The following is a 72,089-nucleotide window of genomic DNA, read 5'->3' as shown; positions in this document are numbered from 1 at the left end:
ATCCAATAGGGAGGTTCACAGATATTTGTCTATAGATATTTAGAAGTATATAAATACATGTGCATGTGTATATAGATGTTTATATATAGAAAGATAAAAAACTTACATAAAATCATGTTCTTTTTTTAAATTTGAAAATAGTTCTACATATTTCATATTTTACACGCATCCCACTTTTTGAGATTATAATATGTATTTTGATTTGATTTATTTTTCTCTACATTGGATTAAGTTCAAATAGATGTATGATTTGAACATACCAAATTTGAACTTAATCCAAAGTATAAAAAAAAATGAAATTTAAATATAGTTTATGTTCCTAAGAAGTGGGACTTGGGTTTAAAACATAAAATATATAAGACTGTTTTTAAATTTAAAAAATAAAACAGGATTTTCTTATAAATTTCCATGAAAGATTACGCTAATAAGATTTTTCCAACATTTTCAATAAACTTTGGAGCAAAAAACATTTGGTCTGCCTTAGGGTTGATCGCTATAGTAGCATGACCTTACCCATTTAGAGGGTTTTAAGAGCTTTTTTCCCCTAATTTGGCACACAATGAAAAAAAATTTGAAAGGAAATTCCATAAAAATAGTTTTTTTGAACACGGTAAGCATAAATTATTCATTTTGTGGGCTGTTAGATCTAGCCATTTAAGATTTCAAGATCAATCCTTTTTTTTTTTTTTTTTTAATTTCCTTTATAGCTTTTGATAAGGCAATCTATGGCATTTGGTGTCAAACAAAATGCTCCTGGGGCATCGATGTAGCACCATTTTTTCAAAAATAGGTAATTGTATTTACTCCATTTCCTATATCCCAGGTTGTAAAATAATTTTCTAGTTTTTTCTCATTTATTGCCTGCCTCCGAGATAATATTTACCAAATTTAGAACGAAAATAAATCTTTCTAAGGACCCAAAAATAAAAGAGGGGCAAACAAACTAGCAATTCACCCTTGGGCAGATGAAATGTTTTACCATAAAAAGATTATATAAGTGAATAGGTTACAGTGCATGCTACCATGAAAACTAGGGCTTGTTTGACCCAAAATGTGCACACGCACATATATGCATTGAATTTACGTTAGAAAAAGGGGAAAATGGATCAGCCATTTTGAACCGAGTATGTGGTGGAACAGCTAAGATTCAATCCGGGGAGGCTGGCCAGTTATATATTTGAATTTTAGTTTTTTTCTATAAATCCTGATTTTTTGAAATTTGAGGGGTCCATTTTTTTAAAATAGGAATTCATAATTAAAATATAAAATAAAATAACCAGATCACCCTTATAATAGTTGACGCTCTAAGTTTCAAGTGATTGGAAGTTATGTAAAAGTATCAAAATTCAAATATATAGTGTGATCGTGACTTCCAAATTGGCTCAAATTCAATCTAAGTTGTTAAGCATATGAAATGCTTCCGCCCTTGCCTGTATAAAAGTTACTCCCATATACATGGTCACACAAATATGCTCACAAGTGATCATGACCATCCAACATGCTAGATCAATGATTTTGATTGTCTTAAACACGTGATGGTAGTTATTTGCGACCAGTGTTTGGAAAATCGGGCGCTTCAAATCGGAACTGCTCGGTTAGATTGGAACCAGTCACTGGCTGGTTTCGGTTTGACTAGTTTTTGTGAGCCTGCTGGGTACTTTAAAAAAGTTAAAAAAAAATTATAAAATCCCAAAAAACTAAGGGATTTGTTTGTAATATATTTTTAAATATTTTTCATCATTTTGGCAAAGATTGGAAAGTGTTTTGGCTATTAGCACATATTTTTAAATTTTTCCATATGTTTTTGAATATTTAAAAAATCAATTTTTTAAAATCCATTTATTACATTAATTTTCAACTGTTATTTGGATGTGCTTTGTTTAATCATGTTTTAAATATACTTTTCATATTTTTTTTAACATTTTTTATTAGGTCCGGACTTACCCGGTTAGGCCTGTTGAACTGGCCGGTTTACCAGTTACTTGGTACCGGCCCTTGGCCAATTTATGAGGCTAGTTCGATTTTTCGAACACTGTTTGGGACCATGTTGCATATGCTACGCCTCATCTTTTTCGTTATCTTTTTCAACTCTAAAGGCTTCTAATGGAAAGAATTGCAGGTGAGATGGTGGCAAAAGTAAATGCAAACAACACTTGCCACAAGGACCTGGCGATGGTGCCATGGCGATTTCGATCCCTCTTCTGTGTCAATCCACTTTGCGAATTTTGGTGCACTATCACATTCAAGGGCTCTCATGGAAAATGTCGTAATCTCATTTACTGTAGATGCACTTGGGATTGCTAATGTCCCTTCTCAACTCTCTCTCTCTCTCTCTATCACAGTTTGTTGCTTTCTCTCTCTCCCTCAAGTTAGTGATCTCTCTGTCACAGTTTATTGTCTCTCTCTCTCACACAGTTTGTTGCTCTGTCTCTCTCTCTTACATTGCAGATGCACTTGGAGCTGCTAATATCTGTCTCATAAAACCATGAATAAACTTATATTTTGTCGGTTGATGGTCTCTCTCTCATAAATCTATGTGATATGATTACATTTTTGTGAGTCGAAGGTCTCTCTTTTGGGAAGCCATGACACAACATTTCATATTGTGTGTTGTTCCTTTGGCAACAATAATTGCATTTTCAGTATTTGTGATCTCATCATGTGATTAAGGGTGGCAATGGGCTGGGTGGCCCGGCCTCGCCCAACCCTAAAAAACAGGGGCGAGGGCCACATATTTTGACTTGAGGGCCCGGCCATCACAGCCCAAGGATAGAGCCGGTCTAGGCCTGGGCCATGATAGGGTCGGCTAGTTTGGCCGGCCCAACCCTTTTTTCTTGTTTTTCCTTTATTTTCCCTTGATTCCATTTGGTTTGGACCGGCCCTATGGGGGCTGGGGCCAGGGGTGGCCTAGCCCTTTGCTAGCCGTATATGTGATTGGCATCGTAGAAATAATTTTGTTGAACACATTTTATGGTGTTTCTTGAAAAAAAATACAATTGGGGTCTATCCAATGGCTAGCATGTATGGACACTTTTTTATTTTTTAATCTCTTCTATAAATATTTTTTATCTAAAATTTTATGGAGAGATGTGCAGTATAAACATGCACAAGAATATAATAACAATAAAATTATATGTAAAATAAAAAATTACAAAAATTTCCACAATCTATCGGTGAACAAGTTCAACCTACCGTAGAAGCACAAGTCATATATATATATATATATATATATATATATATATATATATATATATATATATATATATATATATATATATATATATATATATATATATATATATATATATATATATATATATATATATATATATATATATATATATATATATATATATATATTATATTATATGTGAAAACACTACAAAACGCTTATAGGTGAAGTTTTACAGTACTTTACCTATGGCTTTATCACCGTTCAAAGTTTATCATACGGTCATAGATGTCTCATAATGTCGAACCATTTAGATCATTTTTAATCAAAAAATAGAGACATAGTTACCAAAATCAAATGATCCAACTGTCATACCATTGGCCGATGTTTTGGAAGTTTGGTCTAGAATAAAAACTGTTTAGTAAAAAAATTGATCAAAACCAATATTTAATTGGTCCTTTACTTAACTAGTTTTGGCCGGTTTGACCAACTTGTTTCGATCGGTTGGATTGGCTTAAACAAAATGGAGAATTTTTTTTATCTAATATATTATATATATTTAAATTACTATTCATACTTTTTACTATTATTTAGTTTTAACTGCATCATAATCTTCACCGGTTTGATGCCCAATCCAATCCTTATAACGTTGAATAAAAATAGGTTTTTTTTTTTTTTTCAAGGAAGCGATCCATGAAAGGGTAAGGTTTGACTAACAACAGTTTAATGTTATGCTTATATGAAATAGGGAATAAGAAAGGAAAAAGAAGAGGTAAGAAAATATAAAATCATCTATATATGGGCAGGATATATATAGCATATTTTTGCAAGAACATACTATACACTTACACTACTGTGCAAATGAACTGCTCATATATTGGAGTTATATATTATGTGATTATTTGTCTTTGTTACAAGGAGGCCCCAATTGTTACTTGCCATTATGAGATTATTTGGGTTTTTTTTTTTTTTTAAACTTTGATTCTAGTTGGTGCACACTCACAATCACCAAATTTGAAATTGGATGGATAAGAATAATTGTGACCTCCTTATATTAAAAATCTATAGTCTCTTTATATATTTTTCTTAAAAGGTGTAGTTTCTATAAGGTTGCAACTTTAAACAATCCAATTAATGTGTGGTTTCTATAATGTGGCAACTTAAACAATCCAATTAAGGCGCACCTCCAAATTTTATCCTAACATGTAGTTTTATTGTAAAAAATTGTTAGGATTGTCTTAAAATCTATTTTCATATCTAATTAGAAAAGTTTAAACTCCAAAAATGATTAAAATCGAGTAGATCTATAAACATATGAAAAATCTTGAAAATGGATGGTCTAGATAATGTGTTGCAAGATGCACTATTTTTGGGACTCAAAAACATTTTTCTTTTTCATATTCATACAGATATGTTGAGATGATCAATTAGAGGGTTTTTCAACATTAAAACAACCTTTTCGATAGATTTTTGAGGGGCATATATAATTCTTCATTTTAAGGTTGCAACACTTTTTCCTTTCCTAAGTGTATATTTTTTAATTTAAAATTTTGAGATCCAAAGTATGTCTAAAGAAGAATTGTTTCATGTGATCCAGAGGTATAAAGCATCCATCTTAAATACATGGTCCATCTAAAAACAATTGTAACTAACGGTCCAAATGTTTTCTTAATATAATTACTATTTATAGTTTTCAAAATTTATTTTTTCTTTCATATTCATAATCTCCATGTTAAAGATTATATATTCTGTAAAAATTGTGATCAAATTATATCTAAAAAAGATATTTATTGTCAAGCCCGCATTTCTACAATATGTGGGCTGGGCGCATGCTAACGGCGTCCATTTCTAAAAAATAAAAAGTTGGATTTTGAACTTATAAACAATTAAATATTAACACATATCCACGAGAAAAGCCGAAGAGCTCACACTATTTATTTATGGGAAATGAGACTTCCACATCTACGTGTGTAGGACCCCAATTGATCACCATTAAATTTGACATAGATCTTTAGAAAAATCAACTCCCACACCCCTGTGATAATTTTTCAGAGATATGTGCTAAATTTAATGGTGATCCTTTAGAATCCAACACACATGGACATAGGAGGGTCTCATAGGATATTATTATTTATTTAGTTGTTGGGTTGGTCATTATTCCAAGGATGTTACTTTTCCCATAATTTCAGTTCCAAAAATTAAGCCCATTTTAAAAATGGGATAAATGAACAATGCGCTACTGCAGAAGCATATAATCAAAAGCAATAGTGTGAATGCAGTTCATCTTCCAGACGTGCCTGTTGTGCTTATCCGTGGAAATTGTGTAGAGTATGGCATACACGTTTTCGCATCGACACAGATTGCGTTTTTAGAGTGAGAAAATAGAAAAAGGATGTGTGTTTAGAGAGTGAGAGAAAACGCAGAGATGGTAGATGAGAGGATTAATTAAATGTCGCACCCACAAATAAATTTGAAAGGAAAACAAATACATTTCTTCTTCTTCTCTCTACCCACTATTGTATTACTCTTTTAAACATTTCCCTCTCCCTTTCCCTCTTATATATAAATCACCCAACCCCTCTCTAGTTCACCATTAGTTTTTTCTCAACTCTCTCTGCTCTCTCTCTCCAATCCTTGTCTCTCCTTCCTCTCTCTTTAGCCCATCTCTCTCCTCTCTTTGGCCATGGCTTCTAACAAGACTTCCCTCTTAGCAATGCTCGTTGTTCTGTCGTTGCTCGGTGACAATGCTTGCCTAGCAGCTCGCCGCCTATTAAACACGCCACCCCCTCCACCCCTCATCACCATCTCTTCTCTCCCGGAACTCACATTGGCGCCGTTATCTTCGATCACGACAACAATTCTGGAGATTCCAGTACCTGAATTGTCACCGCTCCCTTCGATCACCATAACAATTCCGGAGATTGCAGCACTGCCACCTTCCCGGCAAGGTATCCTGGGGGCCCTTGACCACCATTGAAATCACGAACCCCACCTCCTTCGAATACTTGAGAGTGCCACCTGCCGGTTTCTCAAGTTTGTGTTCCATTTCATTTGCGGAGCCTTGGGCACATCCATCTATGTTTGTGCTCCTAAATGATTTCTTGCATTTCATTACGCTTTGTGTGTAGTTTGATTGTGGTGTAATAAAGGGTGTATGCATTTATGTTGGAATTATATTCTAATGATTTTGTTTGCACTACTCTTACTCTCTCTATCTCTGCCAAGCTTCAAATCAAGTTATATTTTAATCGAGAAAAAATAAAACAAGAAAACAAAACAAAAAGAAAACAATTACGTTTAATTAAAAGAAAGGAAACATCATATCAACAGGCCACCGCATTGTTTGTCAAAGGAAATACAATGTCTTTGCCACCTCAATCTAAAAGTGGCCACTGTATGGTCACAATTGCGTTAAAAAACATGGTCGGATAGATGTTAGTTGTGACCGCTTTGTATAAAAAGTAAATATTTTCACTTTATATTTTTACCTAAAAGTGATTTCCAGCATAAAAACATTTTTTTATAAATCTTAATAGTATAAGTGGAGAGAGAAATAGCCTTTATCTATGAATAGAGTCAACGCACCAAATAATGACTTTTTTCCTTAGTCAATCCAAATTGAGCCTAAAACATACCATCAAATCGCAACATAATATGGCAAAAGATGCATTATGATAAATCAATTTGCACCCATTATGAGATTCATTAAAAGAACCCGGGGCTCATTGGAGTCTTGCTATTGGCCTAAGATTGATTAGGCTCGTTTTGATGTACCGGGCACTTTATCGTCAATGGAGTTACTCACATCCGTGTATACGGCCCACTAAGGTGGGGAATTACTATGAAATATGCGAAAAACATTTCGTCGGAGTGAAGGAATAGCCCTTAGAACAGAATGATAGAATGGGACTCCTATTGTTTCTTACTATTTTTTTTGGAAGGTGTGGTTTGTATAGAGCTTAGGCTCTAAACAATCAAATTATAGCCTACCTTCAAATAGTGTCTAGAAATGTGGTTTCAATAGTGGAAATCTTTGTGATAGCCTTAAACGTATAGATCAATGGATCCCTGAAAACTTAAAAATCTTGAAAATTGACAGTTCAAAAATATATAATAAAATATACTATTTTCAAAACTTGAAATCCATTTTTACTCATGTACATACATCTTGATGTCATGATGATCAATTTGAGGATATTTGAGCAAAACAACCTCGTCTACTGAAATTTTTGATGTAGGCTCTAATTTAACTGTTTAGAGCTTGGCTCAATATAAACTTTTCCTATTTTTAAAACCTCCTAAAGTTGGTAACAACTTCATTGTGCATTTTTTATTTTTTATCTCATTTCTTTCCTAAAAATTTTGCATGCAAGTAATCCTCATTTCCCCCCTCCCCCTACTTTTTGGGTTCAAACCTCCTAGAATGGGTACCTATCTCCAACTCAACCCCTATTGTGCCCAACTAATCAGGAGATAGAAAAGTGAGAACAATATAAAATTTAAGAAGTATGAAAATTTAACCTATTTGATTATAATAATATATGTAGGAGCAATAAAATTAACCTATCTTACAATAATATATATATATATATATATATATATATATATATATATATATATATATATATATATATATATATGTAATTAACCTATCTTATTATATAATAATATATAGGAGAAATAAAATTCAAGAGAGAGAAAGACATGCATACCATAACTAAGACTAGGTTTCTATATCTTAATTAGAGAGAGAGAGGCTTCCATATCGATACTTATCTCTACATTGTTTCCATATCTTATTGAGAGATTTTCATATCCATCTTTATCTCATCATTGTTTCCATATCTTAATTAGAGCGGCACAAGAGAGAAAGATTTCCATATCCTCCTTTTCTGAACATTATTTCTACTTTTTTTTTAAAACCTCTTAAAGTTGGTAACAATTAAATCTTGCATTTTTCTTATTTTTTTATTTTGATCTCACCCTCTCTTAAAAGTTGTGCATGCAAGTCAGCCCTATTTTATTTCCCCCTATTTTTTGGTTCAAACCTCCTAAAATTGGTACCCATCCCCGACTCAACTCCAATTGTGCCCAACTAATCACGAGAGAGAAAGACAGAGACAGAGAGTACCGACAATCTAAAATTTGAGAAGTATGAAAATTTAAGCTATTTGATTATAGTAATACATATAGGAGCAATAAAATTGACCTATCTTATTTTCTAGAAGAAGTAAAGTATATTATTATATATAATATATACAGAAGAAATAAAATTCAAAAGATGGCAAGATATGCATGTTAAGGATGGTATGAATGGAGTTGCTATTTAAGATATGCTAGGTTGTTTTTTATAATGTTGAGCCACTCATTTTTTTTTTTCTCAAAAAATAGATACATAATTACCAAAATTAAATGATCCGACTGTCATACCATTGGCCGATGTCTTGGAGGTACGGTCTAGAGTAAAAATTGTTTAGTAAAAAAATTGATCAAAACCATTTTTTAATTGGTCCAGTACTTAACTAGTTTTAGCCTGTCTGACTAACTTATTTCAATCGATTGGATTAGCTAAACAAAGTGTGGAATTTTTTTGTCTAATATACTACATATATTTAAATTACTATTCATACTTTTTTTAGTATTTAGTGTGGGTGTGGTTTCTATAAGGTTGAAACCTTAAACAATCTAGTTAAGGCGCACCTGCAAATTTTATCATATTATGTAATGTTGTTGTAAATAAGTATTAGGATTATCTTAAAATCCATTTTCATATCTAGTTATAAAATTTTAAACTCCAAAAATGGTTAAAATCATGTAGATCTATAAACATATGAAAATCTTGAAAATTGACGGTCTAGATAATGTGTTGTAAGATACACTATTTTTTTGACTCAAAATCCTTTTTTTTTGTGTCATATTCATACATCTTGATGTCAAGATGATCAATTAGAGGGTTTTTCGACATTAAAACAACGTTTTCTGATGGATTTTTGAGGCGCATATGTAATTCTACATTTTAAGGTTGCATCCTTATATAAACTTTTTCCATTTAGTTTTAAGAGGACCAGTTCACCGTTTAGGTGCCCAATCCAATCCTCATAACGTTGAATAAAAAGAGGATTACTTTTTTTTTTTCCTAGGAAGCAATCCAAGAAATGGTAAGGTTTGTTGCACTAATAAATAAATAAAAACAATAATATGCTAGATAACTACAAAAGAGAAGAAATTATAATACACAAAAATAGTGTTATCAGAATCGAACTGAATTGAAAAAGTGTTAAATATAATTTAATTAAGAACAGTTTGATAGGTCATGTATCTGGTCGAACCACTTAAAAATATTCCAAACCCCAAAATATGTCCATCTATTTTCATAAGTTACATTAAAAAATTGATTTTTTTGAAGATGTAGTATATTACTAAACCGAACCGGTTTATACGTTTTTTTTTTTTTTTAAGATGTAGCTTATAATTTCACAGGAAAGGCCGAAGAGCTCACACTAGAGTGTTTATAATTTTTTGTTTTTTTTTTCTCCTTTTTTTTTTTTTTTTTTGGGTTGTCACCGCTGCAAGGAAATTACATAAACATAATTTCGGGTCCAAAAAATACTCCTAGATGAATTTTAATATTGGGATAAATAAACAATGCGTTCCTGCAGGAGCGTAAAATAAAAAAATTGTTTTGGGAATTCACTTCGTCTTCCAATACGTGCTTGCTTATCAGGGGAAATTGTGAGGAAGATGGCATGCACGTTTTCGCATCTACACAGATTGCGTTTTCAGAGTGAGAAAATAGAAAAAGGATGCGTTTAAAGAGAGAGAAAACGAAGAGATGGTAGATGCGAGGATTAGTTAAATGTCTCACCCACGAAGCCAATCACCGTAGCAAATACTTTTCCCTTCCTCTCTCTCTTATATGAAGATCTCCTTTGTTCATCATTAATTTCTTCTTTACTTTTTCTCTCTAGTCCTGGTCTCTTCTTCCTCTCTAGCCCTTCTCTCTCTCCTTTTCTCTTAGCTTCTCACAAGATCTTTTTCTTATTAACAATGCTCATTGCTCTGTCGTTGCTCGGTGACAATACTTGCCTAGCGGCTCGCCGCTTATTAGACACGTCACTCTCTCAACTCCCGATCGATGTATCTAGTATCGTGAGCACCATTGACAACAATGGGGGGGCGTGGGGGTCTTTCAACTCCCGATCGGTGTATCTAGTATCGTGAGCACCATTGACAACAATGGTGGGGACGTGGGGGTCTCTCAACTCCCGATCAGTGTATCTAGTATCGTGAGCACCATTGACAACAATGGTGGGGACGTGGGGGTCTCTCGACTCCCGATCAGTGTATCTAGTATCGTGCACACCATTGACAACACCAAGGGGGTCCTGGGGGCCGCCACTTCAATTTTAGTGCCCTGAGAGCACGACCTGCCAGTTTCTCATGGGCCAGGTTCTATATGTTGATTGGCCCACATATGCTTCTATATTCTCATACCCCTCTTGTAGGGGAGTCTACTTGCACTTTTTATTGTTTCCATGCCTTGAGTTTGTGTTCATTTGGGGAGCCTTGGGCATATGTATTTGTGTTAGTAGCTGCTCCTATCTGATTTCTGTGTTTTTCATTGCACTTTGTGTTTCATAGTTAATTGTGGTGTTCTCCTACCTTTTATGATATCCTCACGTTGGTAGCTGTAATAAAGGGTGTATGTATTTGTCATATTTATATTGGAAATATGTTCGATTGATTTTGTTTGCACAACTCTGATATGTTTGATTGATTTTGTTTGCACAACTCTGATAGAGTAATACAAACCTATATCTCTCTCTCTCTAGGCCTATGGGCGAAGGTTCTAATCAAGTTATTCTTTTGATAAGACAAAAATAAAGCAATAAAACAAAATAATTACAATAATAAAAAGAAAAAATTTATATAAAGTCACAACTTTAAAATGAAGAATTAAGGTGCACTTCAAAAATCCATTAGAAAATGCTGTTTTGATATTGGAAAGCCTTTTAATCGATCATCTCGACAACGAGATCCATAAATATATGAAAAAATAAATATTTTAAGTTCTAAAAATAGTGCATCTTGCAACACATTATCTAGACGGTCCATTTTCAAGATTTTCATGACTTTATAGCTCTCCTTAATTTAATCTTTTTAAAGTTTAAAAATTCATAATTAGATATGTAAATAGATTATATGGCTATTCTAATAATTGTTTACATCATACTTACATCTTACAATAAAATTGACTGGTGCACCTTATTTGGATTGTTTAACATTGCAACCTTATACATATCACACCCTTAATAATAATAATAATAATAATAATAATAATAATAATAATAATAAAAATAATAAAGGTAATATCATATTAAGAGGCGACCACATTGTTTGTCAAAGGAAATACAATGCTTTTGCCACCTCAATCTAAAAGTGACCTCCAACACAAAAACATCTTTTATAAATCTTGATAGTACAAGGTGAGAGAGAAATGACCCTTATACATTAATAAAGACAACATACCAAAATGACTTTTTCCACTCATGAACAGGTGGGGGAGAGAACGAGATTATTCGTTAGTAAATAGCAATCTAAATTGAGCATAAAATATACTATCAATTTGCATAATAATATGGCTAAATAAGCATTCTCATGAGTCAATTTGCACCCATTATGAGATTCCTAAAAAAACCAGGTGCCTATTGGAGTCTTGTTATTGACCTGTGATTGATTAGGTACGTTTGGCTGCACTAGGGACTTTATCGTCAATGGAGTTACTTGCATCAGTGTACATGGCTCAACAACTCCACTAAGGAGGGGAATTATTACAAAATATGTGAAGAACATTTCTTCTACGTGATAGTATAGCCTTTAGTATATCAGGATGATGGAATGCAACTCCAAATATTTGGGATAAGGGTTGAATGATGATAATAATGTGAAAAACAGTTTGTTTTCAAAGTTCTGTATTCGTGTCAATAAGCAGAATCAAAGTTCTGTATTCGTGTCAATAAGCAGAATCAAGAAAGGGAGTTAATATGTAAATAGTAGAGAGGATCAAGCAACATTGATTTCACTCTTAAAGGGCGAAGGGAAAAACAATGCAATTCTTTTTTTGAAAAAATCTATCCAAATTGGGGCTTAGAGATGGGGTTAAAAGACATTCACATTCAAGTGGGTGTTTTTCAAACAAGAGAAATTTATAAAAAATAAACCTCACATTTCAACTATGTAATATTTTAATCTATTTCAAGTCAAAAGTATGTGTATTTTGATGGTCATTTGATATTATTTTAAAACACACGAGTAAATATTAAATAGTTAATCTCATAGGTATATGTTGACAAATTTCCCCTCCAATATCAGTGAGGTAAAGCAACAAGATATAATACTTGAGGCATTCCAAGTAAGAAATGAATAGAAACGAGAACTTCTAGATTTGGTTGAGAATTTTTAGGTTCGGGTCAAGATCCATCTAGATTCGGATCCAGCTATGAAAAGTATACATCAGTTCTATATTTGGATCAAGATCTAGATCCAAAAATTATACAAGGGATCCGGATTAGGTCTTCTAAAATTTTTAAAAATAGTACACATTATGTATATAAATTAATAAATATATACCAATATATATATATATATATATATATATATATATATATATATATATATATATATATATATATAGTACTATTTAAAAATCAGGTTGGATCCAATCCGAAGGATCCAATCCGAATTTCAAATCCAAATTTCAAATCCAAATCTAAATTTCAAATCCAAATTTCAAATCCATATCCAGATCTGAATAGGATCCAAATTCAGATTTCGGATCCAGATCGGGTAAATTCTTAGTCCTAAAATTTAGATCAGTCATCCCAACAGGGCCTAAATTATTAAAAAAGAGGAAATATACCCAATAAATTGTATAGAACCATGTCATCCCACATAACACACCGGTCAGTTCCAATGGAATACACTGTACACCAACTCCCTTGGACAAAAGTCAAAGAGAATTTTTTTGATGAAATTTTAGGATTCATTTTATAATCACGAGTATTTTTAAGAAATAAAAACAAATTTTGAGTTTTTAATAGCTTAGATGTGTGGTCATCCAAAAATTAGACAATCTCCATTCAATTTTAAGATATTAATTCTTCCATTGAAATAAAGAAGATCATATAATCCTTTCGTTCTTTTTAAGTAAATTTGTCAAAAAATCCATTGGAGATGTGTTATTTAACTACGGGTGTAGTTTGCATAAGGTTAGGATCAAATTAAGACACACCCCCAAATTTTATCATAAATGTAATTTAGGTGTCAAAAATTCTTAAGATGACTGGAGAAACTATTTTGATCTCTAATATTCTATACTACATTATTAAGCCATAGTTAAGGGGTGGACAATATTACGAAAATAAGATGGGCTCTAATTTTATAGAGATTGTTGGACACATTTCTAACTTTAGAAAAGGGGAGAGAATACAAATAGCTAAAATAGAGACAGAATGAGTAAGGCACAAGAGAGAGAGTACGTAAAAGAAACGAAATCTACACACCTATTTTATTGGATAACTAACTCAGAGAGAGACAGAGTGATGAACACGCACAAATAAGAGAGATCTCAGTTTTGTTTCATGCCTTAATTAGAGAGAGAGAGATTTCCATATTAATGCTTATCTCCGTATTGTTTCCATATCTTAACTTGAGAGAGAGAGATCATCATTATTTCCATATCTCAATGAGATATTTATATATCCATCCTTATTTCAATATTATTTTCATATCTTAATTAGAGAGGCACAAGAGAGAAAGATTTCCAAATCCTTCTTATCTCAACATTATTTCTTACTATTTTTTTAAAGGGTGCAGTTGGCATACGGATGCATCCACAGCTGTAGAGGTAAGGTGCACCTTCAAATTTTATCATGATATATAATTTTGATGTAAAATATTCTTAGGGTTATCTCAAAATCTATTTTTATATCTAATTATAAAATTTTAAATTTCAAAAGTAGTTAAAATCAAGTCGATCTATAAACGTATAAAAATCTTGAAAATGGACGGTGTAGATAATATGTTGTAAAATGCATTATTTCTTAGACTTAAAATCATTTTATTTTTCAGAGTCATATATCTCGATGTCGAGATGATTAATCAAAGGGTTTTTCAACATTAAAATTACCTTTTCCAATAGATTTTTTAGGCGCATCCGTAGTTCTACATTATAAGGTTGCATCCTTATATAAACTTTTTCACCTCCTAAAGTTAGTAACAACTAGATCATGCATTTTTTATTTTTTATCCCGGTTCTTCTCTAAAAATTGTGTGCGCCTACGGTTCAAACCTCCTAAAAAGGGGGATCTATCCCCAACTCAACTGATCACGAGATAGAAAAAGTGCCAACCATCTAAAATTTTAGAAATACAAAAAATTCACCTATTTGATTATTATAATATATATGGGAGCAATCAAATTAAACCATCTTACAATAATAAATGGGAAAGCTTTCTATGTTCCTCCTACAACATAGAAGTTCTATCCTCCCCCTACCATCCAACCGTCCATTTTTTATCGAGAGAGCCACTCACCATTTGATCTTAGATCCGAGGTCTCAAAGTATTTTATTTTTAGTTTTTTTAAGACAGAATTTCTGAATATAAAATTTGGTATGTGCCATCTTTTCATTGGGGTGCACCTATAAAAAATATTAATAATAATTTTTTGATAAAATATAATGACCAAAATGCCCCTTGAAAATTTCAGGGGTATTTTGGTCATTTTATTTTAATGAAAATATTTTTTTATATTTTTTGTTAGTGCAAATTTAATAGAAGAATGGACGTCCAAAATTCGGTGTTAAAATAGTTTATAGAAAAAAATTAAAAATAAAATAGTGTAGAGACATGACACTGTGATTAGGGCAATCTTAGCCCTCCATTCTAAAATGGACGGTTGGATAAGGGGGAGGATAAAACTTCTATGTTGTAGGGGGAAAATAGAAAGATTTCCCATAATATATATATATATATATATATATATATATATATATATATATATATATATATATAAAGATTAACGTATTTTATTATATAATAATATATGAGTAATGATCGTATGAGACCCTCCCATGCCTATGTATGTAGGACTTTAAAGGATCACCATTAAATTTGGTACAAATCTCTAGAAAAGTTATCACATGGGTATGAGACTTGACTTTTTTAAAAATCCGCGCCAAATTTAATGGTGATCCTTTGGAGTCCTATACACATGGTTATGGGAGGGACCTGTAAGATCATTCCTCACCTTATCTTTTGTACCTAAGTTTCATCTTTCTCTCTTATATCCCATAAAAGGGCACGCTCCACTTAGAATTTTTCTCTCTCAAGAAAGCTTCTCTCTCTCTTAAGGAAAGCTTCTCTCTCTCATGAAAGGCAAAAGGGACATGCACAACTCTCTTATCTTTGATTTCCCTCTCCCACATTATGAAAGTTTATGTTATGAAGTTCTTCTCTCTCTTATCTCTTAATTATAGATTTATGGCTAGAGGTTTTAGGGTTTAGCAAAAGATAATCCATCTCTCTCAAACTAAGTTGCTAAGAGAATTCACCTAACGTTTATGATCAAAGGGGTTCATGTTCTATTGTTGTGGCTTGGCTTAAACTTGCTTTTCCGATTGAGATTAAAGGTTGATCATTGATCTTGTGTCATCTGATAGTAGTGACTCGGTGAGGGTCGTAATAAGCTTGGTTGAAGTAATCTCCGGCACTCTTCTTTTTGTTTCTTGCAATTTTATCTTTTATTCTCAAGCATAGTGTATATTTATTTTAATAGAATCAAGTTGTTAAGATCTTGGTCTTATTGTTATGTTGATTTTATTTTGAAATTTATCTTATTGTAATAATGACTATCTGTAAGTTATCTTTTGCCAAAAGAAAGAAGTGAAAAAATAATACTAAGATATATATTACCCAGTAAAATATCACATGGGTCTTTCTTTCATAAATATCCTGGCTCCTATGGAACATGTCATAGTGTTTTTCATGGTAGATGCACTCGGGAATGCTTATCTCTCTCTCTCCAACCATGAAATGAATACAAACTGTGAAATAAAATAACATTATGTTGCCTGATGATTTACTATCAATAACCTCGCTCTTCCTCTCTCAAAAACATGAAATAAAATTATATTATGCTGGTTGGTGGTTTAGTATATCACTAATTGCATTATACGTACATGTGCTCTTACTTTGTGATGTTAGAAATCTTTTCTCAATAATTACATTTTCGGGATGCCAATCTGTATGAGAACTGGTTAGAAATGAATCAGTTTCGAGATGGTATGGGTCCTGGCTTGACTCCCCCTAAAACCCCTTTATATTATTTAATATTTTTTTATGTCCCATCTATAGCCCTATTATACAAACCTCTTTTTAAAAAAAAAATTCATTTATTTTTAATTTTTTCTTGGATTACCGATTCGGATCAATCTAAATCTGACTTAGATCGTCAATCCAATGATTTTATGGGTAAATAATCTACCTCACCTATATGCGTTTTGAAACACGTTGCTAAACTCATTTTACGACTACCAAGAATAGATAAAACTAGAAGTAGAAGTGTAGCAAGAAGAACTAAGTTCCAATGCTCATGATTATCACCTTCTTGATAGATTCCACCCTTGAATTTGGTGGATTTGAAAGCGAGCTTATTCTATTCCAATCAATAGTATCACGCAAAAGATTTTTTTTTTTGTTTTTTTGACTTACACACCTGTGCATAATCAATTTTCCAAAATCCCGAGTGGAAAATAGAAATTTGCCTTGCCTTGTAAGATTGGAATAAAATTATGCAAAATAAGTAATTCAATAAAAAAATATTTGGAGTTAAAAACCGTTACTAAGACCTATAGAAAATTAACCATACAAGAGAAAGAGATACGTACATATGACTTGGTAGATGAGAGAGAATAGATAATATAGTAATTAGAATCATCACATTAATGTTTTATTACGAGATAGAGAGAGATCTTGCATTTCTCATAAGACAATGTCGTCCACGTGGTGCCCACTCCAGTTCTAGTACATATTACGAGCACAGACATTTTAAGATTTTAATTAATTAATACGAAGGTTTCACTTGTTGGAGATAAACAGGGAAGAATCATCCTTGTTTATCTATCTATATAAAAGAATATGCTCTATCTATATAAAAGAATATGCACAAGTATGTTTGTGCACATCCCTTATGTTTGTGGATATATATATATATATATATATACACGGAAAAGTTTTCTTAAAATTTATAAGAAAAAAAGAACAGTGATTTTGCCTACCCTCATTACTGTCAAATTTTCATCGTGTGGTCATGATTGTCTGGTAGTATTTCATTTTTCTTTTTTTTTCTAAAAATGATTTGAAATTTGAAATGTACGTACATCTTAGTAATACACACCTAATAAAAATGTTAAAAAATTTATTCCCGAAAACAAATTTGACCACAATACTCCCGAATTTTTATAGGGGTATTTTGATCAATATTTTTCATATAAACTATTTTTTTGATATTTTTGTAAATTCCCTTATTTTTATGAACGAATGTTTCAAATTTCATTTCATTCCAATTTGTAGAAAAAAAGTGAAAAAGAAAACACTACTAGACAATCGTGACCTCACGATGAACTTTGGACGGTGATGAGAGGCGATGAACTTTGGACTATAATGAAGGTAGGCAAAATCACTGTTCATTTTCGCTTATAGGTGTTTTGTAGTATCTTACTATATATATATATATAAGGATTGTATATAATGAGACCATTTATCTTTGGTATAGAGATGTCACAATTACTTACAACCATCCAATGTGAAATCTGATAGCTTGGGTGCGTCATAAAGTTCAAGAAAATTTATTTTGAAATTTGAGCTTGGTCAATAAAATAAATGTAGCTACCCAATGTCACATCCAATGGTCAAGATTAATTGTGACCACTTTGTACCAAAGGTAAATAGTCTCATTATATACTTTTCTATATGTAAATGTTTACACCAATATATTACTTTTTCCTACTCATTATTTATGGAAAACACTTATGTTATTTTAAAATAATATTCTCATAGTGTTTTGAAAAGTGTATAGTCTTGAAAATGGTATTTTGTCTTGTATGTGTAGAGAAAAAAGTGATGGATAATTTATCCTTGAAGATGTGGAAGAGGGAAATGTTGTTTAAATGTGTGAACATCATCTTTGCTCTTGTTTTAAAAATCAAAAGGAGAAAAAGCTTATGAACACGTACAGCATGTGAATGATGAACGATCGAGCACGCACGTGTAAGGGCACAATAGCACTTCGATAGTTCAGTCCTCTGCTCCTATGTATCCTGATAATAATATGCAGAGTCTCCGCTCCCATGTTTTGTCCAAATTTTCGGGGCCGGGCCACCTACCTTGCATACTCCCATGCGGGTCAGCGCTGGCCCGTCCTGGAACGTTAACAGCCCTACCGATAACAAATCAAGGTTACACCCGATTCCTAGCTGTCACACAATTAATATGACTTATGTCATACAATTAATATGACCTATTTTTACTTTTAATTAGGCAGTGAGTCCTTAGTAAAGATGTGCTGTATCTAATAAAAATGTGCTATATTTAGTTAGCAAAAAGATTCCAACTTATCTTTGTCCAATAAATTTTCCTTCAATCTTCTATTATTTATTGATTTGGAACTATCACAAAACAAAAGGAGCCCTTATGTTAGAGCATCCAAGATGAAGAAGCTCTTCACAGTTTCTGCCATTGTCTTTTTCCTTATCACTCTCATTTCTTCTGGTAAATTTTTTATAACAGGGTGAAACATGGTATTTTTCATAACTTTATCAACAAATATTATATACAGTACAAATTTTCTTAAAAACTTTCAAAATACCATGTTTCACCCATACTGCTAACATAGTTTTGGGAAAAGAAGTTTTATTATATTATTATTCAAAATCATGAAAATCACTCCACTTTTAAGTAACATTAATAAGAATTTTGCCATATAAAAAAGGGCTTATTTATGTTTATAGGATCATGCTACACATACATTTGATCATCTTATTGAAATTTCTAACATTTTTAAGAAATTTCAATACGTATTCACATGCTAGCATCTTCATTCGACAAGCCATACTGCAATCATGATTCTTTCATAAAGATGATGGTAGTGATCTATGCAGAGGTGATCAGAAAAGGGGGTGCCACAACGTGACGTCTAGAGTCCTTTTATCACCTTGTACAAAGTCAATATTAAGGGAAAAACAAAAATAGCAGTGATCTATGCCTATGTCCATGTTTAAAACTGGTACAAACTCCCTTTGTTCAATTTGTTCAAGCTCTTGATTATGCAAAACAATCTTGCAGGGGCAATGGCGACAACTGCAAAAGCCGGGAAGTGCCACAAGAACCTTCCATGGAGGATCTTTTGCAGAGGTGCCATTTGCAGGAGGAGATGCATGGATGAGCATCCTGGCTCAAAAGGAAAATGCCAACTCCTTATCTTCTGCAGATGTACTTGGGACTGCTAATGCCTCTCTCTCTCTCTCCACCATAAAATAAGAGGACTTGTAATGATAATTGAGATGTCTTGATCATCGGGTGAGGTTTGTTAAGGTGTCAAAACTATGTCGAAAATGCAGTTTCCATGCCATGATTTGTAATGAGATTAAAATTTCTTGTTGCCCCAATTATGAAATTTAAAGTTTTAAAAATGGTGACAATCAAACATATCTATAAATACTTGAAAATCTTGAAAATGGCAAACATATCTATAAATACTTGAAAATAGACAGCCCAGATAATATGTTAAAAGATGAACCATTTTTAGGATTAGAAATCAACTTTTTTGAGGTCTATGAATCTTGAGGTTGAGATGATTGATTGGAGAGTTTTCCATTATGAGAATAACCTTCTCTAGTGGGTTTTCTAGGTTTACCTTACTCGTACAGTACTTTTTTCTAAGTTTTCTAGTGGACACCTTATATAAACTTTTTCCCTTGGTCCTCTGCCCATTTGTGCCTTATCTTGTTCACTTAAACTTTTATCTAGGGTCAGTAACACTTGGGCCAGCCTAATCTTGGCTTAAGCCTGGCACTAGTCCCTATATAAGGCTGATCTAAGGCCTGCTCAGCCTAGATAAGGCCAAAGAGCTCTGATATGGTCGGCTGGACCTCCGCACCCAAAGGGAAAAAGAAAAACAATAAAAAAAAAAAAGGGTTGGGCTGACCCTGTCATGGCATTGGCCCACGCTTAGCTTGGCTAGGACCTCAAGCCATCGTGGCCTGGCCTGGCCAAGCCACAATTTGTGACTTAGGCTCTAATTTTTCAGGGTAGTAACAAAGCTGACCTAGCCTATTGCCAGCCCTACATCTTTCATTTGCTTATTTTCTTTTATTAAATCCTTTTATAAAAATAGTCCATAATAAATAACTATTGGGCAGAACCTTCCACAAGCAACATTTCAAATAGGCTCTAGCATAATCACTAGGATTGTAATTAGGGGATTGCTATCAGCACCCATATTTTTGTATTTTACTACCGTGAATATGGGTGCAAACCCAAATGTACATGGGATCTTATCCTGAAAAAAGTTGGGGACTTATTCTAAGTATTATATTTTATTATTTAATATTTTATTAGTTGAATAGAGAGTTTCTTCTTTATACAAGCAACTTGTTAGGCACACAAATGTGTGGTTAGTTGGGAAGACAATCTACCAAGGAATGAGAAGTATACAATAAGACCATTTAATTTTGGTATAACTGGAGGTGTACGATGAATTTGCTTAAAAATTGAGGTTTTTTATTTTTCTTTTTATGCAGATAAATAAAACACCCTGGCTATTCCATTTTGATAAATGTATCAAATTATCCATGAGCATTTAACAATATAATATTTTATCCATAGCTCTTTATTTAATTTCAGAGTACCCATAAAATAACACTTGTCTCAAGTTGGAATAGTCTAAAAAAAATATAAATTGTTCAATAGTTCATCTCTTTTAGGTATTTTAATAAAATAAAATAGTTTAATAGGGCTGCAGATCTATGAAACGAAGTAAAGCCTCACCTCATAACTCATCAAGAACTTCAATTCAAGCATTGGGAATTATGGCTGTGAAGAAAATTAAGATTTTAAGCTCTAAAATAGCATATATTTTAACAAATTATCTAGGCCCCCTAATAATATGTGTTCATCGATCAACAAGATATGTGCCATTATTCGAGTGTTCATAGATCTGCAAGATCTATACTATTATTTGGGTTTTAAATTATATTATCGTTGTTGAAAATTGATTTTTATTACCAAAAGTACTTCTTTGATGAGGATTTGAGGTGAGACTTTATTTTGTTTTCATAAAGCCGATGCTGATAGAAATTTCATCCATTAATAAAATTCCCTTTAATTTTACATCAAATAGTTTGAGGTGTTTATTCCCTCTGTTTACAAAAGAGTAACAGCCCCAAGGGATTTAGACTAAGAGCAAGGCGAAGTGGGTCATTTACGATTGTATGATTTGATTGGGATAAAGTAGATGAAACGCTTCAACAACCAGGCCAACATACGAAACCCTATGAGATCTTCACATTTGGCTTTTAGAGGATTTTTTTATGATAAGAGTCAGGTTTTGTGATAAAACCACCCCTAATGGTTGAGGTTTGAAAAATTAACAATCTCAATAAGAACTATTCGTGATTAGTATATTTCAATTGAATTGGGGAGTTGACCTTTTATATATATATATATATATATATATATATATATATATATATATATATAAAAGAAAAATTTGTATAGAGTTGAGTCTCTAAACAATCAAATCTGAACCTATCTCAAAACTTTCACTAGAAGAGGTCGTTTTGATGCCCAAATATCCTCAAATTGATTGTTTCCACATCAAGATGCATAGGCATGAAAAAAAAAATAGATTTCAAGTTTTGAAAATAAGAAATTTTGAAACACATTTTTGGACCGTCACTTTTCATGATTTTCAAGTTTTCATAGATCTATTGATCTAAACTTTATAAATAAAGATAAAAATATATTTTAAGGCTATCACAAAGATTTCAAGTGTTGAAAACCATATTTCTTGACACTATTTGAAGCTAGGCTCTAATTTGATGGTTTAGAGCCTGGGCTCTATACATGAAAAAGCTAGTAATAGCTAGGCAGCTATAATGAATAGTAATATAAGTGGAATGGGAGCCGTTAGATCTTCTTCATGTAGTTCAAAATGCATATCACTATATGAATTTTAATATTTTTTTCTAGAAATCATAGCATAGTGAAAGTTTAGACGTGTGTACTAAAAAATAGGGCGAAAAATTAAAAAATATATAAAAATATTTTCCAAAATATAAAATGATCGAAATACCCCTGAAAAATTATAGGGGTAATTTGGTCAATTTTAATTATAGAAAATATTTTTTTCATATTTTTATATGATGCGCAATAGTGTTAGGTATATACATCCAAAATTTCATCTTAATTAAATTTATAAAAAAAAATTAAAATTAAAATAGTGAGTATTTTAAACCACTCGATGAAGATCTGACGGCTTGGATTCTACCTATATTATTATTTATTATAGCTGCTCAGTTATTGTAATATATATATATATATATATATATATATATATATATATATATATAGAAAAACACACAAAACGCCTATAGGTGAAGTTCTACAGTACTTCACCTACACTTCTTCACCGTCCAATTCATCACCGTCTAAAGTTTATTATACGAAAAGTATATAAGGAGGCCATTTATCTCTAGTATAAGGTGGTTACAATTAATCTTGACTATTGGATGCAAAATTGCGTAGCTGCATTTATTTTATTGATCAAGCTCAAGTTTAAAAGAAATCTTTTCGAATCTGATTTTATATCAGATAGATGTAAATAATTGTGACATCTCTATATCAAAGGTAAATCTGATGGACAACATTGATTGTGACTTTCTTGTATTAAAAGTAAATTGTCTCTTGATATACATTTCAGTAATACGATGGTCAAATATTTATCTTGGTGGAATGGACCAGAGAGGTTTAGTAAAAAATGGTGAAAGAGTTGAATGAATCGATAATATTTTTATATTTTGAGACGTTGCCATTCTCAGCTACATACACCTACCAAACCAAACATAGTAATGAAAAGTAGGTTTGAAAATCTTAGGTTTGAAAATCTACTTCATTTATTGAACATAAGAAATAGATAAGCATGCATTTGTATCTTCCCAAATGTCTTCTTCAGATTGTTTAATCAATCTCTCTCTCTCTCTCTCAATGCTTAAAACATGATTTACCCATGGTGAGGTTTGTATAAGGTGTCAACCTTATACTATTGAAGTAAGATGCACCTCAAAATTATGCTGAAAATGTAATTTTGATGCTACAAAGTCTTGTGATGATATGAAAATTCATTGCTACCCTCAATTATAAAATTTTAAGTTCTAGAAATAGTGACAATCAAGCAGATCTATGAACACTAAAAAATCTTGAAAATAGACAATCCAAATAATATATTAGAAGATGAACTATTTTTAAATTTAATATATATATATTTTTTATATCTATAGATCGCCAAGATGATTGATTAGAGAGTTTACAGCATAGAAAAAGCCTTTTTATAAAAAACAATTTTGGGTGCACCTTACTTGCACAGTATAAAGTTATCATATATAATTTTTTTCTTGTATCCACATACACTCTTACTTTCCTATTGGCTCAAAATGATTTCTCTCTCCTAAAAATTTCAATTACTCTCTCTCTCTCTAAATGCATACAACATTTATTTATTAAGAACACAACTTTCTCTCTCTTCTATTGGCTCAAAATGATATCTTAGTAGTTAACTTGATGCACTAAACAAAATGACAGTTGATCCGAAACCCAACACCCACAGCTCTCCACCCTTAATAGACCCTCAAACCCGCATAAAACCTCTCTCTCTAGAATCTATTCTCCCAAGAGAGCCCAAACATCTTCCCCCTTCTAAAGAGCATTAGAGTCCCATTTTTTTTTATTATTATTATTATTTAGAATCGCATTAGAGTTCCACTTCCCAATACCCAACATCCTCATCCTTGTCTAAAGAGCCTAAAACTCTCTCTCTCTGTCTCTCTCTCTCTCTAAATGGCCACCACCGAGACAAAGGAGAAACAGGAGGCTTCAGGCCCCATCCCAACTTCAAAAGATGAAGTCCAAAAGAAAGTGGCGTTGCTCCTGAGGTTTCTAGCATTTGGTGCCACTTTGTCAGCAACGCTTGTGATGGTACTCAATAAGCAAACATCACCCGTCACCGTGGTTTACAATGCCCCCGTTCTCCGTTTCGTCACGGCCAAATTTTATCAAACACATGCCTTTGTGTAAGCTTTCACACCGTCTTTTTTTTTTCTCTTTTTCTTTCAAACTCTGATTTTATACATATAAAAAAGTCTAGGGACCCAAAAACTTTAATAAAAATATGAAATGAGGCAATTTTGGCTGTAAAGTTACGTGGAAGGTCCGTTGTCACTTGTTTTTTTAAAAAAAATTATAAAATTACGCCGTGTTCTGAAGATGGTGCCCTACTAACAAAAAATTAAAAAAATAAACAATAAAATGTAATGCCTAGGCGGTTTAAGGTTAGAATCTTCGGACTGCCCCTTTGGATTGAGCAGGCCTCAGTTCCTGAACGAAATGAGATCCTCATCCTTGACCACTCTTTCTTTCTTATTTTTTGAGAAAAATAGTGGTCCGAGATCCCCATCCTCGGACCACATTTTATATCTTATTTTTTGAGAAAAACAGTAATCTGAAGATGGGAACCTCGGACCACTCTCCTAAGATTTTGTTGTGCTGGCAGAGAATCTTTGAACCTCCTGGGCTTTACCCTAAAGCTTCATGCACTAACAATTAACAAATAAACTAAAAAAAAAAATTAGAATGCGGTCCAAAGATGGAGTCCACAAACCGAGGGGCAATTTTTTTTTAAAAAAAAATGTGGGTTGACCATTTTACCTTGTAATTTCCTCCAATAATCAGATCATTTCATATTTTATGTAATTATTTCGGGTCCATAAGTAATTTACTCTCTTTTTTTAACCCATTACACAATTACCAACCTAATTTCCCATCACTAGGTCTGGCAACAGGCTGGGCCGAGGCCCTCGAAGAACATTTTGTATCTCAGGTCCTAGTTTTTTAGGGTTGGGCTGATCAGGCCAAGTCAAACTACCTGACCGCCTTAGGAGCACCTTAGGACCGGCAACATATCAGGTGCGGGTCGAGTCCAAGTAATTTGGACCTCGACCCGGGTCTAATAAATAAATAAATAAAATTAATAGTAAATATTTTTATATATTTTATATCAAGTCGGGACCTGATCGACTAACCTATAGGGTCCAAGCCAGATCTAGACTTAGACCTTGACCGAGACCCAACCCAAGTCTGGTCCAAGTCATTTGGACCCAGACCCAGAACTGACCCACTGGGTTCAGCACATGGACCTCTTACTAAAGCTTAAAGGTATAGACCAGTATGTTACCTTTATCATCTGGATCGGATCGACCGGTCTAATGGATTAGGATGTTAACCAGCTTGTTTAGATAAACATCATCATCATCATCGTTTGAGTGTTATCCCAACAATTTGAGATTGATTGCATGAATCATGTTCCACAATAGGATCAAGATTTATGAAATAGATGTTGCAAAAATTTTAAGTTGGATACCAACCTAACACAACCCTCCTTTTTTCAATGAGCTTGAGACTCGCATGACCGGTTTTAGTTATATGAAAAACAAAGCCTGAAAGTAATTTGCAAAAATTATTAATATATTTTAGCATTTCAACCATTTTTTATCCGTCCAACGAGTTTGCTATTTAGTTGGATCACTAAATGAACTAAGACCAGACACTAATCCATCCAACCGGTTTGATGACTAGTTGGACCACTAAAGGAACAAAGACCAGACATTCTCTTGACTCACTGTCTGTTTGGTCTGATCTTGATGAGATTAATGACTAGTTGGACCACTAAATGAATTAAGATCAGACATTCTCCTTATTTATTGTTTGGTCGGATCTTGGTAACATTGGGTCGAATATTTATGAACAAACGATGAAATAATTTTTTTGTGTTTGAAATTTATTTTATTTTTTGAATTGTAATTGTTAGATTAAGGAGGAATTAGGGTTTTTGTTTTTTAATGCAGGTTTTTTGTGGTTGCAAATGCGATAGCCTGTCTCTATTCTTTGGTGATGCTCTTGGTTTGCCTGGCTGATTTGATTCGTTTGTTGGGAAACAACTCATATGTCTCGAAGGTTCATGGACTTCTAGTAATCGTCTTGGATTTGGTAATAATCTTTTTGCAATTAAGTTTAGTTATTGAGTGATTTACATATGGGGTACACCCTAAGAGGTAGAAATTACAAAGGTCGGTCATCTTGATTTTTTTTTAGAGGTAAAAATTACAAGGAGGGCTGAAATTATAAAGAAAGATGGAGACTTTGGATTGTTGTTTTTCAAAAAATAAAAAAGAAAAAGCAGTTCGAGGATAGGGAACTTGGACATTCCATGAACAGAGGGTGGTCTGGTGATTCGAACCTCGGACTGCTCGGACACTGCCCTTAAAGCTTGGTGCAATGCCCTATTAACGGAAAAACTAAAAAAATTAAAATTAAAATTCAGTCCGAGGATGGAATTCGCAGGCCGAGGGATAATGTTAAAACAAAAACAAATGAGTTGACCGACCTTCTTTGTAATTTTTGCCTATAAACGGAATGTTTCGTACTTTACCTAAAATTTTAGAATCCGTACGTAAATCACTCTTATTTATTTCTATCATGTACATATAATCCCTTCAAAATGAATGAATCTTTCTCTCCCACACAGAATGGCTAACAGTTTTTCGTTCATACTAGTGCATCTCTCTCTCTCGCTTACACACATATATCACCATTTTGGATTTGGCAAGCCTTTTTGGCAAATAAGTTTATTGCTATTTTATGGAGGTAATCCCTTCAATTAGGAATTGAATATCTTTTTACTCTCTCAAAATGGATTAACCTTTCTCTCTCTCTCTCAATAAATTTTGACAGGAATATGAACACCAACAAAAATGAATTTTTGATACTCTTCCTCTGTCTTCAAGTTTTGACAAGGAGATAAACTCGAACAAAAATGAACTTTTTATATCCTCTCTATCTAAAATTTATTAGAGATTTGAAATTTTACGGCAACATACTTAAAACTTGTATTTGGATACTCATAGAAGATATCCATATCGTGCATTCTTTCATGGTGGAGTTGTGCACTCTTTCATGCTACTTATAACAGTGGACTAAACCCATATCATCATTGGAAAAATACGAACAGTGGATGTTGAATGTGAAAGGGATTGGGGGTCACAGTGGTAACTCCTAGTATCTTAGTCATCATGTTGTGGTTTTCATTTTCACTAATATTTTTTTATTAATATTTTAAAAAAATTAACATGTCTTTCCCACTAAATTACCCTATCTAAAAAATAAAAAAAAGTGAGTACCCTTTCCTGGTATGGAATAGTTCTTAAGTGGAAACTATAGTATCTGGGTGATTTTCTAATTTGATATAGTACTAATTAATAGAAAGTTAACGTTATAATCTCGACATTTTGTAGAGAATAGAACTCAGTAATCAACATTGAGGTTGTAAACAAACTTGGGCCGGTTCATGGACTTTCAAGCCAGGCCAGGTTTTGAGCCATATATTAAAGCTCGCCGGTAGTACCTAGGTCAGCACTGGCAGGCCCGTATGTGTTAATAATAAACTTTGTTATGGCCTGTTCCAAGTCGAGCGTGTTGGTCCCAGGCCCCCATAAAAGAGGAGGGTTGTATTAGGTTGGCAATCAGTGTAAAATTTTTGACACATTTATTTCATGAATCATGATCCGATGGATAGCGAAATGCCAAAACATGATTCATGTATCGAACCCCATACAGTTGGGATAAATAGTTGGGATAAGGCCCAACCTAGGCCTGTTTCGAGATCGTTATCGGAAAGTTGGACTAAATCCATTCTTGGCTTGAAACTAGTGCTCGCAAACTCGGCCGATCAAACAAGAACTGGGCACTTGCCGATCCGGTTTTGGTGGACAGCTGAGTATTTAAAAAAAAAAAAATCAAAAAAATATAGTTTTTTTTTAAATGTGTTTTTTAATGTCTTTTATTATTTTGGCAAAGATTAGAAAGTCTTTTAGCTATGAATACTTATTTTTATATTTTTCCTTTTTTTTTTGAAAAATTTCAAAAATACCTCTATACACAAATCAATCTTTTAAAATCCATTTTTTTTTTACTACTTTTCAACTCAATTTAGATGTGATTTGTTTAATCATATTCTAAATATATTTTTCATATTTCTTGGATTTTTTTATTTTATTTTTTATACTTTTTTGGAACGGCTGGTACTTGCCTGAATAGGCCGATTGAACAGCCAATTTAATGGCAACTCGGACCCAGCCTTTATCCAGTTACCTATGCCGGTACAATTTTTCGAACACTGCTTAAAACTGAACTCTAATACAAAAGCCTACCCTACTCTGTTTCAAGCTGGGCCACAAACCCAACCTATTATCACCCTCAATCAACAGATATTTTTTAGGACTTCATTTGCAGGTGTTGTATGATTTTGTTCACACTTGCGGTGCAGGTTATGGTGGCCCTAGTCACTGCGGGAGCTTCAGCTGCAACTTCAGTAGCTGAGTTGGGAAAGAATGGGAACAAACACGCAAATTGGAGCAAAATATGTGACAAGTTTGAGACATATTGTGACCATGGTGCAGGTGCCCTTATTGCTTCATTCATTGGCGCTTTGATTTTCATTTTTCTAACTGTGTTCTCCATCACAGACCTCTACAAGGAGGCCAAAAAGGTCCCTAAATCCCAAGTCTGAAGCCCCTACCCTCTTTCTCTCTCTAACCACCCTAAGAAAGGCACCCCTTTCTCTCTCTCTCCCCACCAAAAACACCCCCACTTTCCCCTTTGTGTGTCTTGCCACCATGGCAAAAGTGCTCTAATTGCTTCCTCCTTCACTTCATTATTCTTGTTGGGCTTTTCCTTGTTATAGCCTCTCTCTCTCTCTCTCTCTCTCTCTCTCTCTCTCTCTCTCTCTATCACACACAGTGTTGCCCAACTCCAACTCTCTGTGACGCTCAAATGACCATCTCTTTTATTCTCTCTACATGTATTGCTTTTTCTATTTTATTGGTTTGAATGTGGTCTATTTTATTTGGCTTTCTGTGTGGTTTCCTGTAGTATTGTGGGAATGGATTTGGACATTTGTTTTCTCATTTTATTTGTGTGTTGTAGGCATCTCTGTGTTTTCTTAGTGTAGTTTGGCTGTGAAATGTTGTTGTTTATCAATGAAATTGCTTCTCTTATGATACTCAAAATGGGTCTCCCATGGTGTGACATGGTGATCTAAGGCTTCCAAATTTGAAGTGTGCTACTCAAATTAAGCCAACCACTAACATAAAAGATAAAGAAGATACCCAGCCAAAAAAAGCAAGGAAAGAATGCAAAAGATAGGAAAAAAATAATAATAATTTTGGGAATTGTTACATCAACTTGCACATATGAACAACTCCTCTCTCTCTCTCTCTCTCTCTCTCTCTCTAGCCCTTAAAAATCAAGACGAGGGACTACCCTGTATAGAAATTGAGCCTAGGAGCAGGGTTGCAAATCGTGTAGTGCTAATCATTTAAGCCTAGCCTCTTTTCTTGGAAAAGAAAAAATTTCTTATTTACATAGATATCGCTACTTGTTTAGGAAACATGAAAATATTGCCCTAGTCAATGATAGCATCGATTTTTCTAAAATGGGAATTGATAAATTAACTTGAACGTATATGGTCCATATGCCGTTGTTTTGGGTTCTAAACTTGCAACAAGATTTATTTTTAAAGGAAGAAATAAGTTCGTCTTAGAACCTAAACAAAAAGATAGTCATTTGGCTCAAGTGGCTTAAATGTATCAACGTACTAGAATGTGATCACTTGTTCAGTGTTATATACAAGAGCAAAGGCAATTTTTGTATCTCTTATCAAAATCTTTGAGGAGTTACCTAAATGAAACCAGTTTTAAAATGTAATAATTTTGTTGGTAAATTGGTAGAAATTGTTGATTTAACCATCTTGTTGATTTTTTTAAGTGCTTTGATTATTTTAACTATTTTGCTTTTAATTAAAATTTTAATCTCTTTAATTTACGCATTCAATTATTTGCACTATAAAAATGGATGAATTTAAGATATCCTACTAAAATGTCAATTTTGGATATCTAAAAGGAGCATATGGGAGACAAAAAGTGTTATGTGCTGGTGACTAATGGTCCACCTGCAAGGGGTTTGTAGGGCTCCTAACCCAAAAGTTTTGGTGACCTATATGAATATTTTGGGAATATAACTATTTTCTATTAAATTTAGTTAGTGTGTGTGACATTATATGAAGTCCTACGTATTGTCTCAATAAACAACTTTCTCGTACTTTGTGGACGTTGCATAGAGAAACCATTAATTGTCATCACCCTGTAGATGTAGTCACAAACCACGTAAATCTTTATTTTTTGTTTTTGATGTGTCTCAACTTTAGGATTATTGATGTTTGGTGGTTCTATCCACAATACCATCTACCCATCTAGTTAGGGTTTTTCATAAGAAAAGGCGGTCTTGGATTTCTCAAATTTTCATGGGTGTATAAGACGAGTAGTTATTTTAAAACAAATTTATTTTTCAATTGTAGCCATTGAAAACTAAAATGGGTTGTAATCTCACATTGTCTATCTGGGTAAGTACAGACCTAGTTCCTTTACGAAACTGAGAACCAATTTGATTTTAAGAGACTTCTGTTTTTCTATTAGAGAATCGGGCAATTTAGTATCGATGATACAGGGCGACTCCCGCCGAATAATTTTTTTACCATTTTTATTTTTGCTATGATGAAAATTTTTAACCCCAAAAAATCGGTCGACCCGGATTCATTAAGTGGACAAATTACTGGGAATTGATTATGAGTATTTAAAGATGGGCAAGCTTTCTATGCTTCCCCTACGGCATAAAACTTATATACTTCCTCTTATCCAACCATCCATTCTGAATGGAGGGCTAAGATTGCCCTAATCACAATGTCACTCTACACTATTTTTTTTTTAATGTTTTTTCTATAAACTATTATGATACGAAATTTTAGACGTCCAATCCTCTATTAAACTTGCACTAGCGAAAAATGTTAAAAACAATATTTTCAATAAAATAAAATGACCAAAATACTCTTGAAAGATTCAAAAGATATTTTGGTCATTATATTTTTTCGAAAAATTATTTTTAATATTTTTTATAGGTGCGCCCCAATGAGAAGATGACACGTACTAAATTTCATATTCATACAATTTGTATAATAAAAATAAAAATAAAATAGTTTGAGACGTCTGATCTAAGATCAAACGGTGAGTAAAATTGGACGGCTGGATGGTAGGAGAAGCATAAATCTTCTATGCTGTAGGAGAAGTATAGAAACCTTTCCCGTTAAAGATTGGAATACAAACTTCATTTAATCGATATGTGGCATGTAGCTTGTGGCCTTGGCGATAGTATTGTCAAGCCTTATAGTGAGGTCTCTGACTCTATTTTCACCAAAAGGAAGGGATTCATCCCTAGTGACTTACCACTTTCCTTACTCAAAAAAAATGTAGAGGACTACCGTAGATTTTTATTTTTATTTTTTATTTAAAAAAAAAAAAAAAAAGGGAAGAAGAAGGAAGAGAGAGAGAGCGCGAAACTAGCGGTTTTTGGTGTTGAATTCTTCTCATTTTACTCAATTTCCTTTCTCTAATGATTTTCAATGAGTTTTTCGTGTCAAACATATGGTCATATACTCATATTAAAGACCTAGGAAACCTATACGTAAATCCCCTACTATTAATACAAGAGCACGTGTACTACGTTCCCGATGGAGCATTGTTTACTTCTGCACCCTCGGCTAAAAGACTATTTTGGAGGATTTTTTTAAATTTGAAATTTTGGGAACCATTTAAGAATTATTAGATGCTTATTCTCAACATACACGCAAATTGAGTTTTTTAAAGACTTGAATCTCATCATTTAAAAATTTGATGGTCTCTATTCAATCTCAAACATTATTGTTCTCAAGTGCGTAGAGGATATAATTAGGATATTATTTATTTATTGAGGTTAATCTATAGGTTGAAGAGATTACACCCCAAAATTTGAGGTCCAAAAATTATTTCTAAGTGAGATTTTATCTAAGAAAGTAAATACGCATTCTATTCCCCCCGGAGTATAATATCTTGGCTTAATACAAAATGTCAACCTCATCAAAAATAATAACAATAAAGAAGCCTGTATATATTCAACAACAAAAAAAAGAAAATTACATGCCCATTCATCTCCATTCTCATTATTCTTTTATAACAACCACACAAAATTATCTTTATATTAAAATAGCTTACAAATAAGTAAATACCGCTTCATCTTCTTCCAAAAATAGTCGTCAACTTCACTTTTATGTATCGCGGACATGCGCGTCTATAGTTTCTGATATGGTATTTTAGAAATTTAGACACCTTCTGTTAACTTTTTTGGTTGAAATTTCGCAATAAAAGTAAAGTACTGCAAGAATCACCTTAAATTCCAACTCCCTTTCTAACTAAATAATAGATCACCTCAAATTCCAACTCCCTTTCTAACTAAATAATAAACGGATGTGTTATATCTGAAAAACCAATTTAAAACTTAATGTGATATAAATGTAAACACACATATCCATGTCTTTGTAACAAAGCTTGACATTGTAAAAAATTTGGTATCTACAATGGAGGGAAATACTGAACCACCTTTAAAACTTAGTAATATAAATTATCCCACATAGGTGGCATACTTGATTCTGACAAGTAACTCTCTTCACTAAGGGGTGAAGAAACATCCCTAGGCCGTGCATCACATGGAGAAGCTCTGTTTATAGCTAGGTTTTCTTCCCCTAAATTTGGCAACCCTATCCTTGGGTCACCACCAAATCTCTTAATATGGCTCCAATGGATTCTTATACTGTTTCTCTCACTAGAAAAGTGTTGCCCATGTTGAGAGAGAATATTCTTAAAGGTACCCATTTCTAGACTTTTGGTGTGTAAATTCTCTTCTGTTTGGGGAGAATGTGACAATCCATGGTTCATGTCTTGTGAGGGAGTGGAGAAGCAGGGCAAGTGGCCAAACTCATCTAAAGTTAGAGGAGTTTGGCCAGAAATGAGGTTGGTGCCAACCATTGTTTGAAATTCATCATGTTCTGTGTTAGATGTTGCACCCTCTCCCCTGCTTTTGTAGAACACCCTACATAGCACCCAATCTTCCTGGAGAAACCAAGCAAAAATGAAGTTAGTGTGTGTGTGTGAGGGAGAGAGGAAGCGAGTGAGTGATCCAGTTTTTTTAGATGAATGGGCAATGAATAGTTGCAATGGTGCCTTATACTCTACGGCAATGGTTTAAAAAACAGATTGGTGACCTAGATTGGGCAATGCAAACAACCGGTTTAGATTGGTGAATCAATGGTCCGGATCGCGTTTTACTATAGCAAATCGTCGGTTCTCTTCAAGACCTAGATGATTTCTTATATTTTGATAGAATTGGCATGAGGTGACCGATTCCCAAATCGGACATAACGATTCCATGCCGACCTGGCGTTTTCTATATTAAGGCATAAAAATTCCTAGCTAATGTTCAAGAAAAGGCAATAAAATTCCTAGTTACAAAGTCTTAACTACAAGGTTTCTTATTCTTTAAGTTGCAAAAGGAAAGGCTTTCATTTCTTTCTTTATTAGTATAGAACCTAGGAATTTTTAAAAAGTTTGCATGCTGAGAACATGGTATGGATTATGAAAACTTTTAGTACAATGTTAAACTATTTAATTTTGTTACAAGAAATTTACAATTTCTTTTGACCATGAAATGTGCAATCAGATAGCTAGGGTATATCACAAAGTTTGAGAAAAAGATTATTTGGATATGAGAGCATTCAATTGAACCCCTCTCATTGATTTCACATCTAGCAGCCGACGATGATTATGGCTTTCTTTTATAAAAAATAAATAATTTTACCATATACTTTTCCAATTCTTGAGCTTGTAATTCGATGACATTTCCATTTGTTCATTATCGATCAGACTATGATGATCATCGCTGCATTGATGAATGAAATTTCCAAAAGACGATACAATGAAAAATAAGGTTAATTAGTGTATGGAAATGCTCTTCAACTAAGGAAGTCGCTCCCGCAAGTTACTCAACTGAGTCCAGCATAGGGCCAATAAACCCTAAAAAGATATAAAAAATTTAATAAAATTTTGAAAAAAAAAAAAAAAAAGCATGTGCTAGAAGTAAATTCAAACCTAAAACACCTTTAAAAAGTTAAAACAAGGTTAAAAAACATAGAGAAAACATGGATTTAAAAAAAAAAAAAAAAAAAACAATTGCCAATTTCAGATATTTTAAAAAATCCAAAAAAATTATAAAATTATAATTATGGCAAAAAAAAAATCGCCAATATCTTCCCAATATATCTAAATCATGCAAAAAAAAATTGTACAACTTAAGTTTATTTTTTACAATTTTTCTTTTCTTTGAAAATTTTCAAATACCCTGAGTTGTCACACAACCTAACTCGGTCAAGTTCGAGTGGATTCGGCTGAGTCCCGGAACACTTAGTCTAATAGCCTAAAAATAACCTTCAGTAAACATGAAATCTTAGTATTTCCTAGTGTTTATTTGGATGATAATAATTTTACTTCTCTACAATCAATAGACTTTGTAAAATGTTATTTGTTAATGAATATGACATCCCTTCCTCCTCCACATAGATATATATATATAAAGAGAGAGTTGAGAGCCAACCTTTAAAGGAATTTGGGGAAAGCTAAAGGAAGAAGATGATGGTCCTTCAAGTCGAAATTCATGCATAACCCAATCTGTTTTTGTTCCATTTGGAGCTCTACCTTGGTAAAATACCAGTGTTTTTCTCATACCAACAAGAGTGCCTGTTTGGTTATCAAATACTTGTCTATCCTTTCCTGTGGCCTTCCAATAACCTGAGACCGTGGCTCGATTAGTCCGCGTACCCGTTGCGTACTTTCGATCACGAAGATTAAAAAAATAATACTCCTTTCCCCCTACTTTTGCTATATCTGATAAAAAAAACCCATGAACTCCTTTAGCGATAAAACTAAAATGGAAATTAAACAGAAAAATAGATGGTACACCAGAAAACAACAACCAATATGCATGTCTCTTTCTCAAATGTTGCCATCTTCAAGATTGTTTGGAGCATGATTCCCATACTAAAGATCCTAAGACCTTTTTCTGGTTAATCTTTTAAAAAACACTATGTTTAAAGCTTTTTTTATTGTGAATGATCTAGGGTGAAAAGGATTGTTATCGGTGAAGATCTTCAAAGAAGGTGTGAGGTTTACATTAAGAGTACTAATTTCTATTGGGGGCTCAAGCCATTTGAAAGAAACTAAGGATAACAAGTGATTTTTTTTATTTTATATTATTTGTGGTGGGGAGGGGTGGGATGAGATAGAGAGGGGGGATTGTCATTTTTTATTGTAAGGGATTGAGGGCGTGTTATCATATTTTAATGTGAGTATTATCATTTGAACACTAGAAAAAGCATTAAAAGGAAGACTAATTCCCAAGAGGGTAGTTATGAGAAAGAATTGTGGGGTAGGCACAACAAAAAATAATTAAGAGCACGAAGAGAGAGAAATTTTTTTAATTTTTCCAACAAAAATCTTAAATCTCAAATAAAAAATGAGCAATTTTACTTGGAATTGAGATAAATTAAAATAATAAAGAAGAAAGTTCCCAAGGAGGGCACTGAAAAATTACTATTTTACCCTTAAGAAGTGAAAAGAAAAGAGAAAAAGTGAAAGGTTACTTAGTGTGAATTGACCTGGAAGATCCCAAGGCTCACATTTGTTCAAATCAAGCTCGATCATTGAGGGGGAGTTTGAGGGACAGGAGGCAATCTTCTTCCAAAGATAATCCATGACCAGTTCATCATCTCTTGGATGAAACCTGAATCCTGGAGGCAACCTGGCCTCCACAAGATCTAAGAAACTCATGAAGAGAGAGAGAGAGAGAGTTGAGGGATGATGATGTGAGATGAAGAGAGAGGGTAGCTTGTGGGATGGTGTGAAACAAGAGAGAGATGGAAAAAGCACACACACAAATGGATTGTATGGATGAGGGAGTTCCTTTAAATAGAGAGAGAGGGCGGGGGAGATCCTGCAAAGAGAAAGAGGGGGGTTTGCTAGATGAGAGAGGAGGGAAGAGAAATGCTTCTAGAGAGAGAGAGAGAGAGAGAGAGGGGGAATGATTGATGAGAGAGAAAAAGGGATGAGAAATGCTGGGTAGAAGGGGAGACCCTTGAAAAAAAGGAGAAAGAGGGGGAGATGGGGAGTGGAAAGAGAATAGAGAGAGAGAGAGAGAGAGATTGATGAAAGAGGGGGAGAGAAAGAATGCTTGATGAGAGAGAAAGAGATGAAGAATGGAGAGAGGCTCTAGAAATGGAGAGTAGAAATTAAGGGGGGGGGGGGGGGGGGAAGAATGCTTGGAGAGAGAAAGAGAGAAAGAAAAAGAGATTGGAAAGGGGGATATATATACACATAATCCCATTGATAAAGTCAACTTAAGAAGAGAGAGAATGAGGGGGCTTCTCTTGTCAATCTACGTGTCATGACGACGTTGCATCACCACATACCGCCGAAACCCCACACCTTTCATGGTGACGTGGACGGTTGAAATTCCGGCACGCTGATCATTATTTTTTTACTCCTCAAATCTCAAACCACCCACCAACATTTTGGAAAAAATGAAACATATTGAATACGATCTCTCTCTCTCTCTAAATGAAACAAAAGCTGAATCTCTCTCTCTCTCTAGTTCTTATAATATTGAAGACTATACTCCCTCTCAATGCTAGATACAATATTGAAGACTATACTCCCTCTCAATACTAGACTCCTCTCTCTCTAAATGAAACAAAAGCTGAATCTCTCTCTCTCTCTCTCTAGTTCTTATAATATTGAAGACTATACTCCCTCTCAATACTAGACTCCTCTCTCTCTCTCACAAAAATGAAACATATTGAATGCACTCTCTCTCTAAATGAAACAAAAGGTGAATTTCTCTCTCTACTAGTACTAATGAACACTAAACTCTCTCTCTCAAAACTAGACTTCTCTCTTTCTCTCTCTAAAGATACGTGAACAATGAAGCACCCAAACCGTGTGGGAAAACCAATATGCCAACTTTGAAAGTGCTATACACCGGTGAGAATTAGAGAGAGAAATAGAGAGCATTCAAAAAGGGGAGAAAGCTAGAGAGAGAGAGAAAAAAAAAACTAGTTATGTATTTATTTATGGTGTTTTTGGTTGAGGGAGGGAGTGATGATAAGCCATATAATGTTACGTCATTTCTTTACTGCCCCATGCATTACTCCCAAACTTTTTGCGTCAAACACCAATCTGCCTAACTCTCTCTCTCTCTCTCCTTTCTCTCTTTAAGGGGCACCCATAATCCACACATAAACACCAGCACTCACATAGATTTGGTCAAGTTCCCACGTTTTTAATCCCCTAGTTACGTTAAAAAACTGTGTTCCCAGCAAGCTTCTCTCTCTCTCTTCGTTAAAACGGTGTCGTTAAAACGGTGTCCTCCAAAATAGTGTTTGTAAAATCGTAACCACTCAGTTAGATCAGAAGCGGTGGTCGGCCGGTTCTGATGATCGGGCTAACTATTTTTAAAAAAAATTAATATAAATAAAGGATTTATTTGTATTATGTTTTTCAATGTTTTTTAAATGTTTAAAAGTGTTTTGGCTATTAATACTTCTTTTTTATATTTTTTCATCTTCATTTGGATGCGTTTTGCTTAATCATGCTTTAAATATATTTTTCATATTTTTTTTAGATTTTTTTGTATTTTTTATTTTTTTTAGTATTTGTAAGGTCCATAACTTTTCCAATCGTTGATTCTGTTTACAATCCTGAATCGTTTCCTACTAATGCTTAAACTTTTTTGGATGAGCGGTTATTAGAATTCTTTTAGGAGTTGTTGAGCGCTTGTTTGATACCGGCTTTGATTCGACCACCGCATCCGATCCCATGCACTGCAGGCTGAGCACTGGCCTTTGTGGACCGAACAGGGCCAGTAGGGGGCGGGATCGTGAGAGTATTTTTCTGACGAGCCGAGACTTGCCCGGTTAAGACGGTTGCCGGTTACTCAATACGGGCCCTCGGCTGGTTTCCCAACCCGATTCGATTTTTCGAACACTGCTTCAAGCAATCATCTCTCTCTCTCTCCATAGGAATATACTATATTCTGCTTCATAAATTCCTCAGCAATTGAATTCGTCAATCTTTTGCTATCTTAGATCTTGAAATATTTATTTGACAATGACAAAGTCTCACGAGGCCTTGTCTTATATAAGAAATTTATATATCAGTTTTCGTAGGTGGTGCCTTTCTTGGAAACATGGAACGTAGGTCCAACATACACATACCAGTCCACATAATTAGGTTTGCTAACTTAGCCTACCAACTACTCTCTCTTGTTGCTAAGTTAACCCATCAAATAATAAACTCTCTCTCTCTCCCCTAATGCACTGACAAGGCCGATGGCGTGTGTGAATTACTTGATTCATTAAAAATTTGCCTCCCTTTCTATATTCTAGGGAAATTAAAGTGAAAGGGCCCTGCAAAATTTTCCAGGACGGGTATGCCTGGCCCGGCCCAGCACTCAAACCACATTTTATAGCTCAGGCCCCAATTTTTCAGTGTCTGACTGACCGGGCGGACTGGGCCGCCTAAGCCCATTGCCCGGAACCCCATATAGAACAATAAAGCCAGATGGGCGATATTGAAGGAGAAAGGATGATTTGGTTGGTTGAGAATTATTGACATATTTCACCCTTTATTTCTTGTGTGTATCCAATTCTTCTTACCCTACTGTAAATACTTAAATGAGACTTCCATGTGTACAGAATTTGCGGCCCTTTACGTTTTCAGGAAAATTCCGAACACAAATTTTGCCTTTCAGCTCTATTTCAATCTGGACCGTCGGGCTTAAACTTTTTTACATCCCCGTAGGCTAACAAAAAATTAGTAATATTTACGAGAAATTAGGGGCACTTTAGTCATTTCAAATGGTTACGTGATCTTAGCGTCATTCCTACCAACCTCAAATCATCGCACTTACGACAAGATTAGTCGTAATCACTAAAGTTGGGATCTAATCCAAAAGATTAGCACCTAGGACTCTACTTTAATAAAGACCTCGATTAGGTTTCTAAGTCAACTTTGTTCGAACTTAAAATAATCTTTTTGCAAATTGCTTTTATAATAGATAACAAGGATTCTCCTACGCTTTACTTAAGCATGGAGTTTCTATAACGCCTAGGCTTCCTGAAAACCAAATAAAGCCTCACCTCAAATCCTCGCTTGGAAAGCAATTTCGGCAACGGAAATCTCTATGATAGCTCTAAAATCAATTTTCAATACTGGCGATAGGATTTGAATAGGATTTGAAACTCAAAAAACGTACAGATATTGCGAATCTTTTAACCCTTGTTTTTAAAACAAAATGGACAGTCCAGATAATTTGTTTAAAATATACACATTTTTAGAGTTTGAAATCTTAATTTTTTTTACAATCATAATGTTCAAGTCGAGATGATTGATGTAAAGATTTCCCAATGGTTGAATTGCAATTTTCGATGAGTTATTAGGTGAGGCTTTATTTATTTTGATACAGTTGCAGCCGTATCAGACAATTTTCCTTTACTTTACCTAAATAGTTGCCAAGGAGCATACTTATACTAAATCCTTAGGCTACATGAGCTACTTAAGAGGAATTTTCATTCCATCCATTTAAGAATCACCGAGTCATTATTTTTCAAAAAAACAAAAAGTTGGATCTTGAGTTATTCCACACTTATATTTTGCCCTCCAAGAATTGGATGGTTCCTATTCAATTAATTTTTTCAGAGGCACAAACAATGTGCTATTTGATTTTTTTTTCTTCTCTCTCTATATCTCTCTCCATTTTTCTATTTTATTTTTTTATTTTATTTTTTTAATTTAGGGTTGGTCCCTAGGATGTAGAGGTTACATCCCAAAAATTTGAGTTCCCAAGATGCTCTTGGCATAACTTTTGCTTGAAGGAGCAAGTTGATAGTATGCTCCTCTGGGAGTGGGAAATCATTTTAAATTGCTAAACATTAGCAAAGATTCTATTTAATTTATTTAGATTGCTTTTTTGTATAGCATGATTTGATTCGAATAAAAGTAGTACCACTTGCTAACTAAGAGTCAGCTCACCAAACCACAAGCCAAATCGTGGATCAGGTCTTTCTCTATCTCTAGTGTGAATACTCATAGGCCACCTTTTGGAGGAGTTTTATGAAATAGCTTGGAATATATGGGGTATTCGTGGTTGATGATGATCCATAGATTAAAGGAAAATTGTTTCATGGGGCGGGACCGCATTTCTACATTTGCGGTCCCCGAGGTATAATGCATCCATCTTAAGAAGCAAATAGGTGGTCCATCTATAACCAATTTAAATTAATTGTCTAAATATTTTTTTAATAAAATTATTATTTTTATTTATTTTCATATTCATGATCTTTATTTTAGAGATTACATGTCCTTAAAAATTAAGTCCAAAAATCCATCTCAAAAATGGATTTTTAAGAGGTGACTCATCTCTACAAGGACTCATAAAAACTAAGTCTTAAACTAAATGGAAAAGTTTTATAGATCTTTTCACGCATGTATTAATTATGGGATTGTATATTATAAGACTATTTATTTTTTGTACAAGATGCAAAATCCGATAGCTTAAATTATGTCACATGGTTCGAGAATTTTATTTTGGAGATTGTACCCAGTCAATGACACAACTCCAGCCACCCAATTGTACATCTAACAGCCGTTAATGACATTCAATTTTTGGTGGGATGGCTTAAGGATGCTGAAAACTTCCATCAAGCCCAAAACATTAAGGCCTCACAAATGCCCACCAGGCTACTTTTTATTGGGGTGCCTAACGATTATTCAAATCCAAATGTCTTTCACATATAACTAATGTGTATATGGGAAGACATAATGCAATTCACAAGTAACACATATAACTTACCAATCTTTACCACTGCTACTCGATTTTTTACTATTTCGAAAAAAAGGCCCCCACACAATTAGGAAAAGTATACAATGAGAACATTTACCTTTGGTACATAGTGGTCACAATTAATCTTGACTACTGGATGTGAAATTAGATGGTTACATTAATTTTATTGACCAAGTTTAAACTTGAAAAGAATTTTTTTAAAACTTTAAGACATACCAAAGCTATCAGATTTCACATAAAATTATTGTAAATAATTGTAACCTCTTTGTATCAAAAACAAATGTTCTCACTATATACAATGCCACGCAATTAGCATTCTCAGGCATGGGCTTTATACCTTAAAAGGTAAAGCAACATGATTTTATGCTCCCACAGGAGCAAAGGGCCCATTCGCTCCCTTAGGCCAAAACTATGCCAAGGGAAAATCTAAGGAAAATTTTGGGGATATATCCTCTACAACTTGGAGAGCAATTCCAAAAAATTTAAAAAAAAAAGGAAAAAAAAGGTCAAATCCTTCCTCCCAGATTTTCAGATCCAAAAAATCTGTCCGAATAGACTTTTCCACCCAAGGGAGCATAGTAAACACGCACCGAGTATAAGCGTGTCTCTAAACCTTGCCAAAAAATACATTCCAATGTCGATAACTCCTTTTGTCGGTGCAAATGTGGTGAATTAAAATCACTTAACGATAACCAATCCAGATAAAAAAATATACCAATTTTAAAATCTATTCTTTTAGATCTATATTTTGAAGTCAGGACAATAAATTCATAAGTTTCCTCCCGAAGAGGTTTTTGACCTCAAAATTACATCAGGGTTTTGTTTTGAGGTGCCGACCTCCACCCAAACAATTGAATCCGCCCAAACAATTGTATTGGACGCTACAATTAAATACAAAGGAAATAATGCAGGAAAAACGAATCGATTTGATTTTGATGGTGAAGAAAAAGCTCAAGAACCATTAGAAAATAATAAAGTTTATACTGTATAAGGTTTTGCAAGAACCTGGCTGGACAGAAATGGACTGCTTACCAAATTTGGAAGAACCAAATCTTGACTGAGGAACCTCTCCAAGATGCTGCCCAGAGAGGTTGATAGATAGAGAGAGAGAGAACCAAATGTCTCGTACCACAGCCAAGAGAGAGAGAGAGGTGGGGAAAGAATCAAATGCCTTACACCTCAGCCAATAGAGAGAGAGATGCATAACGAAATGACCTGTGCCCCAGCCAATAAATTGTATGTTGTATACATAAAAAATTAATTTAGACCCTTTATCATGCAAAATTATTTTGGTCGTTTATCCCATCTTGGTAGATGGGCAGTCATTTGTACAACTCACTACAACCTGAAAGACTGATGTGCAAGTTCAGCAGTGATGAACTGTGCATCCACATAAGTGAGAGGGGGGGTAGGTCACAACTATTTTCACTCATTAAATGAAAAATTGGATAGCTAAAGATAAGTTACGAAATATGAGATTTTTTTTTTTTTTAATTGTCTATTCAATGACACTCTTACAATCACCTATTTTGAAATTTAAAAGACAATAATGATTGTGACCTCTATGTACAAAACATAAATGGTCTCTTTATGGATAATCCCGAGAGGGAGAGAGTACATGTTTCATCAAAATTGTAACGAAAGAGGGAGAGTACATATTTCATCAAAATTGTAATGCTCAGATGCTACATTCTCTTAAAATTTCAAAAGTAGGATCCAAACATGTCATCCCGAGTATGTGTGTGTGGTGGCACACAGCATGCGCATGTGTGTGTACGTGAGAGAGAGATTTCAAAGATTTCAGATACTTATAATCAACAATTTCGACACCATGAGCCAGTGTCATCAAAGTGAACTACATAACATGGTACTCCATTTCTTGAACTTCTCAAAAATTTAAGGACAATTGTGATTCTTCTATCGGGCTGGTAAGAGAGACGAGACTTGACTCAATCTTATTGTGCAACTTTCCATGCAATGATGGCCGTGTTCCTAGGTGACAAAACTGGATCAAACAGTGGAAGCATAATTGCTTGTATTGAACTTCTTCCTTGCTCCTGGAGGAACAACAGCCTGTCCAGCAGAAGAAAAGTCTCAACCAGCGGCCCCATCAAAGCCCGGAGTGACCAATACGGCCCAATAAGTTCCTGCACGAGTGGAACATATCAGTCTCTCTCTCTCTCTCTCTCTCTCTCACACACACACACAAACACAATTCAGGGATACACTGTCCGTGATAGGACAATGGGCAACAATTCCAAATGATTATCAGTGAGGGTCCCATTTTTTCCCCCAAGAAACTAATGTCCAGTCAAAACAACATAGAAGAATTTAGAGTGATGAGTAGAGTAAACAAGCAGCACAAACTTACAGCATAAGGTACAGCCTTTTCCCATACACAGAGGAAATCTATGTCATCCTTGGGCCCAATCCCAAGACGATCTAGTCCCGACCTGCTGAATTCTTCAAAGAGGGCAGATTTCTCGAAACTTCGATAAGAAAGGGTTCTTTCTTTTCTTTCTCCAGATTTTGAAATCCTCTCTGTAGATTGACAATCCAAATTAGCAAGACGAAATACGTAAGTATCGACCCCGTTTTTTCCTTCGTATCGGTCTATATTCCCTATGAACATTTGACAAAAAATGATTAACAATAGCTCAATTTTTTATTGTAATAATGGTTTAATTTTTTAACAATCCATAAAGTGAAGGTCCCCACATTTATACGCAGTAAACTATAAGCTCATAATAAGAAAACACCAACCTTCCATCTCTGAAAGATTGGGGAGTTCAGAGGTTCGAACTTCACCAGCTACAAATGCTTTGGAAGATTCGAAGCTTTCACTGATTTTATTGAAGGAAGGAGAGGGAAAAGCACTATTGTCCTTTGCAATAAGTTCAGAATGGAGGGCTTTTCTTAATTGGCGACGGCGCAATGCTTTCCCTTGTCTGCCTATCGAAGGGTTCATATCCACAAGCTCAGGATAATAATCATGTACAATCTGCAACAAAAAGGTCAACAAAAGTTTAGAAATCATGCAAAATGCATTACCCTTATAGATATTCCAGAAATATTAAATGAATGTTTAAGAAAAAACCGCAGATGTATACTCCAGATAATAAAACCCAACTTCACAAATCTGTTGGCATTTAGAATTAGCAACAGCTTGAGTACCAATTGTTGAGGAGTCCCCATCTTTGATTCACAGTAAAGCGATTTTGAAGTTTGAGTGAATTTTTCTATATGGGAAACATAGACTCTCTGCAGTTTTAAACTGAATGTGTAATTTTTTGTGTGTTTGTACAGTGAGAATTCCAGTTTCAAAGACAATGAAGACAAATTACCAACCACTTGCATAGAAAACTCAACATCAACCAATAAGCCACCTAATTATAATACATCTAATATAACATAGATAGTGTATGATTGATCTAGAGGAGAAGAAAAGCATTTTTCGACTCTTAATTCAGAACAATGATAAAAAACTTTGTCCAGTCTACTCGGACTTGACCGAACCAAATGGGCTAAGCACCCTGCCGATCCAGGAACCAATGCCACCCCCTCTACTTGGGGGCAAGTTACCGTTCATGAACTGCAACAAGTTACTGTAGTAATCACCTGATTTTGTCAGAACTTGCCAAGTTTGTAACTTTCTTAAGAAATAAAAGGGGTGCAAAAATCCAACCCGCTTTTTTCTCATTTCTCTGTAATCACTCTCCAATTGAGCTCAAAATCGTGTGTAAGGTCGTTTTTGCATGATCTTTCGATCGAATAAAGCAGTTTTTTGTTTTTTTTTTGGGGGGAGAGGGCGAGGTAAGAAGTCAAATTTTATAAATTTGAGAGGCGTGAAAAGGAGCCCACAAGGCCCAGCATCACTAGATTTGGCACACCCTACTTGGCTATAGAGTCAATCCTCAAATCGCAACTGGGATTGAAGAAGATGGTGTCATTAGAGGCATTGATATATGCACCAATCTCAAGGAGTTAACATGCAAAGATGAGTCAAGAAAACCATTAAACTAGTCGCAGGTTTCAAAATAAGTGCAAGCACATTCTTGCTAACACTAGGCCACTTCTAGCAGTCCTAAAGTTGATTCATTCAAATTTGAGCCTGCCATAGGATTGCCGTATAAGTTACTGGACCATGCAAAGCAGGCTATAGAAGCCAATTGCAACTTCCATAACAAACTTTGGAAAACCATTGATGAGAAGTGGGCTAACACACTGCACTGCCATATCCATGTAGCAGGTAACTTTCAGTTTCAAGTATCGATTCATATGATCATATCTACAACTCAATTTATGATACATTTTCCTTGTGGGTTATGGCTTACTTGACCCAATCATAGATATTATCAATGTGTTAAGAATTTTTAACCCAGCATATCACCATCAAACAGGTCAGAGTGAATACCCTGATACCATGGAAAGGTGAAGTACTGCATTGAAAGATTGAAGCAAGATGAAGACGCCCAAATCAAAGCTCTAAAAATGGTAAACTTTTGCTTACAATGTGGACCAGTGATGGTCTTCAGCTTTTGTGTAAATTGAAAATTTGTACCCTATTTTGTGCACTTTGTTCTTTTAGCTTCTTGCTTTTATATGGATGTACAAGGAGAATTTTGGTCCAAGTTGCAAGAACTTGAATGCAAAATCAGTATTGCACTATAACTAGTCTATATGATTGTACTCTCATTTGACTATTTTATCTTCTATCTTCTCACGCTAATTAGTGTACGAACAACTAGTGCAGAGACGAGTGATTTTTTAGTGACAATAGGTCTACATCAGGGGTCAGCATTGAGCCCATACGTCTTTATCTTAGTTATGGACAACTTAACCATACACCTGCAAGATGAGGTATCATGGTGTATGTTGTTCACGGATGACATAGTTTTGATTGATGAGACCCGAAACGTCATCACCACAAAGTTAGATCTTTGGAGGGATGCTCTAGAATCTGAAGGTTTTAAGTTAGCCAGACTAAGACATAGTATATGAAATGCAAGTTTAGTAATAGTAGGAGTAGAGACAAAGAGGTAGTTAAGATTCATGGCCAAAAAATACCAAAAAGAGCACACTTTTGATATCTTAAGTTGATAATCCTGGATAATGGAGAGATTGAAGAAGATGTCGCATATAGAAATAGAGTTGGGTGGGCGAAGTGGAGATGTGCAACTGGAGTTTTATGTGATCACCGCATACCAATGAAGCTCAAGGGCAAGTTCCATAAGACAATTGTGAGACTAGCTTTATTTTATGGGGTAGAATGTTTGGCAGTCAAGAAACAACATACCCAAAGAATGAGTGTATCTGAGCAAAGGATGTTGAGATGGATGAGTGGAAAGACAAGAAAGGATAGAATCCAAAATAAATACATTCAGGAGAATCTAGGTATGGCACCAATAGGCGATAAGATAAAAGTAAGTAGACTTAGGTTGGGTGGCCATGTGTGGCACAGACCCAATACAGCACCTGTTAAGACGTGCAAGTTAGTTCAAGTAGAAGGCTCAAAAAAGGCAAAAGGTAGGCCCAAAATGATAAAGTTGGAAGTAGTGGGAAAAGATAGCGGAACTTATAGCCTCACTAAGGGTATGGCCCTTAATAGAGCAAAATGGCAAACCAAGATTTGTATAGTCGACCCCAATTAATTGGGAAAAGGCTTTGATGATGATAAGTTGCTTTGAAAGTGCCATCTGCTTAGGAATTTTTCAAGCTATGGCGATTTTTCAAAATTTGAACTCTCCTGCAATAATTTACACCTTCCTAGCAAATATATTCATATACCTCATATCCATTACACCTTCCATGAAGAGGGAATTGGAAATTGATTAGACTGGTTTAAATTTGCAGTAGAAAATTAGAGATTATAGTATCATTTAGTGTTACACTGGATTATGAAATAATTTCAATGAGAATAAGCCAAAAAAAAATCAAATTTTCTCTTCTTCTTTTTTTTTCAATTTTCACAAACTTTCTTAATTTTCCAGGGATTTTTTTCAAGCCAACTTAGCAGTTCCACTCAAGAAGCACTGTGTTGACTCGTTCCGGCCCTTTCAGAGTTTTGGAATCATTCAGGTTTTACCAAAACAAACTCAAACAACAGCTCCCTCCCTCAAACTCAGACAACGATTCTCTCTCTCTCTCTATCAGGAAGAGTTTCGAATTGATTCAAGTTTTACCAAAACAAACTCAACCAACAGTGCCCTCCCTCCCTCAAACTTAGACAACGATTCTCTCTCTTCCCCCCCCCCCCCCCCCCTCGCCCTCCCTCTCCTTGCCTCGCTCCCTCCCTCCCTCCTTCCTTCCTTTGAAAATAAAGTAACTTTAGAATTTGTAGTATGGAAACGGTTTCTATGCGGTCAGCCCGCATATTGTAGAATGCGGGCTTCTCAATAAATATATTTCTTAAATATAATTTGATCGTAATATTTAGATAATATATAATCTTTAACATGGAGATCATGAATATGAATAAATAAATAAATAAATAATAATTATATTAAGAAAACATTTGGACCGTTAGTTATACTTGTTTTTAGATGGACCACCTATTTGCATCCATCTTTAAGATAGATGCTTTATACCTCTGGACCGCATATTGTAGAAATGCAGTCCAGCCTGAATGAAACAATTTTCCTTATAGTATAGGTCGATACAGAATTACACGTAGTAGAACCAATGCCCAATAAGGGGCCCAAAACAATTAAAGAAAGAAAGAAAGAGCGAAGGTTTTTACATCATAGAAAAAAAGGAAAATGGGACGTCTTGGTTAGGGTGTAGGTCTCCTAAGTATAAACGTATTACCACTAGAGCCAGGAATGCTTGTAGGAGATTAGGTTCCAGAATAGCACCTTTATCCGAAAACTTAACAGGTACCACAGAAATTCGTCCTTTAGTGACTTCCAATTAATCACATTCTTCAGATCACCTTCCACCTCAATGGACAGGCCCAAGAATGTATCGAAAAATTTAAAACCCTTCAACAGGTCATCACCTCTGCCTTGGTGGAATCTGTTACTCCAATGAACTCTAAATAAGAAAGCAAACAATCTCCCAAGTTGTTTCTAAAGATAACACACACTCTGGATAGGCCCAGGTTGCCTACGGAGCAAACGTCAAAAATTAGTTCAATGACCCATGGTGACGGAGCCAACAAAAGATTTGACATGACAATACTCATAGCCTGGTAATCTGAAAGGAATCCAGAGACAGACCAACCTACAAATTCCTTACAATTGCAAGCCAAAGGACCCCTGTAGACCTAATCTTATCCTACAAAGGAGCCACTCCCTTTAACTCTGAAAAATTATAGTGTTGTGATAGACACACAAAGACCAAATTGTTGAGTTGTGATCTACCCATGCAGAAAAAGAAATTCTAGAGTTGCAACCAACCCCTAAGTACTTACAATGGTGGTCTCCCTCCCTCCTTGCTTAAAAATATCCCACCACAGTATATGAGATAATCAATTGACCAGTATGCATTCTCGGTTTGGTAAAAAGGTACTTAGCTCTTAATGGCGAGATTGAAGGATGTCACTTAACCAGTTCCATTGCTAATTAAAGTTTCTCTCCTCTTCTATAGTACATTTAGTTTTTTGCAATTTTTTCCTATGTTCTTCATTTTTCTGCCAGTTTTCATTTTTTTCCTTTTTCAGCATTTTTTTCCTTTTCTTTTCAATCATTTATCATTCAGTTGATTCCAGTTGGCTCATTTTTAACATTTTTATTAATTTATGTTTGTATCTTTGTCTTTTAGGGCAGTTCAGCAGTAGGATTCGAACTCCAAACTTCAAGACGTAGTCTTTAAAACCTTAACCAATCAAAACCCATGTCTGAATCCTAAAAAAGGGTACATCAGCTTGTTTGGTTTTCTGGGGCAAACTTGAAGGATGAACCCTTAACCTTCCTCAGCTCAAAGGCGATGTCCACCACTAAACCAAAGCCTATCATTTATATCTACAAACTCATGCAATAATTTGTCTCAATGTTTTCCCTTTTAAGAATGCTATGCAATGCATATGGTAGCATCTAACAACTACATACAGTTACAAAAACCATTTCCATGTTGACAAACACCGAACGAAATTGAAGAATGAAAATCACGTCAGCCAAGAAATTCAATCACTAAGCAAATGAATTTGAAAAAGTACCACAATGCATTTGGTGAAGATATTCATCTCACCATCTGGAAAGCAGCACGAAATGCATGTAAATCAAAATTCTGAAGGGCTGCATCATCTCTCAGACTTCGCCATCTCTCTGCACTCTGAGAATATCAAGGTCAGCAGTGATCACTTAAAGATACACGCTCATGAATTAAGAGGTTTCTGCTAAACTTAATTGAGCATACCTGACAAGCAAGATCTCGTGCATTTCTGCCTAGCTTTAGTCCAACAGACTTAACACCATTACTCATTGGACAACCATATTGGCTTGCAACACTCTCAGAGCAATCTTCAGATAACAAATTGTAACAACAGCCTATACTGATTAGTGCTTTCATGTCATCAGATTCTACAAAGGTCCTGCAGCCAATAAAATATACCCTAATTTTAGTTATAGCAAAGACAGCAATTAAACGTATGAAAGCTAAAACAAAATTCACCTCCTAAACATCAGTGACAACAAAATTCATAAGCACCCAAAAGAAAAGGAGACAATATTATCGTCCAAAGGAATGGCAAGCAAAAGTTCATTGGGATCAGGACCATGTGACAAAATGATAGATGGTAATGAAAAACCAAAGTTCCACCAGAACTGGACATGGCCGCAATGCTGGTTCCCAGTGAATCTTCATCATACTCCATAGTTTCATCAAATGGCCATGACCAAAATGGACTAAGGTGTTCAATAGTCCGTTAGACTACAGTATACTTTCAGTGCTTCAGGTCTTCCGAATTAAATTTTAAAAATTCTATCAAATTACTCTCAAAATCAGGATATTTTCTCATTTTCTCAATTAAAAATATTTTTTAGATTTTTTATTGTTTATTTTTTTTTCTTTTTTTTGGTTTAGATAGTAAGTTTTTGTAAAAATAAGCTACCAAATCCACAATATATTTTTGATAGATGAAAAGTCACATCTATGAACCTTAATAAGTACGGACCTGAGCATGTTTGCAGATAGATCTCCACAAGCATGAAGCCCTGCAAGAACCAATGATGACTTGACAGACTTGCCATCAAATGATAAAGGTCTGCTAACCTTTTCCTCCTTGCTTTCCAAATCTTCAATGGAAAGTGCTCCTAAAAGCTTGCTACTCTCCTGTGATTCCTTGATGCTATTCTTAAGTAATGACATATCACTCAAGGCTGTCAGTGCACCACTAGATGGAATATTACAAGTGATTGTCTTAGGAATCATAAAATGCTCATTTCCTGCTCTGACAACATAGAAATATGGGTAAATTAGGTGACAAATTATATCGGGAAAGTATCAGGAAGTGCCTGGAACATCTGCATAGATCATATAGATGATCCAGAAATTTGACATATCAAGACAGTACCTGGACCCAGAGATTAAATAGGCATTAAAAAAAAACAATAAATAGAAATCAAATGGGTCCAATCACTGTTCAGGTGTTTCAAGTTCCTGGTCCAAAGCCTCATCAATGCAAGCTTCTAGGTAGAAGATACCATCCTCTTATTTTTCCAATCATATAAGGAAACTAGGAACATCTATTTAGGACAAACTAAGAGTTAAAAGGAGAGAACTCCGACGTATAGAAAATTTTGAGTTTTTCATACATTGTTTTCCTTGATTTTGTTGTATAATACTTCTTGATGCGCTCAGCCCTCTCACTAGTAACACTTGCATGGTGAGCAGAAGCATCTAGGGCATACACAGATAGCTGATACTGGAATGATAGAACTTGTGCAAGATAACCCTAGAAACACATCAACAAGAACATCAATTGAAAAAACAGGCACCCATATATTACACATCGAACTTTCTAGATCAACCAACCAAAAATGTGAAAAAAATTATAATACAATGGGTTATAAAAAACCATGGTCCATTGGGGACATCATTGTCCAGTGAAATAATGGACATTGACAAAGAGAGAGTGATTGCCATCAGAAACAAGACATAAGCCTAATAGTAGGTCCTACTCTTTCTCCATCACCATCGACCATTTCCTCAAAAGGTCATGACAGTCAACAGTCCATCAGATTTTTAAAGACCTACATGAAAATCTGGCAGGAAAAGGTAATATTTCCTGGTTATTCGAACTTAGCTAGACAAAAAAGGGTTAAAAAAGGAAGAACGAGCAAGAAGATAGCAGAACAGGATCACTACAAATATAACGAAAAAAGGCATACTTGACCAGCTCCAACATCGATTATAGTGTGTGCTCCAACACTACTGGCAACCCTGCCAACAGTCGCAGCCAGAATTTCCACCTGGTGTAAAAGAAAAAGTTATCTCTTGAAGAAAATACAAAAGCCAAGGACCAACTACATACTTATGAACGATAACCACTTCACAGTTGATTAATAAATTAATCACAGTCCATGACTCAAACTCTTGACGGCCAACTAAATAAAAAACATGACATCATACTATGTGAGAAAATAAGGGAAGTAAAAACTAAATTCAATGATTCAAAAATGTACTTCAATTTAACTATGGAAAGACACGAAAACCTACTTCATGCTTTTTCTTCAGGTTCATGCCCTGAGCAAGAACATTGCTGACTGGTTCCACTCGAACACCAGGAAATATCTGCATCAAATAAAAACATACACTGTCAGTCAAAGAAGAGAACCCGGATTGTATCTAATTTGACTGCTTTGTTAGTGAAAATAGGCTTCAAGCAGGAAAGAATTGAAAATCCTCTTATTAGTACCAAGAGAGGGAAAGAATACTTCCTCTTGAGCTAATTTCCTATGTTAAAGGAAGCATCACTATCAGCCTTCTGTAAAAAGGAAGCATCTATATGTAATTGCCACTTGGTGGTTTGGGGTATACAAGACTGTGTTAGGAAACCTCATCAAGGCTTTAGACCATTTATGAAGAAACAAAGATATCGCATACATGAAGTAAAGATACATACAAGACAGACCAGTCACAAGAAAATGGTAATGACTACTTTTTCTAGAATGATTAAATAACTCTTCAATTCCGTATCCAACATGAGAGAAAATTCCTTACCAGCTCCCTAGATTTCCCTAAAATAACTCCTTAAGCTGACTAGAGGCCCCCAGGGCATCATGCACCATTCAAGGATAGCATTGCCAAGTGGCACATGTATCAAAGCATGCATTTGTAAGTAATAATACCAATTGCAACACTTGTTAAAATGTATTTCTAAAAAGTGAAATTCATTTCACTTATTAGAAGAACGAAAGCAATTTCACAGACATTATATTTTAATATAACAGATATTATATTTGTGATAAAATAAGACATGTTAAAATAGGATCATCGGCCAGATATTATATTTGTGATAAAATAAGACTCTTTTTTTTTGAGAAAAATAAAATAGGATATGTTAATCATCAGCATTTAGATCAGAACCTCATAGAAAAACATCCCTTAATCTTGTATCCTATTTTCTTTCTAAAATTTTTGCACATATATTAAATATGAAACATGTATGTTTCCGATATAAATTGCTAGAAAGCATATTCAAAATATCATTGGTTTCTGCAAACCTATCATACTCAATGTTTGATGGAAATTAAAGTCACAGTAAGGTGAAAACATACCATTTCCAATGATTCCCCCTCTTTTGGAAAGGAAAGAGATCTTGCAGTATTAATAAATTCCTTCAATGAGCAAGGCCAATTATCCTGACATAAAATGACATACAAGTGAGTAACTGGCATAATTTATTATCAAAGAAAGAAACCACGAAACAAAGAAAAAGTTCACCTTATACATATTTTTAACTTGACTAAGCTATCAGTTCATCAAACTTTGAACAAAATAATTCATATTAGGATGGAAAAAGCATGCGTTTAAAAGTGATGAAGAAAACTACGGTATACACTATAGGAATCTTTCTAAGACCATTCCTCCCGACCCCAACAATTGAAAACTTATAAGTAGAAAAATAATAATCTATTCCTCCTTTTAACTCAAAATCCAATAAAAGGCCAAGGATACTTTGCCCCATTCTCTCACCTCAACTAGTGACTACCTTATAGGGTAGATACTCCAAACAGGTTTTCTATCTATTAAATTCAAAATAAAATGGGGCACTGAAGAAAGTTATTGAAAATAGCAAGAAGATAAATATTTCTAAAACATAAACATCATTTGCAATTCACAAAGAAAGAAGCACAATACAACCAAGATACAATGCTTCTCTTGATCTTAAATTACAGCAGCTTCTAGATCAGCAACTAAGCATCTCCACAGTATAAGGCATTGTTATCAATTGTGTTAAAAGCTTAAAACTCATAACAAGCCCGTCAAAATAACCGAAAAGTAATAAAAGAGCTTGAGATAATGGAATAGTTCACCTCAGACGTGAAAAAGGAAATGCAGTATTTCATTATTCCAGCCTTATCAATCAATTTCTCAACACAACCTTCAGAATCCCAGGATCATACACAGCTGCATAAATATTTTCTATTTTTGATTGACATTGAAAATGCGCTTATGGGACTACCCCATTGCCTGTACCCACCAACATCAAACATATTTGAGACTACAATCACTAAACCAATCAAAAGAATACAAATTGTTCTATGGGAAATTTATCAAAATATACCCATTTTATTCCAACTCATGACCATTTGCATTTTGATTGGATTTTTAAAATCAAATCACAAGATATGAGTAAAATGTTAAATGGTTCATGTCTAAGATGCATTTTGATCAATTTCCCTCGTTCGAATTCTAGAGAGAAGGACAAAAAAAAAAAAAAGGACAAATGCTACCATTACTAAAACAGTTCATATTAATAACTTCTGAATATGGGAGTAAATTCTTCATTGCTAAAAAAAATAAGCAATTAGAACCATCAGAAAAAATACAAGTAATTAATGGATATGCCAACTCTTAACTCTAAAATTAGTTATACATGAAGTGTTCCAAATATTGAAGTAAACTCCTAATCTTTGGAAAATATAAATAGCCAACGGATAATAAAAAAGTAATTCCAAAGATGGAGTTCTCACCTGAACTGTACCAGAAGGAATGGAAAGCAAATTTCTCACAGGCTCATCTCTCAGGCAATCCAACCACTGCTGATCCAGAGTTTCCCATAGCTTATCCTGAAGTTTTAGAGAGAGAAATTAGCGTTTGAATGAATCGCGTAATGGGGCCAGGGTTCCGAAATGTACTGGGGAGAGAGAGAGAGAGAGAGTATCATTATTCAAGAAGATGAAGGTGGGGTTAAGTTAAAATTAGGGAATAAAAGTAGGGCTTGCAAAGAATTGCAGGAAACCTAACCCGGAAAAAGTTGACGACATGGGCGTTGAGGAGGCATTGATAAGCTCTGAGAAATTGGGCAATGGCCTTGGCCCATTCTAGGGTTTCAGCTGACGTTTTGCAGGAATGAATAATGGAAGCCATGTATGGAGAGAGAGAGAGAGAGAGAGAGAGAGAGAGAGCAGTCGATCGACCGGTGTTTCCAAATGACCAGCTAGAGAGAGAGAAGAGGGGAGTGGAAAGCATTTTCTTTCGGGCGAAGGACCGTGCTCCCGTGGGAGTATATTGTTTGCTCCGTCAAAAAAAAGCTATTTAAGAATTGAAAAAGTTTATATAACTACGGGTGCCCCTCATAAATCCAACGGAAAAGGTAGTTTTAATGTTGATAATCCCTTTGATTGATCATCTCGAGATGTATGACTCTGAAAAATAAAAAGATTTTAAGTTTTAAAAATAGTGCATTTTACATTATGTTATATACGCTGTCTATTTTCAAGATTTTCATAAATTTATAGATCTACTTAATTTTAACCATTTTTTAAATTTAAAATTTTATAATTAGATATAAAAATAGATTTTGAGATAATCCTAAAAACATTTTACATCAAAATTATATACCATGATAAAATTTGGAGGTGCACCTTACTTCTACACCTACAGATGCGTCCGTATGCAAACTGCACCTGTAAGAATTATTCTAATTTAAAATTTTGGGATTCATAATTGGCTTGCTAAATGATTGTTTACAAATTAGAAAAGTATACATACATACTATTTACTTTTTGCTTTTAATGCAAGGAAGTTACAATATTCTTGTCAATTAGATTTCAAATTCAGTAATTGTGAGTGCGTCGATGATTAGAATTAAAGCTCAAACATTTTTATCGAATTTTGTGAGACACCCCAAGTGATTCAATTTGACATGCGATGGCTAGAACCAATTGTGATCTCCATGTAATAAAGATAAATCGTCTCATAGTATATAACGCTGTCTTGGAAAAAGTAAGTTTTTTAGCATTTCAATTTAACCATCTAAAAATTAGAAAATATGTATTCAATTTTATGATTTCTCTAGGGTAATAGAGATTACGCTTGTAATTTTTCTTGATATTTTTTTGTAGAAAAGTATACAATAATACTATTTACATTTGGTATAAAGTAGTCACAATTAATCTTGACAATGTGATATTGGGTTGTTGCATTTATTCCATTAATCAAGCTCAAAGTTCAAAAAAAAATTTCTTCAACTTTGTGATATACCTAAACTATCATATTTAAGAATCATTGTGAGCAATTGTGACCTCCTTATTAGAGGTAAGTGGTCTTATTGTATGCGGTCTATCTCTTCTTATTGTGGTTGTTTGCTGGATAAAATGTTAATCCAAATGTCTCTAGGCCCTTTTTTTTTTTTTGATGAAATTTGTATAAGACCTAGGCTTTATGATAACGAAATAAAGCCTCACCTTAAATCCTCGTCTAGAGAGAACTGTCAGCAACAAAAATCTCCATGATGGATCTAAATCAATTTCCAACACCGATAATAAAATTTGAAACTAAAAAAATGGTACAAATCTTGTGGATCTATAAAATAAACGGTATAGATAATTTGTTACAATATACTCAATTTTTAGAACTTAAAATACTAATTTTGTTTCACAAGGCTGGGATGATTGATGTAAAGGTTATCTAATGGGTCAATCATAATTTTTGATGAATGATGAAGGGAGGATTTACTTATCTTGATAGGGTTGCAACTTTATTAAACCATTTTCTTTAATTTCTTTTTTCTTTTAGAAGAAGCACTCAAACTTTATAGTTATGATCACGCATGGGCTGGGCCTTAGAGGTGTAAATAGGCGAAGCCTAGTGGTGAAGGTCAACTTATGATTGACCAATTAAGCTAGCAGGCCTAAATTGCAAGCACGACTGCGGCCCGATCGGGCCAGGCCAGGTCAGCCAACCCGTTGCAAGCCTTAATACTATACACCTACTCTCTCATTCATAAGATCTACTAACAACACTTGGGTCTCACAATAAAAAATTTGGACAATCTTTATTCAATTTTGAGAAATTAATTTTTACCCAAGGGAGTAAAAAACCAGTTTGCTCCCACGGGAGCACAAGATCCATTGGCTGTTATGCGACATGCATTTTCTGTAAACCTGTTTCGGCAACAGCGTAATGTTGGCAGAGACTAATGCATACCACCATTTCAATGTTCAGAGGCTACTTTGTATTCTAAATCAGATAAAGTGATACTTCAGGGGTCTCCGGGACTGGACCCTAGGTCCTAGCCCAGCCTGGTGGGTGCGGTACAGATGTACTTGACATGGACCCATCGGGTTCTAGGTCTGTTTTGCACATGGCCTTGCGTCTTGAAACAGATCCATTTACGCATCTTATTTTTCTGTAAAAGCACTTTTTCAATGCATCTCAACTAATTTACATGCACCCCAAATGATTAAGATGTGTGACCCTGGTCATTCTAAAATTGGATTTCGATTCACAGTGGAATGCTCCCCAAAAATTCAAAGTATGCAGTCCAACAAAAGTGAAATTGTTCGATTTATCTCTCTTTTTTTCACCAAATTTTCTCAAAATTATCTTAAAGTGTTCCCATCCTACTGATCTACAAAATCACTATCAATTTTCCTATCAAAATGACAATTTCGACTTTTTTTTTTTTTTTCCTTATGATAGATTATTATTATTACTATTATTTTAATTGGCACGGCATAGTTAATTTTTAGTAAATATTTGTATTGATTAAAGTTTTGCTTCTGTTTAGGATTTTCCTGAATAATTTTGAGAAAATGCAAAATTTTAATAAGTATTATGTTAATCTTTTTGGTATTTTTGTTGGACAGGTTAAGATGTTATTTTTATTGTATCTTATTTTTAGGTTAGGTTTTGGAGAGAGAGGCTTTCATCTCCATCTAAATTGAAAACATGTATAATTAACACGAGTGATGAGGATTCTATAAGGTTTTAATGTTGAACAATCAAAAGTAGACTCACATTCAAACTTAGATGCAGTTCGGAATTTTTATATAAAATTTGAAGTTTTAAAAAGAGGATGCAGTTTCTATAACGTCTAGGCATTAGGAAAACAACTTAAAGCCTCGCTTCCGGAAAGCACACTTTGGGAATATAAAATCTCCATAATGGCTCTAAATTCAATTTTCAATACCGACTATGAAATTTGAACGCTCAAAAAATAATACAAATATTGCACATCTATGAACACTTAGGCGGTTTGGATAATTTATTACAATATACACTCTTTTAGGGTGTGAAATCTTTTTTTTTTAATAACCATAATGTTAAGGCTAAGACGATGAAATTTTTTATGAGCTTTGGTAGAGCCCTTCGAAAAAAGGGAAAGGTTTCTATGCTTCCCCTACAGCATAAAAGTTCTATCTTCCCCTACCATCCAGCCGTCCAATTTTGATCAAGAGAACCACTCACCGTTTGATCTTAGATCCGACGTCTCAAAGTATTTTATTTTTATCTTTTTTATACAAATTGTGTGAATATAAAATTTGGATACATTCCGTCTTTTCATTGGGGCGCACCTATAAAAAAATATTAAAAATAATTTTTTGATAAAAAATAATGACCAAAATACCCCTTAAAACTTTCAAAGGTATTTTAGTCATTTTATTTCATTGAAAATAATTTTTTTATATTTTTCAGTAGTGCGATTTTAATAGAAGAATGGATGTCCAAAATTTGGTGTCAAAATAGTTTATAGAAAAAAATTTAAAATAAAATAGTGTAGAGACTTGACATTGTGATTGAGACAATCTTAACCCTCCATTCAGAATGGACGGTTAGATAAGAGGGAAGATAGAACTTCTATATTGTAAGTGAAGCATAGAAAGCTTGCCCTTTAAAAAAAATAGTGTACATCTATAAACACTTGAAAATCTTTAAAACAAATGGTCATAATATGTTACAAAATACAATAATTTTGAGACTTGATTTTTTTATTTTTTATATTTTTTTTGGTTTTCCAACATCGGGAAACCTTTTCTTGTAGATCCTGAGGTGCACTTTAGTTCTACATTAAGATGAGCACATAGACTATGCTCCCTTGGGAGTACAGTTTACTTCTTCGATCGCAAGATTCTATTCCTTCAATCACGACCTACTTGGAGGACTTTTTCAATGTAAACTTTTAGAAACCTTGAGAATTGCTAAACAATTATTCTAAAAAACAGTGGAAATTTAATTTTCCTGAAACTTGGATCTCGTTATGGATGGTCTCTATTTAATCTCGTCATTTTTTTTCAAGGATATAATTAGGGAATTTTTTTAGTGCAGCTATCTTATAGATTGAAGAAATTACATTCCAATAATTTGAGGCGGTCCAGATATGCATCCAAAAATTATACCCGGTAGGGCCCAAATATTGGACCCGAACACTTTTCAAGTCCCAGGGGCCGACCCAAATAGTATTATTATATATATTTTTAGGTCAGATCCAATTGGGTCCAGACGGATCCGAACCCACCCCTACACAACATGCGAGGTTCGAATCCTTGCACATCCAAAATCACAGTAAAAACACAAAAAAAGACCTTTGTTTTTTAAACTAACAAAGAAAGAAAAACATTTCAAAGAGCTGACGTAAAAAGAAAAACATTTCAAAGAGCTGAAGTAAAATTTCACAAACAAGCGGGAGAACAGAAAAAAACAAAAGACATTTTGAGTTTAAGACATTTTGAGTTTATCTATTTTCATTCAAGGAGTTCAATGTACATCAAGCTAAAGTTTGATCAGTGAGCCTAACCCTTGGCCTCTCTCTCTCTCTCTCTCTCTCTCTCTCTAGCACCATTTGTTGAAAAGTTCAATAACTGAATTGAAGTCTCTCTCTCTCTCTCTCTCTCTCTCTCTCTCTCTCTGTACGTTAAAAGTTCAATAACTGACTCCAAGGATTCACAGCACAAGCATGGGTGGGTGCCATGAAAATTATGCAGAGCATCAATGAATATCAATCTAAATTATTCTAACCTACCCAAATAAAAAAAATCTGATAATCTATGCCTGGAAACAAAAGAATGGCAACAGAGGTTGTATGGCCCTCCTGATTGGTCGATGAGACCTCGCCTCAAACTTCGTCTGGTAGTGAGAATCAACCCTCTCTCTCTCTCTCTCTCTCTCTCTCTCCCTCTCTCTCAACCAGGTCCTGAGTAAATGATCCACGCAGAAAGTTTGCCACAGCTTCATCAGTCTTGCTCCATTAAATAAAGCCATGTCTCTCTCTCTCTCTACAACCTCTGAATCTCATCCAACAGAGCCCCGTAAGCTCCTCTCCATTCAGAGCTCCATTTTTCACTGCCAAGAACTCTTTGCATCAGTCTCAATTCATCAGGGCTTGCCTTACTAAACAACCCTCTGAGCACACACTGAACCCGTTCGAATGAGACCTCATCTTCCTCGCCCCCTCCTCTCTGCTCTTTCTTTACATCATTTTCTCTTATAACAGTTTTCTCGGTTACGCCCATGATGCTGCTCTCTCCAATTTGGTACAATATGTGTTCGCCGCCAATGCACAACTTCTTGGTTTGGGGCTCATGCACATCCTTCACGTCAACCTCTCCAAAGTTAAGCTTACCAATCAATGGCCTTGTTCTCCAATTGTCCGAAAATGTGTGGTCACGATTTGGAGTTTTGATTGCCTGTGTCAACTCAGAAGATGGAATTGAAATCAGTTATAGGATTCAAATAAGGACCCAGTTTCTATGCGGCCAAGCCCGCATATATAGAAATGTGGGCCTCTTAATAAATCTATTTTTGAGATGGATTTTAAGACTTAATTTTTAAGGACATGTAATCTCTAACATGGAGATCATGAATATACACAAATAAATAAATTTTAAAAACTAGAAATAATATTTCTAGTAAAAAAACATTTGGACCGTTAGTTTCCATTGTTTTTAGATGGAACACCTACTTGCATCCATTTTTAAGATGGATGCTTTACACTTTCTGGACCGCATATGTAGAAATGCGGTCCAGCACGCATGAAACAATTTTCCTTCAAATAATGGGTTAGTTTGTAGCGGATCAAACCCACCATCATCAGCAAGGAATCAGGAGTGGGCCTAGATTGGTTAAAGAGTTGATGATTGCAACACAGTCCTATGTTCATTTCCAATCACTAAACTATAAAGAACAAAAGAATAATTAACTGATTAACTAATTAAGTAAGATGGGGAGCAGGAAATTTGAGGCAAAGAGAGAGAGAGTATGATGGAGGAGGAAATTTGAGGCTGAATGTATGACTACAAACAAAAATCATTTGTAATAAGTAATTTGGTTCCAAAAGTTCTGAGAACCAATTGAGTTTCCCTGCATTTGCAAAGTAATATGCTAAGAGTTATTATGATAAACAAGCATCATATGATTAGCTTACCCGAATTATTGAAGGAGAAGAAAACCCAAACATTTCGAGGCCATCAAGAGACTCAGGGGAAAGCAGAGGTGGAACGTTGTGTTTCCCAAGGCTACGCTGCCTAAGAATCTCTTGGTTCAGTCTCTCTCTCACCAACTCCCAACAATCCCGGGCAGAGGAGTGCGAGAATGACTCAGTCGGGCAGTCCTCTACCACCACCTAAAATTTAGTGGATTAAGGAAATCAGTCCAAGACAAGATCAATTCTTTTTAACTCCACAAAGAAAACCAACTTATTCAATAAAACCAAACATTACCTTCCCGATTAAAGATACAGTACGAAAAAAGCATGACAAGTAGAGAACAGAAAAGACAGAACGCTTGCTAGGATAAATTTTAGCTAGATTAATCACATTTCAGATTATCCAACAACGTCAACTATTGTTTGGTCAATGAAAGGGAAGAAGGCAAAACCAACTAATCATGGAACAACAATAATCACTGAAATGAAAATCTCTATCCAATTTGAAGAAGCAAAATAGAGGTATAACTTCCTTCTAGGATAAAATACATGAAGGTGTTAATCACTTTCATACTAATACGATTGAATTATCTCAACAGTTTCTTGGATCATGGATGGATCAGAAAGGTGCAAAATTAATAGTTAAATACGGTAGGGTATTATCAAGATGAAGTCTTTCGCAGTGAAGAATACAGAAGGAAAGAAGCATGACAAGTCTCAAAAAATAGGAAGAATCTTTCCAGGCCAACATATGAAAAGGATAAAAAAATTATCAAACTGCTCACCTTGAATAAAGGCCCCAAAAATACACCATCAATGACTTCTGAGATATAGCTACACATTTGCGTGGGATCTAGCACACTAAAAAATCTGACACGACTTCTGAAACCTGCACATGAAAAACAACCAAAATATCAGATATCCTCTAAAAAGGAAAACATATAAGAACTCCTTTCCAGAAAAAAAGAGAACATGTCGAAGTTTCCTCTGGACTAATGCAAAATGAGGAGGAGTTTCAAAAGATTTTTGCCGCTACCCCAATATGTTGAAGAAGCAGGTTTGAGTACATCATACCTTTAGGAAATGCCGTCTTCTCATTGCACCAACGACTACCAGGGACCACAATTCCAAGATCTAGAAGCTCAACATCAGAATTGAATCCTTGGAGTCCATTAGAAATATGAGATATATGACAGCCTTCTTCAACAGATTTGTTAAAAAAAGAAGAGGTGAGATGATCAGAACCCAACTTAGCACCATGTTCACCTAGTCTCATGAAGTCAAACTCCTCACGACCTCTATCAGTTTTTCCATGATCTTTAACATTACCAGTCTCTAGACATGTGAATTGTCTTGGGGTTTCCATGAACTTCTTTGAAACCCGAGCTCCCTCTCTAACTACACGCTGTTTACCAAACGAGGCAGGCAAGCCTAAGACTACATTTTTGCCATAAGTTGAAGAACCCACTTCTCTTTTGACTTCCATGACAGGAATCTCTCTCTGTTTCGTTTCTTGAACAATAAGAACCATATGTTTTCCCTTGGCATGTTCAATAAACCTCGAAGATGGTATATCATATTTTGGGGCTGTGTCTTCATATTCACCCGTGCATGGCTTATTCATATCTGGGATTTCTTCCATTACCTGAGCTTCAGAACGGATATTATCTATAAAAATCTCTGATTCTGGATTTTGCTCAAGGAAATTGGCCTCATGAACATTTAAGTTTATATCAATCAACATCCTCTCAGATCCCTGTGCTTTAATCTCTTCAGAATTCGTGCTCCCCAAATATGCCTCCAAGTTGAGTTCAACTGGTTTTTCTACTTCAAACTTGTCTTCAGCTGGTATTTCTAAAGACTGCTCATGAGAATTCAAAACCACGCCAAGTTCTTTTGATGCCCACCATTCTATGGCGCTTTTATCTCCTTCCAAGGCTTTAATCAGTGAGTTTAGTTCCATCATGGTGTAGCGAAAGAGGAATACCGTCCTGCTCAAATCACAAGAGCATAGTTGCTTGAAATGGTTTAAACATGCAAATCGATTTGGTGAGCACTCACAACCTGATGCAGAGAGGTGCAAATCATAGAAACAAAAAAAACATTCCCTTTCTTGGGTCGCATCAAAATCTTTGCTCATCTTCCTAGTCTGAGAAAGATCTGAGAGGGACTCTCTTCTGTCACGCTCCATCTCTACACGTGTCTGGAGAAATAATAAATAATAATTCAGAAAGTCAAAGAGCCTCACTGGCAATTACAGCATGAAATTTTGCTAAGATTTCTAGAAAACAACCGAAATTCAGAGAGAAAGCTAGCAAAATTTTCCCAAGACTTAACAAGCTATTCTTTTAGAAAGCAGAACCTTATTCCGAATTCTGAATCTGAGTTTGAGTAGAAATTCAGCCAGAACCCGATCAAAACTCTAAATGTCTTCACATCCTTATTGTTGGAAATTACCATTTTTAAGTAAAAATTTGGTCCAAATGTTTGGAAATTTTAGCTTTGGCACCAACATAAAAGTTTTATTTTTCACATGGCACATCTGAGATATCTGCCATTTTACAGAAGAACAATAAGCCATAATCCAATCAAGTATGATACATGGTACTCCAAAGGGTATCAACCATCCATTCTTGATAGCGGATGGAGCAGATTAACAATTTCAGGGTGAATGTCTTGGTACGCCCCTCCATAGTGAATCTCCACTGTCTACCATCAGTAACAAATGGCAGGTGCGTTTAGACCACCACATTTCATACTCCACTAAATCATGGTAAAATCTTTACTTTCAAAAAAGCACGAACTTTAACTAAAAATTTACCTGGACTGCATTTGTTAGTATGCCATCCATTCCACAAACACTTCTCCATCTCTCATTTTGTGGGTCATCTTGTTTTAGTATCAATAAATCCCAAAGCACCTTAACAGCTTCTCGAGCAGCCCCAAGAAGCAATTTGTCATGGGAAACTGATGTTTTCCTTCGTTGCTCGCTATAAATCTCCACAGCGCTTTGCCCATGGGGCAACCAATCAACTGGGGCAACATTCACAGCCTCTGCACAGTTAAAGCCACAATTGAAGCCAGAGTGATAGGCCCTTGGAAAAGTGAGAACAAATTCACCGGAGTTTTGAACAACTCGAAACACAGGCACGTTCTCGAATTTCAAAACTGAGGGACTCAGCTGAGTGACCTGTAAAAATGCCCACACGACACAGGAGTTTTAGATAGAACTTCTTTTTCCAGAATCAATTTTGAATGAAATAAAAGGCGAAATCTGACCCAATGTACTACTGAAAACCATTGTTCGTTCGGATGAATAAAATGGTGGACAACAATCAATACCAGAAAAGACATGACCCTAAAGGTGGGTCCCACTATCTTGATCCATTGCCCATTGTTTCGGTGATGACCCCAATAGACTAATGGAAACTATACTATCATTATCAACATCATCATCTTCCGAGCATTATCCAAACTAATGGAAAAATATACTATACTTTCCCTAAATCAAGTTAATTTTCTTTTTGTATTATCGGGAGTTTGCAACTATGGTATTTCAGGTAGGTAACTATGGTATTTCAGGTAGGTAAAACATTTTCAGAAACTACAGAATGGTAACTTCTTCCTTTCACATATTCTACATTTGCAATAATTCTCAACACGATAACATGTGAAAAGGTTGTCTCATACATATTCTCCACAAAAATTATTTCCTTTCTCAATTGCAAATATTGTAAAATTTATGCACAAAAAGATGAGTGGCCAATCATAACTTACAAGTTTATTTAGTAAATCAGGTTGCTCTTCAAATAAAGCCGGTAAATGCTTTCTCATGGCCTCCTCCAACTTCAGAGCATCCTTTCCTGATACCCCATACCATACTTTTGGAGCCCCCCAATGCAAGTAATTCAACGAATAGAAGTGGTGATCCTCCACATGCTGTTCACATAAACAACCCAGTCCAATAAAAGGCATTAGCAGGAAGAACTAAAACATACCCAACTTGTCATGTAACCATGCTAAAGAGGAGGTATACTGTAGTCCAATGGACTATGGAAAACCATCACCAATAGGAATCATCATCAACCAAAATGGAGGGGATGAAGAAAGAAAGGGACCTGCCAGGACAGGACATGAGCCCAGTGATTGGTCCCACCATCTCATTTGTAACAGTCCATTTCATTGGACGGTGATATGACCCCAATTGGCTAAGGTTCTTCTTTAGGTTAACGGATAATTATACAATTTCCCAACCAATCAATACCAAGTCCCAGTTAAAAAAAGATGTAGCTACCAAACTAGGATAACACCAACAACTTACCCAGCAAAATGATGAAAAGCACATCCCTATATACAGCCAAGGAACCTGAACCCCAGAAATATCTCCATGTTCAAAAGAGAGCAAGGACCCAGGAAGTCGAGAAAAATTATTTAAATTCCAACCCGATTTCACATATTTGTTGCAGTTAGTCTGAGATCCCAAGGTTGCTTTAGGAAACCCACTCCCAAATTTTCCAGTTTCCAAATCTGCACCATAATGAACCTGCAGAACAATAGAAGATAAATCCAAATTCCAAATGTACACACCCGAAAGTATATTATAATCCAATGGAACATAGCAAACCATAATCGGCCCAAAATGGTAGGTTCTTCTCTCTCAATCACCATCCATCATTTCATTGGACGGTAAACTATAGTCCTCTGAATTATAGTATACTTTCCCAAGGATGACAAGATAAAAAAGCCCTTTTTGACTACCTCAATCTCTTCAGTCGGTTTCTCAACCATCCGCCAATATTCTCCTTCAATATCATCAACAGATGGCTCCCGCCGTAATTCAGGATCATCACAACTGGAGCTTGAACCTTTACATCTTCTATCTATACCAAAATATTTGTCCTTAAAGTCATCTGCATATTTCTCAAAATCTTCTAGTGTATACTCTGAACCAGACTGAAACCCAAATCTCTCATCCCCATCAGAGGCAGGTTCATCAACTTCAGGGCCATCCGAATCATCACGTCTACAAGGCATAGCGGTTCTTAAACGCTTTCTTCTTTTCCTCTTTCTGTTACTACGGTTCCTTGATTTCTTCCTCATGGGTTCTCGGTTTTGAAGCTTGTCAACTTGCTGGACACGAGTAGCAAACTTAGCCTTTTCCCAAATGCTTCTCTCTTTTAAAGGGCAAGGAGGCTTCCACGAAGAAGGAGGAACAATACGACATATGCCATATGGTTCCACTATATGGCGGATGCTTGCAATGTACCCAATCGTATCCTCAAACTCCTAACCCAAAAAAAAATGTGGCTTTTAAATTTCAAGGGCATCAAGAAGCCAGGAAATATCAATTGCAAGCAAATAATAATGGCCAAGTATGCGATGGTCCAATAGACAATGTTATGTAATACTCCAAAGCTACATCTTCACCACTGATGGATGGTTAGATATATATTGAATGAGAGGCCACATGGAGAATCACCCAGGTACAGTTTAGCTCCATCTGTCCATCAGTTGGAGTGGATAGAGGATGTAGCTTGGAGTAAAACAGAGAATGACTATGGTATACTTTCCCAGTAAATGGAAGAACCCAGTGTCTGTGAATCTCTTTGTCTGTGCTCTTTCAATAGAACTTAACATATTCTCTGCTCCCTTGGGCAAGAGATGGTACAAATAGATTTTTAAGAGGTGACTCATTTCTATATGGACTCATAGAAACCATGTCCTTATCGAAAAGTAATTTTGCTATTATTTACTAGAAATAAAGAAATACGACAAACTGCATAAGCAGTAAGATAGGAATTTACTTGTTCACTAGGATGGAAGACGGGAGCATCATCAATTATAGGCCTGCATGCTTCTTTTGGACGCCACCTTCCTGAAACCTATTTCAACAATGTCACATTGGTTTAAATAGGTACATATTTAAAGAAATAGGGATACTCAAAATGTGCAAGGCATAAAGGAACTTGCCTTCTGATGTCCTGTACAGCTTGAGAGTTCGTCACTTTGTCGGGAATGCCTTGAGAAGTTATCCTGCATAGAGAAACAGTCATTGTCATTGGGCAACAATTAGTTGAGTAAAAAACAAAAAAAGTACGATGCAGTGTCATGGATCATTAAATTGAAGTCAAGCAAACTTTTTCAGGAGGTCAGAAACTGCTAAGAAAATATTCCAATCCCTCACTCATTTAGTCATGTGAGGATATATCAAAAGAATTTGTAATCTCACTTCAGCATATGAACTTTTGAAATTAAAAATTGCTTAGTTTCACAAGTCATAATGTTTGATTCCTATTTAGTCCATTCTCCAAGACCTCTGAGGGCATGTTTTCAATGCCAAGCTGCTTAGAAACCTATGCATGAGTTTGTACGATCATCTTTAATAGTCTAGTCACCCAAAAAATTTTCAATTAAGAAGCAGACTGAAAGAAGTGGAACACAACCGTAATATAAAGATCTTGACCTGAACAGGTCGTTTGGTGTCCAATTCATCGTCTGAGCTATTATAAAATTGCCCATAATTAATGCAAGACCTGCTCCTTAGGGAACGGGTGAACTTCACTCCATCATCAGTAGCCCCATCAACAATGCTGGATTCAACATTTGCCCGCGTCACTTGTGGAGTAGAGGAATCCACCACACCTTCGAGAGCCATTGCACCATCAGAAAGGATCCTGTTCAAGTTAGAAAATGTATCTAACAAGCAACTTGTAATTTCAGGGAGTTTCTTGACTTCTTCTTTAAAGCGAGTTCCAATGAATTCCGTCCCCATCAAGTTTTCCCTGTGAAAAAATTCAAAAGAGTTGAATGTCTGTTTATGAAAAAGAAGCATTAATAGCCACTTAAATATCGACAGGAACATTCTTACAAGTTTCTTTAAGACATTGTCTTGATGAGAGGGCAACTTTAGATGACAAGCATAAGGTCATTTATCAAGCCCATGAAAAGATATTTTACTAGTATCTACCCTATGAAAAGATGAAAACCAATAAATACTACTATGATAAATACTACTATGGAATAATAATACATATTGAGTACATTGGGTAGTATATTTAGCCCATAAGCTAGCCAAGCTTCCTATTAATTCATCCACTCCCACTGCCAACATTGCCCTGTAGGAGATTAGTATAGACCTTGAGGTTAATTATCATCAAGAGTGAATGAGTTCTTACACCAGACAAGCTAACCCAATTCAAGCCATTAGTCTTTAAAACCATTCATAGAAATTGATTACTGAACAAAGATATTCCCTTTACAGCAGCTTTCAAAATATTTCGATTTGAGATTATTCTAATTTGTGCCAAAAACACGTAGAAAAACTAAACTCCATTTTTTGCAAGGATTTTACAAAAGATATTTTGTTGTCTAGCACTAAATTACTCACAAAGGTATGATCACGTGTTCATATATCAAGAGAAAAATTCTTTAGACTGGATAGCACAACTAATACATACAAACTCTCCCTATTTCTCATGCCCAAACACTCATAAGCTCCTAATGCACCATCCAAAATCTATAGCTCTATGACAAAAGCACCTATTGAAGGATAAATGTAGCCCAGAACTAAACGTAACCAATAAAAAGCTAACTAGAATCGTGTAAACGCTACTACAGTTACCCAATTTACATATGTAAATCACAAAAAATGATGTTTGAGCAGTGTCCACAATCGTAACCATGCAGCATAGGTCACCAGACAACAGGTGGTGACCCTTCTGTTTCACCTAATGCCCCCAAAGGTACCATCTAAACAAAGGCCTCATAGTAGACCCCCTAATCTTTTCTTAACATGTAGCCTTCAGCCTTCCCACCTACTCATTCTCTCAACCAGAACCTATGTTACCCAGACACCAAAACATTTGTTGGTTTCAGACACGTTTGTCAGATGCCTGACATTGCACCCTGAAATCAGAAGGGGAAAACATGTCCATCCATTCATTTTTTAAAAATTGAAAATATTTAAAATAAAAAACCATAATCAAAACCAATAAAAAATTACATAAAAAAGGTTACAAGGCAGAACATCAGATCTAGTATTTCCATCAACAGCATCAAAACCAATATAACAGCACCCAAGCATATCACTTACTTTCTACATTAAATAAAGTAATGCAATCTCTAGCCATTTCTTTAATCATTTTGCATTTCCAAACATTCTAAAACATGTTGCCATGGCCAAAATGGTGAATCTGAGCAACACGGGCCACGTTCCTCCTTCTCCCCTATCCATAATTTCCCCACCCTTTGCAAACCACCATACTCATATGAAAAGCCCCAATATCCCTCTCAAAAAATGTCCTAACACCCCTTTCACACCTCCAACCCAACCTGAGGGACCCCTCCCCCCCTTCCCAATTTTGAGCCGGGTAAATATGTTGTTTCCTATTCCACCACCCCTTCAATACTTTGCATGCTTGTGTTCCTTGTGGTCCTTAAACCTTAGCTTAGAACTCCAATTTTCCCATTGTGTCAAGTGTCGACACTTGTAGACACTTTCCCAACACCTTGACCATAAGTGTTGGGGGATTTGAGGCATTGGTGATACATGTTGACACTTTGTACAGGAATGCCGGATTTAAAGACACGCCATATCCCCGTATTGTGCATTATGGAAAATGAGGGAAAAAAGTTTTATGCCCTGCTCAAACTGAACCCAGGACCTTTTCTCGAGCGAGGTCCACTCCACCATAAGGTGCTTGTAATATGCTTGAATATTACTTAGATTTTTATATACCTACTCTTGCTACAGGAAAATATGAAGCCATAATAAATGACACCAAAGAGTACACCTGTGGGTTTTGAAACTGCGACCTCTCTCTCTTGCCTTAAAGGAGATGCGCTGCCATCTAGGCCACTGACCCTCTTGTTTTAATCATTGGAAAATGGAAAGTGATACAAACATCTATAAATTAAGGAGTAAAGTACTGCATGAATGTGTCAAAATGGACTAAAGTACTATATGAATGTGTCAAAAAGTAATAGCTTTTCAGAATCCTGCACTAGGCACGAATGTGCATGACGGTGTCCATGCAATGTAACACGGCCCACACCTTGTTACGTTTATTGCTCCATTATCACCCCTCCTGGTTCTCTTCTAAGACACTCTCAAGGAATTGGTTGGCATTCCATGTATCACACTATTAGACAAGTCACCCATCTCATTTTCATCCTCTGAAAGTATATTACTATATTCCCCTCCCTGGTAATCTACCAAGCACAACAGCTACGGGAGAGAATCATTTACATATTTGCATGGCACCAAACTATTAAAGCCCCTTATAGTGATCCTAATTGAGCTCCACAAAGGTCATCAGAAATGTCATTAATCGGAAGATACAAATCATGGCAAATGTCTTTAGCAGCCCTCAAGTTCCACAAACCCTAATGGCAACACTTGTAAAAGTTGATTACTAGTTCAACTTTTGATCTTAGTTAACCAACACTTTGAAACCAAAATGATATTGCCCATTCTACTCAGATCATCAACCATAATCTGGGGAACTTCCCTTTCAAACTAAAAATGGGATAGCATCAGTCCTACTTCAAATACTATAACACAAATTGGAATGACTCACATCTAGAGATGGTAACCTTATTTCTATTGCAAAAGCAAGATGACCATGGGATAAAGAGTTACCACTAGGAAAGATCACAACACATCTTGCCTTAATAGTACACCTCTAAGTACTTCTCCAGCCATAATTGCTTCGCCTCCCCTCCCAAAAAAAAGGCCCAACACCTCCATCTATTGATCGGGTTACCTTCATCTTCACCAACTTTAAGATTACCACATTCCCTTGATGACTTAAGAATCCACTCTTCTGTTACTCAACCATATAGCTCCACTTGATCTTGTGGCTCCAACATCCCAGGTTCTCACCTCTTGACACGTTGAGGGCTGCCAAGGCAAATCAAAGTGCCATTGACCTCCCCAAACTTCAAGCGACCAGAATGTTTTACATAAATCCTAGATATATCAATTTTTTACTAAGGAAAGAACTACATCATAAGTTTTGTCAATTATTCATCTTGTGAACAATTTTCTTCTCCATATTCCAATTAGTCTCAGTTTCTGGAAGGAGTTAATCTAAACTACCTCGCGTCCTAATACATCCGATACGTTTGGACTTTGGATTCCTTTCTCCCCCAAATTGCAAGAACAGTGTTCCACTCATGTTAAATTCAGCAGAAATGAAACCTTCTCAAAGGTTATATGTTTTTTTAGTGAAAAATATCAAACCAAAGAAATTGCAGATTCAAAACATGTCATGACTAAGAACCATGGAAAAGAGAATGTTCAGTCCACCATTATCAAAAGTCACAAATCTGATAGAGAAAATTCCATAGAGTAATAGGGCTAAAGAAACAAAAGCACTCCAGCTAATAATATAGCAACCAGTGATGATGGTAGATAGTAGATCTCTGACATATCTCAACCAATTTAAAAAATTATCAGAGATGAGATCTAATTAAAACAAATTAAACATGGTTCATCACATTATAGAACATGCTAGATAACCTTATGGGTCAATTTCAATCATCTCAAACAAGAATAATATAGCATGCCCCTTGCTCCTATCTAAAAGTTAGTTCAAAAGAAATGGACAATGTTTGCATCCACAAAAACGTACATATAATCATAGATGCATGCGCGATTAAAGAGATCAATTTATAATATTATAGATAAGTAAATATGCACACATAAACACATACATTGGTCTTCCAATCAAAGGATCACAACAACGTCTAATTTCCAAAATCTAAACAAGCAGCAAAAAAAAAAAAAACTAATTTTGTTGAGTTATTAAAGGTGGATTAATGGACAACAAATCTCACCTGTTGTTGC

The 72,089-nt window shown here is 34.9% G+C and overlaps 4 protein-coding genes and 1 long non-coding RNA gene across 28 annotated transcripts in view; 2 read left to right on the top strand and 3 right to left on the bottom strand.

The window, feature by feature from the left end:
- The first annotated feature begins 18,769 nt into the window (after nt 1-18,769).
- On the top strand, nt 18,770-19,896 carry LOC148783028 (uncharacterized). The gene is made up of 2 exons (XR_016048750.1): nt 18,770-19,002; nt 19,576-19,896. It is a non-coding gene; the product is annotated as an uncharacterized LOC148783028 (long non-coding RNA).
- Nucleotides 19,897-23,993: 4,097 nt separating this feature from the next.
- On the top strand, nt 23,994-29,627 carry LOC18427285 (CASP-like protein 1B1). Its single transcript, XM_006836338.4, has 3 exons — nt 23,994-24,578; nt 26,409-26,550; nt 28,886-29,627. The coding sequence occupies exons 1-3, from the start codon at nt 24,346-24,348 to the stop codon at nt 29,126-29,128; spliced, it is 618 nt and encodes a 205-aa protein (XP_006836401.1). The 5' UTR covers nt 23,994-24,345; the 3' UTR covers nt 29,129-29,627.
- A 3,302-nt stretch (nt 29,628-32,929) lies between these two features.
- On the bottom strand, nt 32,930-36,864 carry LOC18427286 (NAC domain-containing protein 21/22). 3 transcript variants are annotated; one of them, XM_088857215.1, is made up of 3 exons: nt 36,176-36,864; nt 35,131-35,420; nt 32,930-33,593 (listed from the first exon to the last, which is right to left on the bottom strand). In XM_088857215.1, exons 1-3 carry the CDS (start codon nt 36,360-36,362, stop codon nt 33,093-33,095), a joined length of 978 nt encoding a protein of 325 aa, XP_088713341.1. In that variant the 5' UTR covers nt 36,363-36,864; the 3' UTR covers nt 32,930-33,092. The 3 variants fall into 3 exon arrangements, with proteins under 3 accessions (XP_088713341.1, XP_020518597.1, XP_020518598.1); XM_020662938.2 differs by having other exon boundaries at nt 36,191-36,864; XM_020662939.2 differs by having other exon boundaries at nt 36,212-36,864.
- Nucleotides 36,865-42,997: 6,133 nt separating this feature from the next.
- LOC18427287 (S-adenosyl-L-methionine-dependent methyltransferases superfamily protein) lies at nt 42,998-55,126 on the bottom strand. 18 transcript variants are annotated; one of them, XM_088857205.1, is made up of 13 exons: nt 54,841-55,103; nt 54,567-54,662; nt 53,907-54,063; nt 53,148-53,231; nt 52,087-52,161; nt 51,759-51,839; nt 51,183-51,322; nt 50,543-50,818; nt 49,786-49,960; nt 49,618-49,701; nt 44,194-44,431; nt 43,802-44,052; nt 42,998-43,577 (listed from the first exon to the last, which is right to left on the bottom strand). In XM_088857205.1, the coding sequence occupies exons 3-13, from the start codon at nt 53,937-53,939 to the stop codon at nt 43,386-43,388; spliced, it is 1,629 nt and encodes a 542-aa protein (XP_088713331.1). In that variant the 5' UTR covers nt 53,940-54,063; nt 54,567-54,662; nt 54,841-55,103; the 3' UTR covers nt 42,998-43,385. The 18 variants fall into 18 exon arrangements, 12 of the variants coding, with proteins under 12 accessions (XP_088713331.1, XP_088713332.1, XP_088713333.1 ...); XM_088857206.1 differs by having other exon boundaries at nt 43,802-43,971; XM_088857207.1 differs by having other exon boundaries at nt 43,802-43,971; nt 44,239-44,431.
- A 4,401-nt stretch (nt 55,127-59,527) lies between these two features.
- The window catches only part of LOC18427288 (lysine-specific demethylase JMJ18), a 13,754-nt gene continuing 1,192 nt past the window's right edge, over nt 59,528-72,089 (bottom strand). For all 5 annotated transcript variants that reach the window (XM_088857204.1, XM_088857202.1, XM_088857200.1 and 2 more), the window contains exons 2-13: nt 72,080-72,089; nt 67,704-68,022; nt 67,211-67,273; nt 67,045-67,122; nt 65,999-66,526; nt 65,562-65,783; nt 65,018-65,179; nt 64,062-64,430; nt 62,315-63,443; nt 62,026-62,129; nt 61,241-61,438; nt 59,528-60,503 (exon numbers count right to left, since the gene is read on the bottom strand). The exon at nt 72,080-72,089 is cut by the window's right edge and continues 133 nt beyond it. In XM_088857204.1, coding sequence (XP_088713330.1) covers nt 60,093-60,503; nt 61,241-61,438; nt 62,026-62,129; nt 62,315-63,443; nt 64,062-64,430; nt 65,018-65,179; nt 65,562-65,783; nt 65,999-66,526; nt 67,045-67,122; nt 67,211-67,273; nt 67,704-68,012 — 3,573 coding nt within the window. In that variant the 5' untranslated portion in view covers nt 68,013-68,022; nt 72,080-72,089 and the 3' untranslated portion in view covers nt 59,528-60,092. The remainder of the gene's footprint in view (nt 60,504-61,240; nt 61,439-62,025; nt 62,130-62,314; nt 63,444-64,061; nt 64,431-65,017; nt 65,180-65,561; nt 65,784-65,998; nt 66,527-67,044; nt 67,123-67,210; nt 67,274-67,703; nt 68,023-72,079) is intronic.

Source organism: Amborella trichopoda, chromosome 2 (genome assembly GCF_054954075.1).
Source record: "Amborella trichopoda isolate Santa Cruz 75 chromosome 2, AtrichopodaSantaCruz75HAP2 v2.0, whole genome shotgun sequence".
Classification (NCBI taxonomy): domain Eukaryota; kingdom Viridiplantae; phylum Streptophyta; class Magnoliopsida; order Amborellales; family Amborellaceae; genus Amborella; species Amborella trichopoda.
The sequence above is the reverse complement of the archived record's forward strand: the minus strand, read 5'-3'. Positions and strand labels throughout refer to the sequence as shown.

What these genes read in the sequence shown, in the direction of transcription:
- LOC18427285 (XM_006836338.4), top strand. Translation starts at nt 24,346, where the DNA reads ATGGCCACCACCGAGACAAAGGAGAAACAGGAGGCTTCAGGCCCCATC. An exon ending in TATCAAACACATGCCTTTGT is followed by an intron (nt 24,579 to 26,408) that starts GTAAGCTTTCAC and finishes TTTTTAATGCAG; the next exon opens with GTTTTTTGTGGTTGCAAATG. An exon ending in TAGTAATCGTCTTGGATTTG is followed by an intron (nt 26,551 to 28,885) that starts GTAATAATCTTT and finishes CTTGCGGTGCAG; the next exon opens with GTTATGGTGGCCCTAGTCAC.
- LOC18427286 (XM_088857215.1), bottom strand. Translation starts at nt 36,362, where the DNA reads ATGAGTTTCTTAGATCTTGTGGAGGCCAGGTTGCCTCCAGGATTCAGG. An exon ending in TCCAGGTCAATTCACACTAA is followed by an intron (nt 35,421 to 36,175) that starts GTAACCTTTCAC and finishes TTTTTTTATCAG; the next exon opens with ATATAGCAAAAGTAGGGGGA. An exon ending in TTCCCCAAATTCCTTTAAAG is followed by an intron (nt 33,594 to 35,130) that starts GTTGGCTCTCAA and finishes TGGTTTCTCCAG; the next exon opens with GAAGATTGGGTGCTATGTAG.
- LOC18427287 (XM_020662997.2), bottom strand. Translation starts at nt 55,065, where the DNA reads ATGCTTTCCACTCCCCTCTTCTCTCTCTCTAGCTGGTCATTTGGAAAC. An exon ending in TCGATGTTGGAGCTGGTCAA is followed by an intron (nt 51,323 to 51,758) that starts GTATGCCTTTTT and finishes ATGTGTTTCTAG; the next exon opens with GGTTATCTTGCACAAGTTCT. An exon ending in TTCGTGCTGCTTTCCAGATG is followed by an intron (nt 44,432 to 49,617) that starts GTGAGATGAATA and finishes TTTTTGTTGCAG; the next exon opens with ATTGTACATGATTATTATCC.